At 38.6% G+C, this 72089-nt stretch overlaps 3 protein-coding genes across 6 annotated transcripts; 2 read left to right on the forward strand and 1 right to left on the reverse strand.

Moving 5' to 3' along the window:
• The first annotated feature begins 68 nt into the window (after nt 1-68).
• LOC311069682 (protein LBH) lies at nt 69-10331 on the forward strand. The gene is made up of 4 exons (XM_084093022.1): nt 69-237; nt 7165-7249; nt 7849-8050; nt 8217-10331. Exons 2-4 carry the CDS (start codon nt 7166-7168, stop codon nt 8267-8269), a joined length of 339 nt encoding a protein of 112 aa, XP_083949148.1. The 5' UTR covers nt 69-237; nt 7165; the 3' UTR covers nt 8270-10331.
• A 14662-nt stretch (nt 10332-24993) lies between these two features.
• On the reverse strand, nt 24994-33067 carry LOC311069492 (exocyst complex component 3). The gene is made up of 14 exons (XM_084092676.1): nt 32777-33067; nt 32285-32334; nt 31119-31214; nt 30399-31002; nt 30220-30304; nt 29277-29402; nt 29064-29164; nt 28869-28982; nt 27287-27410; nt 27020-27142; nt 26788-26940; nt 26586-26707; nt 26325-26466; nt 24994-26213 (listed from the first exon to the last, which is right to left on the reverse strand). Exons 2-14 carry the CDS (start codon nt 32304-32306, stop codon nt 26211-26213), a joined length of 1815 nt encoding a protein of 604 aa, XP_083948802.1. The 5' UTR covers nt 32307-32334; nt 32777-33067; the 3' UTR covers nt 24994-26210.
• Nucleotides 33068-33444: 377 nt separating this feature from the next.
• exoc3l4 (exocyst complex component 3-like 4) lies at nt 33445-52942 on the forward strand. 4 transcript variants are annotated; one of them, XM_084092673.1, is made up of 14 exons: nt 33445-33542; nt 35053-35345; nt 35575-35655; nt 36123-36344; nt 38152-38770; nt 43430-43547; nt 43632-43757; nt 44701-44801; nt 45514-45612; nt 49376-49499; nt 49816-49938; nt 50121-50273; nt 51072-51190; nt 51281-52942. In XM_084092673.1, the coding sequence occupies exons 2-14, from the start codon at nt 35066-35068 to the stop codon at nt 51495-51497; spliced, it is 2382 nt and encodes a 793-aa protein (XP_083948799.1). In that variant the 5' UTR covers nt 33445-33542; nt 35053-35065; the 3' UTR covers nt 51498-52942. The 4 variants fall into 4 exon arrangements, with proteins under 4 accessions (XP_083948799.1, XP_083948801.1, XP_083948800.1 ...); XM_084092672.1 differs by lacking the exon at nt 33445-33542 and adding an exon at nt 33592-33731; XM_084092675.1 differs by lacking the exon at nt 35575-35655.
• Nucleotides 52943-72089: the final 19147 nt, after the last annotated feature.

Genomic DNA, 72089 nt, shown 5'->3' on the forward strand with positions numbered 1-72089 from the left:
GCGTGCTTCTCGTAACCAATCGTACAGCGATTCATGTTGCATGTATGCAGCTCTCAACATGTAAATGAATGACGTTGGTAGGATGAGCACAAGCACTGTGACAGCATTCAACAGTAACTTTCCGCTCGAACTGGACGGACTGATGTGAACGGAAGCTGTGAGAGAGATTTTAACGGGAGAATATCTCAGTATAATACAATTTCTTACACTTCAAGAAGAGAAGGGGACAAAATAAAGGTAGGCTATTTGACATAAAATGGTGGTACATTGCACATTTAAAATAAAGTGTTAAAAAGAAACCAGAAGGTATTCAGCCTCAGGAAACCACATTGCTAAAAAACTTAAAGGTTCATCAGCATATTTATATAATTTGTGTCTACATCTTTTTAATTGCTTATTCAAATATCTGCTGTATATTGATGAATAGCCTATATTTATATTCAGCCTATATTCCTTTGACTAAATTAAATCTGGTCCCTTTTTATGATTTTGTAAGCTATATGCATGCAATTTTTCTTAAAACCACATTTGCCTTTCGATGGAGTTGCATATTAGAATTGTTTCATATTGTTTCATATTATTAGTCCATTATAAGGGAGCTGTTTGTGTCCCTCAAAGTATTTTTTTTTTTAAATAATGACTTTAACAATGAAATAACAATGACTTTTAACTAGGCCTATGTGTTGTAATTGCCATGTTCAGAAAACACATTACTAAAATCCATTAACCTTTTTTTTCATGTTTTCTTGATTCATGTCAGATGTCTTTTGGTCAGTCCCGAGCCATGTGTTTCTCACTTTTTGTTGTAATAGTTATTGCATCATACTTCTTGTTGTAAAAAAATATTGCATCATAACTCCTCATAAATCAATAATTTTTACAATGATGCCCAAAAAACCCCCAAAAACTCAAAAAATCTTGATGACATGAACTCAATGACAGGGAGATGATCTTAAATAATCAACCCTGTTACCATGGTTTTGTATATAAACAACTGATTATTAAAAGTTTCACCAAACTTAAGGTCATGACCTTGAACACTAGGCTAGTTATGTCTAAATTAACTATAAAATTGTCAATTCTGATTGTTTATTTATTTCAAAGCATAGCTATTTGGCAAAATAAAATAAAAAAATAAAAAATTAGAAGAAAAAGGCACCCATCTTGTGGAATTACCATAAAATCGAAATCTGTGATTGGTAATTAAATGCTGAGATTAGAATGTTGAATGTGTGGTTCACAGTTAATTCTATTAGAGCACTACAAAAAAAAAAAAAAAACTATCTTTAACAGTGTCTATTCATTTCAAATATTTAAACGTCATATTTCCCACAACATTTTCCACACCTGTTTGATATGTTAGGTATATTACAATGTTTCTTGATCAATCAATTCACTGTAGGAAACCTTTAAAATCCAGGAAGCCTTTATTTTCCTTTATATAATCTATCAAAATATTATTCATAAAATAGTTGCTCTCAGTGAACTCACAAAAGGCCAAGACATGATTTAGCATGTATGGTGACATCTGTGCTTGCAATCCAAAAATCATCTGGCAGCCAGAGGCCTTTGAAACTTTATTAAAATGATATCAATGCAATTTATTGTAAATTCCACCCTTGCTTATGGGCATTAATGCAAGCACGCATGCATTCATGTGTACACACAAAGAAACCCATAGACCTCACGCATCAATGTTAAAGTTAGACCATATTATTGCATGTTTGTCTGCTTTAAAAGCCTTGAGTTGAGCTGCCTCAATATTCGCCTTAAAGGGATAGTTCGCCCAAAAATGATATTTAAGCCATGATTTACTCACCCTCAAGCCGTTCGAGATGCATATGTCAATCTTTTTTCAGACAAACACATTTTCAGTTATTTTAGAAAATGTCTTAGATCTTTCAGTGGTTATAATGTGAAGCAATGGGGTCCAGCTGATTCAAGTCGCAAAATGTGCATGCATCCTTCACAAAAATAATCCATCCGGCTCCAGGGGGATAAACGAAGGCCTTCTGAGGGTAATCCGTGCAGTTTTGTCGTAAAAATATACATATTTAAAACTTTATAAACGAAAATAACTGGCTTCCGGTGGCGGTCGGTGCAATATGCATCTCGAACGGCTTGAGGGTGAGTAAATCATGGCTTAAATATCATTTTTGGGCGAACTATCCCTTTAAGTAAAGCCACAATTAAGGGACAGTTCTAAGTAAGAGTATCTGTCAGTGTTATTTTAATTACCCCACAATAAAACACTGCATTCAACAGCCTCGCAATTCTTTGAAAAATAAACAATAACCAAACAATTAGACCCAGCATAACATCCCACGTAAATCTGTTTATTTTCTCATCTAGAAGCTTAGGAAAATACAGGTATAGCAACTAATAAAGCCCATTACCACACTCATTGTGATAGTTCACCCAGAACTTCCCCATAACACACAACGGGTTCCCCTTTTTTCTCTTTAGTGGCTGTTGGTACTGAATCCTAATATTACTTAACTTTGCATTGACACTGAAACGTACCATATTGAAGTACTGACAGCATCTAAATGATTTATGTATCAGTAACTTTACAGACTTACAAATGAATACAATTCCTTTTTTTATCTTATACTGAATTCATGGAATTAATTGGTTGATTCTGTTGCATTTATGATTAATTAAAGTATTTAATTGTTAAACAAATAAAAAATAAAAAATAAAAAATAAAATCAGTAACATTTCTGTAATTTTTTAACCATTACTTTGTGTAATATTTATTTTGTTTGTTGTAGGACACGAAAGGCATTTTATCAACATGCTGTGAATCAAACAAAGACTATAAAATGCACCGAAAACGAACATAAAATAATCATGAAAATAATACATATTCTATGCTCTAATTTAAATCTTCAGAATCCATGTGAGGAACAGACCCAAATTCAAGCCTTTATTCAAGGATCTTTATCTCCATCTTCAGTTGCAGCTGTAAATGTGTCAAACACTGCACTTGTTACAAATTATAAATAATTAATAAAAAAATTATATATTTATATACTATTATAGTATTTATTAAGTATTTATTTATATTTTGAATTAGCTTTTATTTTTATATTTTCAGTTTTCACTTGAATACATTTTTGTTATGTGCTTTTGTCATTTGTATTACTTGTTTTTTTTTTTTAATATTTCTATTTAGCTTGAATTGATTTTTATTTCAGTTTTAGTTTTAGTAATTTAGTACTTCACCTTTAACTTATTTTAAATTAGTTGCCAAAGCAACATTTCTACTGAATGTTGACACTGTGGGAACGCTTCCATGTGACTGGTCTCTGAAGCATGACTGAAATCACGCCAATTTCTATTGGCTGACGGTAGTCGTATGATGTAAGATGGTGTGCCATATGATTATAAAAGAGCACCTGCATTAGACATCATCAGCTTCTTTGTCGTCAGAAAGTGCTATATGTGAAATCATTTGTCTTAATTATTGGCCCTGTCCCGAATGGAACCTCAAGCCCCCGTGATCTTCCTGCACCGGAGGTCAGATACCACTTTCAGACCATATGGCAGTGTGGCAACTTCTGCCAAATGTGTCTCCCTGGGTTCTGCGAACCATGGAAGAGTTTACAGGATCCAGCGGGGTGCAGAGCAGGCTCTGTTGTTGGAGCATGAAGTACAGTTTCTTTTGTTGAAAGAGGTTATAGAAATAGAAAAGAAATAGAAATAGAAGAGAATATATATTCCTCTTCCGGAGAGAAAGTCGGGCTTCTACAGCCGGTACTTCTTAGTTCGAAAGAAGGATCTGCGTCATCTGAACAGTATTCTACAGACTTACAGGTTCAAAATGTTAACACTCAAGCTCATCGTATCTCAAATCAGATCCAAGGACTTGTCACGATAGATCTAAAGGATGCATACTTTCACATATCCATCCTCAGGTTTGGTTTTGGGGGGTGAAACTTACCAATATCAGGTTCTTCCTTTCGGCCTAGCCTTGCACGTTTGTCCCCTGCACGTACAGAGTCTATTTTCATGGCCATAGACAAGATCAGGCCAGGCCAAGCCGTCAATGTCAGACAGTTCCAGAGACTCTTGGGACTCATAGCAGTTGCGTCAAACATCATACCTTTGGGCCTTTTGAACATGAGACCATTGCAGCGGTGGCTCAAGACCAAGGGATTTTCCCCAAGGGACAACTCTTTTTGCATCATCAGGGTTACACACAGATACTTGCGCACCCTAGTGATGTGGAAGAAACCTTGGTTCTTAGCCCCGTGTTGAGGGCATTGTGTCATCGCAAAATACTAACAACAGATGCTTCCCTCGCAAGCTGGGATGCGATCCTAGATGGCCGCTCTGCTCAGGGTCTGTGGAGAGGTCACCATCTTTCATGGCACATAAACTGCCTGGAGATGAGGGCTGTATTTCTGGTTCTGAAATACTTCTCCCAGACCTCAGAGGCTACCATGTTCTTGTCCGATCAGACAACACATCAGTAGTCCCATACATAAATCAATATGCGTTCATGCCCTATTTCCAGACTGGCGTGCCAGATCCTGCTCTGGACCCAGACCACATACCTGGGTACCTGAATCAGGGAGCAGAAATCCTGTCCAGGCAGGTGGAGTCGATCTGGTAGAGGTTCGGCAGAGTGGAGGTAGACCTGTTTGCTTCAGAGAATTTGACAAACTGTCCGCTCTGGTTCGCCCACACACCTCCAGCACCCTTGAGGCTGGATGCCTTGGTAAAGACATGGGCGAGGCACTCAGTGACACGTTCTGTGGTTCTTCATGCCTTTTCAATCTGTAGAACAGGAGACCAGGAGAGGCTTAATCTTGTATGCCCTGTTTGGGTCTCAGCTGTTCAGAGCACGCAACAGGGGCTATGCGGATTACAAGCAATGTGTTGTACAACGGATTGTGCAGACTATCTTTCAGGCCTATAGGGTGCGTGGAATACCTTCACCCCTAGGCATCAGAGCCCACACTACTAGGGATGTGGCCTCTTCAAAGGCATTACTGTACTATTCAGACGCAGCGTACTATTCCCTTGAAAGGAAACATCTTGGGTTAGACTGTAACCCCTGTTCCCTGTTCCCTACCTCATGCCTGAATGTCTTCCTTCGGCCAATCAAAAGCTGATGATGTCCAATGCAAGTGTACTTTTATAGTCTAATGGCGCTCCATCTTACGTCATATGACTACCACCGGCCAGTAGAATTGGCGCTGTTTCACACATGCTTCAGAGACCAGTCACATGGAAGCGTTCCCAAAGCGTCAACATTTAGATGCAGCATCTCGTTCCATATTCAGGGAACCGAGGTTACAGTCATAACCCGAGATGTTTTTCATTTAATATTTCTACATTTTATTTCAGCTTTATTTCAATTATTTTCAGTTAATGATAACAATATTAGGCACTACCTTAGCCTGAGCAATTTGTTTAATTTGGTTTTCATTGTCAAAATAACGTGATTAGTTTTTATAGGTCTTTGTGCTATCCAGCCTTTAACTGCTGAATAATTGAACAGGATTTGTGAGTGTGCATGTGAGTGGGTGTACTAGTGTGTTCACAGTTTTATTATCCTTCAGCATTCGACTATGACTTTTGTCTGTTCAACAAACTGCAAACAGGCATGAGTCCGCCATCAATCTGAATGAAAAGGATGGAGGATAATATTTAATATTTTTACCACGCTTCGTATTTGCATACACACCTGCAGACTCCCTGTCACACTGCAGTCAAAGCCTGGAACAAAGAATAGCTGGGGTGTTTGGTTGTGTGCATGCTGTTAAAACCATGTCAGTTTGAAAGGGACAGGAAGGATTTTTTTAGGGATTACAGACTGAACAAACATGCAAATGCTGCAACTGACATGTCGGAGCATGATTTTCTTTTTCTTTCTTTTTTTCTAGTATCTTTTTTATTAAATTAATAGTTCACACACAATTAAAATTGTGTTATTATTTACTCACCTGCTTCTACCCTGTGTTTTTTTTTTTTTTTTTTTGTGAATCACAAAATCATATGTTTGGCTGAATATCCAAGTGGCTATTTTCCATACAACAAAGGTGGATGGTATAGTGCCAAGCTCTAACAAACAAACAAACAAATTAATAAATAAATTTCTCTATAAAAGCAGTTCCATATGTGCTAAATATTACAAGTAATCTGAAGCCATACAAACACTTACAGTATGAACCATATGGTTTAATAATTTTTCATTGGTTATTCATTGTATTGCATTAATAATATTCTCTTCACTTGTGTTCAATTCAAAACGGACATTTTTGATGCCAAACGCCATTGGTTTTTCCATGTCATATGATGAAAAAGACAGGATTGAAATGACATTTCAAAATGATCATTTTCCTTCACTGTTGCTCAGCAAAGGTTATGTATTGGTGTGTTAGTGTTATAATCTGAAAGTTTTGTTCTTATTACGATACACAGTTTCAAACAACATACACTACTGTTCAAATGTCTGGGGAATGCTGAAAGAAAATGCATAATGGCTTCCAGAAAAAAATATTAAGTTGGACAACTGTTTTCAACATTGGTAATACTAAGAAACATTTCTTGAGCAGCAAATCAGCATATTAGAATGATTTATGAAGGATCATGCGACACTGAAGACTGGAGTAATGATGCTGAAAATTCAGATTTTCCATCACAGGAATAAATTACATTTTGAAAAATATTAAAAATATATTTATTTTTTGATTGCCATAGATGTCACATATTGTCTGTTTTTGGGTTCCCTGAGTTTAGTTTCTCTTGCCTGTTTTGAGTCCATGTGTCCTTGGTTGCTCTGGTTACCTATTAGTTGATTGATCTGTTCCAATTGCGCCTTATTTTACCCCTCATTAACTTGTGTATTTATACTCCCCTGTTTTGTTCAGTTGTTTGTCTGTTGTCTTCAGTTTTATGTGGTTTTCTCTTCTCCTGTGTTCTTCAAGTGTCTCTGAGTGTTGTTACTTTCTATTAATAAAAGTACTGCTTGAAAATGTACTGTATTCTCTACTCTCCCTGTATCAAGTACTGTCTATAGATACTTCATCTTCCTCGTTTTCTTCGTCAGCAGGCATTTGTTTGTATTATACAGAAGTGACCAAAAAAAGATATAGGATACTATATAGTTTATATAAATATAGGCTAAATTATGATTCATTTTCTTATTAGAATGACAGATATAATGAACAACCCAGAACACAGTCGAGAAGACTTCACTATGAGTGACACCGGAGAGCAAGGCGTTTCCTTTCAGGTTGGTGTCTCATCTAAGTCTTTTCATTGGTCATTTCATCCCAAGTGCATTCATTCCTGCAATGTCATCTGATCTCTCAATTAAACTTTCAACTGATTTAAGATTCTGTGAATACTGTGTAAAGATAATTGTCATCATTTTCTCAACTTCATGTCGTTCAAACCCTTATGACCTTCTTGCACTTTTAAAGAACAACCTGCATGCTCTTTTCATATAATGAAAGGGTCATTGAAATACTCAATATCATACAATAGCTTTGTGTGATAAATAGCCTGGAATTGAAGAAATTATTGGCATAAATATTGTCCTGTTCAGATAACACAAAGTTATAGTATGGACACGTTTATGGTGTCATTTTGTTGCTTGACAAGCCCTGGTCCGCTTTCACTTTCATTATATGAAAAAAAAAATAAGATACTCTTTAAAAACACCCTTTTGTGTTCCATGAAAAAAAGAAAGTCATAAAGGTATGGAACAAAATGCAAGTGATTAAAGGATGACAGCATTTTCCATATAGGTGAGCTGTTTCTTTATGTCGATAAACATAAGTGGCGCATTCAACATCTACTTTATCTCAAAGATAAAACATCTATTTTCAGATTTTTCCAGACACAAAGGAGCGCCACCCCAAGCTGTCCAAGCGCTTGCCCTCCATCGTAGTGGAGCCCACAGAGGGAGAGGTGGAGAGCGGAGAGTTACGTTGGCCCCCGGATGACCTGAGAACCGCAGACCCTTCCAGCCATACAGAGATCACACCGATGTCCGCTTCACAAACCCAGATTTCACACAGCCAGAGTGCAGGTGTGTAAGACAATAATTAAGGAAAAAAGCAGTTTTGTTATTAACATTGATCCACATTACTAGTAGAATGTTCTGAAGGGGAACAACTAAATATATGCTTATACTCTATGTGTTTCAGTTTAGAGAAGTTCATTTATAAATGACTGTGTGCATTTCCCCATCTCAGATGAAGTCAAGTGCAGCAGCCTGGAAACATCAGGGGCAGCTGAGCGTAACTGAAATTTATTAAAGACACTGTCGCAAGTCTGTCATTATCACAAGTCTCAGTTCTCACACAATTTTCGCACAAACACAGCTGACAACCAACACTGGCAGGCAGGTGTGAATAAGATCAGAGCTCACACTGCTATATCTGAGCACCCTTTATAACACATGCATGGCTTTAAAAAGACTTTTTCAAAGTCGTTTGTACTTTTCAAAATGGCTTTAAATTGCTTTCAGATTTGAAGGCCTAGTTTTGGATCTTTTTCTGATGCGGAAATGATGAAAGTGCTGCATAAAAGTATCTTCAACATTTTTATATATGTGACCCTGGATCACAAAACCAGTCACAAGTCGGGTACAGTATATTTGTGGCAATAGCCAAAAATACATTGTATGGGTCAAAACTGTCGATTTTTCTTTTATGGCAAAAATCATTAGGATATTAAGTAAAGATCATGTTCCATGAAGATATTTTGTAAATTTCCTACCGTAAATATATAAAACATTTATTTTCGTGAGTGAATGCAGCACAATTGCGAACATAAATGGACAACTTTAAAGACGATTTTCTCAGTTTCGATTTTTTTGCACCCCGAGATTCCAGATTTTCAATAGTTGTATCTCGGCCAAATATTGTCCTATCCTAACAAACCATACACCAATGGAAAGCTTATTTATTCAGCTTTCGGATGATGTATACATCTCATGTGACTGGTTTTGTGGTCCAGGGTCACATACTGTATGTCTGAGAATATTCTGAAATGAGTGTCAATTGGATGCCACAACAAAAAATGGATTTTATGAGCCCCTTTAAGTTGATACATTTTGATGTACAAAATAATGTTCTATATGAATTGTTCCTGGATCTTAAGTAAATGGTATAGTCAGCTGGCCAACACTGCATTATAATTTAGCTTTAATGACCAGCTGATTGTATTATTCCACTTAATCAATGGCTATACTTACCAAATAAATGGATGTAAAATATTGATTTGAAATAATTGTATTAGGTGAGATGAAAACTATCACAGAGAGATTATAAAATTATGAGAGAGATAAAATAAACACAGCGATGTACAGCTGATCAATTGTTTAACAGTGAATATACAGAAATATTTGACCACAGAAATGTGTAATTTACTCATCAGAATCAATTATATAAGAGAGATATATAATAAGCACAAAATACACAATGGTTTTGGATACTTTGCATATATCCATGTCAAATCTAGAGCAAGATATGATTTGATTTGTTGTTATGCCTTTCACTTTGATGTATACCAGAAGCCCATATATATTCAAACCGATTGCAGTTACCAATGTGAATCTCATATTCATGTGAACATTATTCATTACACACTCAATGGCTGAAAACTTGATGTGAGGAGACTCCATCCTCTCTCAACACCATCTGGCTGAGGCTTGTGAGGAATGACTGCTGCTGAACTTCAAACATGTCTGCCTGTCAATCATCCTGTGGACAAGGACATGCTTATGTCTCCAAGCCCTGTCTGACTTTCAGCAGACTTGAAATTATTAGAGGTTTTTGTGCATATACACAATATTTTCAAAGGACAATAGCTGGAGCTAGAGACCAACACTGGACTAAATACAGAGACATCCAACAACTTCTGACAAATTCTGACTTTAATTAGTTGTGTTTGCTAAGACAAGCATGGCTATTACTATTTTCTTTCTTAGGGTTAGGAATTTAAACAGAAACCTGTACTTAAGTATTATACCTTGGTATATAACTCACTCTGAACAGTTTGTACTACAGGCATGAATGACACTTCAATTCATGCTGGGAAATACTGGGAAGGCCAACTCCAATATTGTGACTGGCAGTTAGTAACTAGTTATGCTTTGGCGAATCTGTGTCTTATTTTTATGGTCTCATTCGTATGTTTTTGTACAATCTGCTTACACCCCAGTGATGTTATGTTTAGGGGTGGACCTTCAAGCTTACTGTTTCCCCAAAAAAATTATGTTTTCATAGAAAATCGCCACCTCGTAAAATAGGTTGTGAGATTGGGTTGGTATTGCACATACAGGCATGAGTCACTTGCATTTTTTTTTTACAAAAAACAAACCTAGATTAACAGCAATAGTTCAGATATTAATATTGATATTTTAGTGATGTGATTCTAAACCATTCACTTCATGATATACATTGCACTCATGATATTTTCTTGATTTTTGAATCCCCGTGTGAAACTGCCTTGATGTGTATCTCTGTTTATATATTGAAATCCATTTTGTCTACTGTAATATAATCATAATACCATAACTAAATTCTTATGTTTGCTTTGAAAACCCTCCATCACTATCATATATGACGTGTCTCCATCAAGATTTTTTTTAAATCTTTTTTATTGGCATGCATTGAAAGTTGTGACTTTTAATAAATAATGGAAATTACATAATTAACCAGAAAATACATATTCTGGAGAGAAAAAACCTGATCGGATTTTTATTATTTTTTATTTTAATATTTTATTTGATCTAAATTGCCTTCATTCTAGATAACATTTTGTGGTAAAAATAAACTGATATTTTGATATTACACTTGCTCTTAATATGTACTCATATTTTTGTTTGTTTGGTTTGGTAAGTTAATAAAGATTAATATTAAATAACTGCTGAGTTTGTGTTCTTCATCTATTAAACCGTTCTCCTATGTTTAGACAACATAATCTACCTTAATATTTACATCATTTAGCTCAGATGAATATTTTCCTATAAACTACCATTTGATGTAGATTATGTGCTGTGTTTTGTGCAGTTTTTAATACACACAGCAAGTTCTCTTCTTTGCTCAACATCCCCATTATTCCCAAAATGGCAAGGAATAATGGGGATATTGTTTTGGAGGAGCATTTTCATCTGATCCTTTCGATACACAAGGACACAACAACCTCCACCACCCTTGTTATAGCCTATTAATTAACTAGCATACTGGTGGGAACTAAGAGCTCAAGTCTTCTCCTTGAGCTCTTCTACTGCTGACAGCAAGCCAAATCTATTCACTTTTATCACTCTCAAGAAGTATATTGTAACGGTTTTATCATATTCTCTTCTGTTTTGGCCATGTTTCATTGTGTTTTAGTTCTGTGCCTGTTTGCCTGTGTGACCCAGTTTCCTAGCGTGTGCCAGTTTGTTCCCTTGATTTGATAATCCCGTTCACCTGTTGCCCAATTAATTAGCTCTTTTGTTCCTCTGTGTATTTAAGTCCCGCCTTCATTCAGCTCTTTGTTCGGCGTTGTATATGTTTAATGGTTGTTATTCTGTTTCCCAGAGTGTTCCAGTAAAATTGTTGGATAAAAGGCTATTTCCTAGTATTCTCCTTCATTGTTCACTTCCTTTTAGCAGCCACCCATAACAAATATGACAATGTGAACATTTTAAACATTTATTTTATTTCATGGGGTAATAACATTTACAGATATTCACACACACTATTTTCTATTTTCTCTCTCCCATCACTATCCTCTTGGGATTCAACTAAGATATATATGAAGTTTAGTTTTTTTGTCTTTTTTGTCTGTAAAAAACAGCAGGCCTTATTGAAAAGTTATTGAAATGATTTCATATGTAACTGGTTCCCTGAGAAGATAACGAGACGCTGTGTCAGTCGCTAAGCCACAGAGAGAGTGGGTCATATAAATTACCTAGTCCACCTTCCCACCTGTAAAGCTCTTTTAAACCTATATGCTGATAGTTGCTATTTGCTGCTGGTCTGTGAAATCTCTCCCAGCTCTTTAATTCCTCAGCTGGGAAGCTAATAGTGATACAGTCCACTTATGTACTCTGTCTCCTTCCTAGCAGACCTTTAAGGAAACAGGATTATATGCTTTAACCTCCAAATGATAATGTTCTGGATGGGGTGACAGATGAGAGAGTGGGATGCAAATGGCAATGCAGACCATCTTCAGCTCTCTCAACACTGCACCAACGCTTCCGTGCTCATCATCGCTCATCTCTGCTCAACTTAGCCACTACACCTCTACATAGATCTCCAGGAGTCCTGGTCCAACCCCCACTACTCCTCTGGGAAGCACCATGTAATTGTCTAACTGTCACCTCTAACTGTTAGGCAAAACAGGCAAGAGAGTGGATCGCAATCAGACCTGCAAACTAAAATGTCCTCTTTAAGGTCCTGATTAGGCCCACTCTGGGCATGCTGTCTTGACCCCGACTCCTCGGAGGGGGGGTGCAGGCTGCCACGCTCACCTTCTGACCCTCTGCCAGGAACTATTCCCCAGAGAGCAACATCGGGGCATCAAAGAGAAAAGTTTTATCCTTCTCTTTATCCCCAATAAGTTCAGCCACAGATGCAACGTTAGCAGCCATTGATTAACCGATGGCACAAAGCATCTGCTTTGTGGAACGGAGGGCAAGATCTGTGGGTTCCAAGACTGCCTCAGGTGACAATACCTCACACTGAACCGGGGGATCATTGAGAAGGTAAGCCTGGTACGCCTGAAACACCGCCATGGTGTGCAGAGCCTTGCCCACCAGCATGGTGAACCGGTAACTAAGCGAGCAGAATACAGTTTCTTCCACAAACTCGTTATGGAGAACGGGAAGAAATTGAAGGCTCATGAAGGGGGAGTGTTGATGACCTGCTTTTTTTTTTTTACAGACAGCACTTTTTAAAGACAAAGAAGCTGATCACTTCTGTGGTCATGCCGACATGCTGAGTGACATCACGTGACTGCCTCGGCCAATAGAATTGGCACATTTTCACACTTGCTTCAGACAAAGCTTACACGCTAAAGGCATTCCCATAGTGTCAGCAACTGACGCACAGTTTAGTTCCCCTGATAACAGAATCTAAATATTCCAAGCTTTTGACCGATAGTGTATTTATGCACACTAGTATACATGTAAACAGCAGCACCTGCAGTTAATAATATTTTGATGCAAATGTTAAACATGGGTAAAAATTATATATTACCTTATAAATGAATAAAAATTAATAACTAGTTTTGGACAGCACATTGCAATAATAATGCAAGAATATCATGGCATGTCTTGTGCAATATTGGGGCATGTATGGTCTCAGATTTTTAAAAAGTCCTTTGTGGAGGAAAAAAGTTAAGTAGGCCTACACCTGAGCTTCATGTGCAGCTTTTTGTGAACTGCAAATACAATAAATAAACAGATTTATAAGTAAAAGTAAGTTTAAGCATTTAAATAAGTAAAACAGATTTAATAAAACATGGGTCAAATTATAACAGTGCAAAATACATACAGACAACAAGGCATATGCAGGAGGAGCACTTTAGAAGGCATTGGTATTTTAAGTGAAATCACAATCATTCCAGAAATAAGATGACTATGAATGAGTGAGTTCAGAATGAGACTGATTAAAGTGTCCTTGTTTTTAACAGCATTGGGATCTAAACAGAAAGAGTGCACAAAGAGATTAAGTTGTCCACAGAGCTCAGTGACCTTTCTGTGATTAACGTGACCCTGATGACTCAAGTTCAATCTACAGCATGTGACGGGCATCGCTTGCCCACTGATCCAAAAATCCCCTAACAACCATGACATGCACTCTACTTTCACGGATTTTGTCGTGCATGTCAGTATTAATGTCACTGTCCAAAACCAAAACATTTCACTTGCCATGCTATGTATCTGAATGGAAACTCAACCTGTTCATTTTATGAATTTAAGTCCTGAATAAAGTGACCCTTACTGACACACGAGTACACCATTTCTAGATTTGCATTGCCTGTCCTTTGTTAATGTCATTGTTTTCCTTTTTATCTCTTTTCCACTTCAGTCAAAACCCCTCTGTGCTTGCGCTGGGTAACTATGGAGATGGTTCAATGTAGGGGTTTGGTTACATCAGACATGGATAGTGGCACTTGACCTAGTTCAGCAGGAGCCTGATTAGCAACACAGCTATCGGCTGCATGCTTCTCATCATCATCATTATTATTATAGCAGCAGTCCAAATCTTACATCTTTGTTTGTTTATGCCATTTGGTGAGATATAGCCTATTGTACTCTTTTATATTATTTCAAGGATATAAATGCATCAAATCTCTGCTCAGAGGTGTGCCGCTCATTGAACAGTCTGCCGTAGTGAACGGTACTCTAGTAAAGTTTCTCTTTCTAGTTAAAAAAAGTAATTGCTTTTATCTTCCCCTCACTTTGTCTCTGCTGGCTCCAAACTGCTGATTTCAAATACAGCCAGGTGAGATGGCAAAGAATGAAACACCTCCATCTACACACATGCACAAACACACACACTGATTTCCATGTTTTATGGGGACTCTGCATAGATATAAGGATTTTTATACTGTGTAAACTGTATATTCTGTCCCTCTACCCTACCCCTAAACCTACCCATCAGCTTTCTGCATTTTTAGATGTTCAAAAAACTTGATTTTGTATGATTTATAAGCTGTTTTTAAGGACCAACAAGATTTCCCCACAAGGTCAAAATGAACTGGTATATTACTATCCTTTTGGGGATATTTGGTCCCCATAACCTAGGGAATACTAGAGTACACACACACATACACACACACACACACACACACACACACACAGATATAATTTTTACATGCTGCAGTCAACAGAATTAAAGGAGCAAGCACCCAAAAATAATCGCATCATTTTCTCAGTATAAGGGTGTTTTGTGTTTCATTTTCTGTTATTTAGTTAATGTTTATTGCATTGTTTTAGTACTGTATCATTCACCATCTATTTACGAGTATTAGATTAATTTGGATTCATCATATCATTTTCTGCTTTACTTCCGGTATTAATAAGGTGGTTATTAGCGGATTATTAGGCACAACGCAGATTTGGGTACTTCAAATAGATCAGTAATAAAATAATATCACTTAATGAAATATATGGCTATAAGTTAAGTAAAACATACAGGCACCAATATGCCATGTTTTATGATTAAAATTTAATTGGTTATTCATTAGTACATGAAAACCACTGTCATTGGATTATCGAGTTATTGAGTTGAAGTAAAAAGATCTGACTCATTTGTTCACAAATAGTCATGGAAGAGATCTAGAGCAGACATCAATATTTTCATTTTTGGGTGAACTATCCCTTTAAATACACTTTTAATAGGTCAATGTGTCACATTTATATTGCTAAAAATAACACTCAGTAATGAGCATTCTTATTATCTCTTTGATTAGTTTTCATTTAACACCCTGTTATGAGAGTTGAATAGTGAGTCAATGCAGTAGGCCTATGTGCATTTTTACTTATTGTATAGTTAACCCAAAGATAATAATTATATTGTTTTCTTTTATGTTCTATTTGTGCATCTCTTTCTTTCTCAAATTAATACTAAAGGTTTTTTTCCCACCATTAACTTGGCAGACCTGCTAAAATGTCATCTCAATCAAATTCCATTAATTGTGGACACATGCTATTAAAGATGATTGTGTGTGTTTGTACTTGTGTGTGTATTCATGTGTGTGCATATTTTTTTTCTTGCTAGCATTAACAGTGATTTTCATTCAAGTATGTGTGTGCATGTACAGCAGTATATGTTTAATAAGTAAATGTGTCTAAATCTACTTTATTAGACTCATACATATAGCATTGAATAGATTTATTTATGCATTGAAAAGGAAATATTTTTTTCTATCAGGAGAAAACTTGGGAGTTTTCCCAAGTTTATTGTCACATGACTGGCGTGGAGACCTGGAGACCAAAACATCCATAGAACTGCAGGCCTTTCAGTTAAAAATATGTTTCAAGCCATGAATATTTAGATCACCGCTTAGGTGATATCTAGAATATCTAAATATTCTGGGTTCAGCTGCTTGCCTGTGCATCTCATGTAATATTTATAACATGCATTCTGAATTTGGTGTTTTAATATTACTGTCTTAGTACTTAGTAGTACAAACCTGTTTATAGCTATAATGGGGAACGGAGGGAAGCCTTGTTTTGCCCTCCAGCTGGCGTTCTTATAAGGGTGTGACGCCACAAGAAATGAAAGCTTTAGCATAAGTTCTGCCGGGAAGACTCAATTACTACGTCAACTATTGCTTCACTTCTATCCAATCATATTCTTATGCTCACTGTATAAAAGCTCGGTACTTACACATGTTTGAGTTCGACGATTACCCCCATCCTCCCCACCACCACCTGTCATGATTGCTAGTGGAGAAATGGGTGGATCCAAATGCAGCAACACAGTACTCAGGGCAGTCCAAATCATCGTCATCCATGCAAGCGTCTAAGTTATAATAATCAGAATCGTAGTCGTCCATGCCAGTGTCGAAAACCATTTAATCCGTCAGAATAACAATAAAACAAAACAAGCAAGAACAAAAACGAGAACAGACTAGAAACAGACCTTAGTGTAGACAAGTGACATACAATAATGACTCCGTGACATGAACTAACACAACAGGGTATTTATGCACAGACACTAACAACATAAATGGGAACAGCTGGGTGTAATCACAAGTGATGGGAACAAACAAGGACATCATGGGAAATGTGGTTCCAGGAAGAATGGAGACTGGAAAGAAGGGACCTCTAGTGACACCCAGTGGAACACAACAGACACTGTGACACCACCAGGATGGTCCTGTCCATACCTCCCGGGGGGGTCGGCTGCGCCCCTGCCTTCATCTTTAGGCAGGAATTGCAGATCCGATACCCTCGGATTATGCACTACGGACGGGGCCTACGCCAAATGACTTTGTATATTATCAGCTTGCTGAGCTGTCAATAAATGTACGATTTGTTGAAATAATTCTCCCGAGTCTTTCTGGTAGAAATCTAAGAATTGATCTAACAGAACTCTGTTCGGTCTTTCTCTTTTCTGTAGATCACTGAAGAGAAACTTTTCTAAACGTCATCCTTTTGATGATCTCTTGAACTCACGACAGCTCTATTTCCGTGTGACAGTGTGTGTCTGCTTATGCTTATTTGTGTAGTCTGTTGCACCTACTCAGGCAGGTTTGGCTCAGGTGACAGATGGATCATGAAGAGCTTGTCACTTGTCTGTCAGTGCTTGTTTGTGAAGACAGCTTTCATGAGAACTCTATTATAAGCCCTTCAGTGAACTGAGGGTGAGGCTTAGGTCAGCTTACACAATGACAAAAAGATCAGCAGTGTTAGTCCATTTGGTGCCTCCCCTTTTTAATTTATTTTCATTTATGGAGCATTTAGGCATATTCAACATCCAAACAACATTCTCTAAGTTATTTATACTTCTACATGAAAGGGATCCAGCCAGACAGCGCATAAAAACTCAACTTAGTATATACCGCCCCTGGGTATCTCAATATCATGACGTGTGAATCTGCCTGGTTTGGACCAACACATCTTATCTGGTTATTATTGATTTTTAAAACTACACCAAGATAAAACAGAATTAAATGAGTCGCACTGGGATTTGAGGGCTACACTTTTGCCTTTGTTGCCGATTCTGTTTGTTCTTACCCATAATGCTGTTCAGCTCTCAGTGGTGACTCTCAGTCTTTCTCTCTCAGAAACTGACAGCACACTGAGTGAAACAAGCTAGTTTTTGATTTCATCCCTAGACAAGAGCACATTTGAGCGAGACAGCACGCCTGTAATGGAGGGAGAAAGAAAGAGAAAAAGGTTGTTTCATGGTCAACAAATGCAAGATTACATGCAAGAAAATAATTTCATTCATCCCTGTTCATGTCAGCCATGGTTGTTTGTGAAATTGTGCTCATTTCCCTTTAGTCCTTTGTTTTGCGTCTGGCTGTCGACCTATTATGTATGCAAAGCTGTGCATTTGCATCAACAAAATTAGCTTCTCGCAAGTTTCCCTGTGTGTCTGAGGCAGAAGTTTGTTGGTTAAGTTAGTCATGACATTTCTCTTTTGCGTGGCAGAAAAGAAGCAAAATACAGTGTCTCCGCAGCCACAATGCAAATGTTTTTTGTTTGACAGGTCTTTACAAGGTCAACAATTAACGAACAAAACAAGTAGACGCTATAAAGACTTCAAGGTAGGAGCCACGAGAGACGGCGTTAATTAACTCATGTCTCAAAGCACATAACATTACAATAATAATGAGCATAAACAACTTTCAGAGCTCTTACTTGTACCACCTGACTGTAGTGTTTATTTAGAAACGCAAAAAAATTTGTGTGAGGATGTGAACAACTTCGGATAGAACATCACGGGTTGCCATCTCATAAATACGGTTATGACATGGCGTGAACACAGCATAAACAAAAGTTGTTTTGGTTCAGGAGGAGCTGCTGTTTGTTTGCGGTGGTCGAGACTGGCTGTCTACGCCATAGGCATATATACATATATGCCTCATTATTGGCAGTTTGAGTTTCAATAAGCCACTATACTACTGTCCGCCATATTGGAACGGTCAAAGTTGGTCCGTGAACATTCGAGAGCAAGTTGGCTGAGCATCTGCAACCGGAGTTAGACGCATGTATGAATATCTATACCTGCAATAGACTTCAGCAGATGATTTTGAATACAACAAGACGAAGCCGTCAGCTAACACAACATTAATTAGTTTCCATAGTAAAAGTAAAAACATTAAAAGTACCATTGTAAAAATGTGTAATATTGAGTTAATACATATAAAAACACCTGTGTTTTTACCAACACATTCTCACCTGTGAAAAGTTATCCCATTTCTTCGGGAATTTAAACCTCGGTAGTTTCACAACATTGATTCTTACTTTGAGTGAACGCTGAACGTTGCAAGATGGCGGGCGCGCCGACGTGTTTGGAGTAGTTGTGAACGTGACTCCTACGTATACATATCTATGGTCTACGCCTCATGGAACACACTGATGACGTGTGATGTCTGCACAAGCAGGGTGCGCAGACGTATGGAAATACATAAGTTAACAGGTAGACATATGCATTGCTTTCAGACCAAAAATTGCCTACCCTACCTTTTTACAGAGATAATAAATACAGACTTTATATACTCAATTAGTGTCTAGATACTGCACAAATATTGTGCAAAAAATAACCCAGACAGCAACATAGTGTTGGCCCAGATTGGGCCCACATCTAGGCCATGTGGAATCCACATGTACCAGATGTGGGCCGAATCTGGGCCGACAATATGTTGCTGTCTGGGTTGGGAAACAGGTTAAAGCAGAAGGTTGTTTGCTGAAATGAAGAAGTGTAATAGTGTAAGGCAAGAAAATAGAACATATGTGTGTATAGACATCCCTGAGCAAAAAAACAACAACCTCTAGGCAGTCTGAAATTCATGTTATTTTATGTGTTTTGCTCAGGATACAAAGCACACTAGTTCCAAAAGTTTCTGAAACTACGAACTGATGAACAGATGATTGGCAGTGTTACAGCAGAATACAGATTTCTTTTGAAGTGTAATGTTGCTGTTTCTAGAAGCGAGAATAGAAAACTAGGGCAGTCCTCTCTTAATCAGCATTTGGACCAGTACTCAGCCCTCATCGTCACCCATTAAATGTTGAATTAAAAAAATGTAAGACAAAATAGATTTTTACATGTATTTGGAGAAAATCTGAGTGGTGCTTACCTGTGTAAAAGTGGTTGCTATGGTGTTCTGGGGTGGTTGCTATGGTGAATGTTATGCATGGTGCAAGTTATGCAGGAAAGTTTAGGGGATGGTTAGAGATCCCTGAAAAATCCCTGATTCTGTGCAGTTTAATAGTAATCAAAACTCTTTGTCTGAGAAGAAACTGAACCAACATAATGTGTGAGAAGTATAAGGTGTAACTGAGAGAAGGAGAGAATTTTACATCTCTTTCCAAATATATGTCCACCTTTCTCAACACTGTTCTGCCTTTAGGTTTGCATGCGTCTTTTTGGTAACACTTTATTTTAAGGTGACGTAGTTACACATTACTACATGTACTTACTATAGTAATAACAGTAAATTATGCATAATTGCAACTAACCCTAAACCAAACCCTAACCGTAACTCTATAGTAAGTACACGTAGTTCATTAATATTACTTATTTGAATAAGTACTATGTAACTACATCACCTTAAAGTCGTTAAGCTATATATATAAGCTATATATATACATATATATATATATACACTCACCTAAAGGATTATTAGGAACACCTGTTCAATTTCTCATTAATGCAATTATCTAATCAACCAATCACATGGCAGTTGCTTCAATGCATTTAGGGGTGTGGTCCTGGTCAAGACAATCTCCTGAACTCCAAACTGAATGTCAGAATGGGAAAGAAATGTGATTTAAGCAATTTTGAGCGTGGCATGGTTGTTGGTGCCAGACGGGCCGGTCTGAGTATTTCACAATCTGCTCAGTTACTGGGATTTTCACGCACAACCATTTCTAGGGTTTACAAAGAATGGTGTGAAAAGGGAAAAACATCCAGTATGCGGCAGTCCTGTGGGCGAAAATGCCTTGTTGATGCTAGAGGTCAGAGGAGAATGGGCTGATTCAAGCTGATAGAAGAGCAACTTTGACTGAAATAACCACTCGTTACAACCGAGGTATGCAGCAAAGCATTTGTGAAGCCACAACACGCACAACCTTGAGGCGGATGGGCTACAACAGCAGAAGACCCCACCGGGTACCACTCATCTCCACTACAAATAGGAAAAAGAGGCTACAATTTGCACGAGCTCACCAAAATTGGACAGTTGAAGACTGGAAAAATGTTGCCTGGTCTGATGAGTCTCGATTTCTGTTCAGGGTTCCCACGGTTCCTTGAAATCCTTGAAAGTTTGTGAATCTGAAAAAATGTTTTCAAGGCCCTGGAAAGTTTTTGAAAATAAACATACATAGAGACAGGTGCTTGAAAGTGCTTGAATTTATTTTGTGCAAGAAGTTTTCTGGAAATAATTCCATATTCACTCCAGTCCCCTAATGTGTGTTATTTCGCCAACACTTCATGGCCTTTGCATACTAGCTTGCTTGATTTGCACTAGTTAAGCGCATTTACGCGTTACGTTACCAGGGTTTTTCCTGCATAGAGAATTATGAGGCGGCCGCCTCCGTCTCTCGACAATAAAAAATAACTAGGGAATCACCGAAAACGTGAGGATGATTCTGTTTTATTTCATTTAAAGTAAGTGGTGATTGATAGCCTATGGTTGATAATAATACAGTCCTACCTAATGTACTGACGGTAACAATGTAGCGCTGTTGAGGCTCGCGCAGTTATTTATAACATATTATAGTTAAGAAACAATATATAGCCTAGGCTACACGCGACCAGAGAGCTGTTTGCCTGAATGCCATCAAGATTGAAACCGAGACTGATTTCATAACAGTTCAATAAACAAATAGTTAAAATTAAGTCACTTACATTTTAGACGCAATGACTGTTTTTGTTCTGTTTCAGCAGCGAAAATAGTTCCAAACAAAGATCACCGCAGAACCATCGCGCATGGCATGCAACAGATGTTGCATTACTGAATGATTCAGCGTTTTGAAAGAATCGGTTGAGTCAAAGATTCAATTACCCATTCACAAACTGCCTCATTCTGAATAAATCAGCCTTTTGAACGAATCGTTTGAATGAATGACTCAATGACTTGCTCATTAAGACGGTCGCCTGCCGCCTCCTACTGGCGGTTTAGTTTCATAAAGTATCATTCTTTTCAACATTCCTTATTTGTATATTCAAAAATATTTAAAAGAATCTAATTTAATACAGTTATTATTTTTCAATGTAAATTATTTAATTGAATTGGTAACAGCCTAGTGTCTTATTATTTTAATTTAATATATTGATCAAATTTAAGAATTTGAAATGAAAGATGGAGCATACATTTAATAAAATTAGGGGAAAAATGCCCTTTATAAAAGGTACAAAAAAGTAGTGTATTCAAACAGTAATGTAATGAAAGATTGAAACAACAATGAAATTAAGCAATTTAAGTTTGAAGGGAGTAAAGCCTCTGTTTAGGCTATTAAGGAATTATGTAATTTTGCCAAAAGAAGAACTTTTATTTTAAATAAATGTTCATTTTAAATCAGCCTACTTCAGTGTGATATGTTACCATACTATCATGCTTAACAGTGAGAATCTGAATAATTGTAATGTGATGATCAGATGCAGATATCTAAATCAGAGAATATAGGCAGTTTGCGGGTGGATTATCTATTTTTAACAGTGGATTTGGGTGACTCAAAGTGCACCAGATTAATGAATTTATCTTTAAAATGTACAAAATTTTCTTACGGGGGGGCATGCCCCCGTACCCCCCTAGAGGTACCAAGCTCTACCCACAAAAACAATGTGAGAAACACAATAGGCTATGTGATGATCTACAAAAAATACAATTTTTATTATCTTATTATTAAAATACATTAATAGAATTTTACCACCTCCGCCTCATTTTGAGCCAGGAAAAACCCTGAGTTATGTTAAGTGTTTCCTGCATGAGGTACTTGCCATGAAGTTCACGTGCGCATGAAACTACGATGGTACCTCATCGTTTGTTGTTGGACACAACAAATGTGTCCCCGCATTAAGTCCTTGAATTTGAGGGTATTGGACCTGGAAAGTCCTTGAAAGGTCCTTGAATTTGAAGTCAACCAAGGTGTGGGAACCCTGTCTGTTGAGACATTCAGATGGTAGACTCAGAATTTGGCGTAAACAGAATGAGAACATGGATCCATCATGCCTTGTTACCACTGTGCAGGCTGGTGGTGGTGGTGTAATGGTGTGGGGGATGTTTTCTTGGCACACTTTAGGCCCCTTAGTGCCAATTGGGCATGCCTACCTGAGCATTGTTTCTGACCATGTCCATCCCTTTATGACCTTAATGACCACCATGTACCCATCCTCTGATGGCTACTTCCAGAAGGATAATGCACCATGTCACAAAGCTCGAATCATTTCAAATTGGTTTCTTGAACATGACAATGAGTTCACTGTACTAAAATGGCCCCCACAGTCACCAGATCTCAACCCAATAGAGCATCTTTGGGATGTGGTGGAACGGGAGCTTCGTGCCCTGGATGTGCATCCCACAAATCTCCATCAACTGCAAGATGCTATCCTATCAATATGGGCCAACATTTCTAAAGAATGCTTTCAGCACCTTGTTGAATCAATGCCACGTAGAATTAAGGCAGTTCTGAAGGCGAAAGGGGGTCAAACACAGTATTAGTATGGTGTTCCTAATAATCCTTTAGGTGAGTGTATATATATATATATATATATATATATATATATATATATATATAGCTGTGATTTTGATGACATCACAGTGCGCTTCAGCTTTCAGATCAGATTTTCTGTCCAATCAAATGCTCTCTAGCGTCCCGCCCTCTGCATTATAAATAGAATTATCTGCTGCTAAAATCGGTCACTTGTTCACACATTTACTATTTTCTACATGGTGAATGGCACATAGTGCACTATATAGGGCATAGGGAATGATTCAGACAGTGTAAATATGCTTTCCATTGGAGCGAATGAAGTCTGGTTTCACGTTAGTATCACGCGAACCACCACAGCGCACACACACTGTCTGCTCCGGTCCAGAGACACGATAGCACGATATAGGGTAAACCACAAAACATATCGAACCCATTTAAATTCTGCACAGAATGCTGTATTATAAAGTGATAATGGAGGAGATTAGGAGGAGAAATGGTTAGAGATTAGGAGGAAACTGACACTTTACCGCTATTGGCTATTTTAAAAAAGGGGAGGAGCTGTTTGAAATGTCCCGCCCCGTCTTCCTGTTTCGGTGGAAATTACGTCAACACATTGAATAATGCTGCATGTTCCAAGGCACTTCAGTGGGCCTTTAAAATAAAGTGTAACCGTCTTTTTCCCCATCCACTCATGTCCTCAATAATATCCTGCAACTTTAATGTTAGCCTCGTTAACCCTCCAATGACCAAGAGTGATATAAAGTAGGTCTGGGCAACCTCATCATGCTTTCATTAAACCTGATAGCATTTATCATGACTGATGTGTTGATTACATGCATGTTTGCGATGTATCTTAGCATAACAACTGCTCTGAACGATAAGGTAAGGCAGGTTAAGAGAGATTGCTAGAAAACTTCTGACATATGAAATGCTGTAATTAGCTAAATATAATACTTATTGAGAACCAGAGACCATGCAAAACTGACATGTATTTTCAAACACACACACACACACGCACGTGCGCGCGCACACACACACACACACACACACACACACACACACACACACACACACACACGTATCGTTCACACTTGAGTCTAACACACATATTCACAATGACATGACACACAGGGAGTCATCTGCTGCCTCTGGTTTCTGTATACAAATCAGCCAGAAGATATTTGAATATGCAGTATCCTCTTTAAAGAGAGGGGAAAAAGGTAAATATTCAGACCTGTGAACACGTTAATAGGGCAAGTTGAAGAAAAAGAAGGATTATGGATTTGTAGGAAGTGAAGAGATGCTTATGTGGAGGTGAGAGAATGTGAGCAAAGTGTCATTTATGATGAAAAGGACTTATGGATGAGCCAGAGACCTATGGCATTCAATCTCTGAACTACAAATATCTTCAAAAATCCCCTCCCATTTCATCACATCTAACTCTACAGACTGTAGATAAGATTGTAATCCTAAGGACATCTGGACTCAAGCCAGTCTGTCCTGAAATAACACACTCTCTCATGCAGGCACACAACTATACACTATTTGCATGTGGAAAGATATATTATACTTTTACCTGGTCATTATAAAAGTACAGACAGCAATTGAAAAAATCCTTTCAATAACACACTGTAGTTACAGAGGAAAATGATCTTTATCTTCATGTTTTGTTCACTGAATAGAAAATATATTAGGCTTAGGCTAAAAATAGGTTCAAATTTGCATTAAACAAGAGAAAGGAGAATAACTAAATATGACTAACCAACCAATAGCATTTTTTTTTCCCAAGAGCTGGGTCCACCTGGAGTAAATATTGTGCGGCACACAATCTGTTTTGTCCGACATTATGTTTTACACATCACATTTTCATGATTGATATCACAGTAGATAAACAGTCCATCAAGTCTCTTTTTGAATGATTACACAATATGAGATAATGCAAATTGTTTGTTTATAGTTTAATGTCTCCCTCTATTGGCAAGTACAAGGACAAACAATCAAAACATACACCAAATTCGGGCTGCACAAAAAACTGCTAATCACAATAATTTTGCTCAAATCCAATTACAAAATAATTGGTCTAATTTGAGAAATTTCTTTATACATTTCAGCAGAGTTATTGCACTTTCCTATAAGTACAAATCAAGAGAATGTCAACTCATACGCAGAGTTTATTTTACCTCATAGTTTCCTGATTTATTATATTTATAATTTACATGAACACACTCTCAGCATTATGAAAACTGGTAAAACCATTAAAAAGCTTCTCTCAGAAGCTAAAAAAAGGTAATAATACAGTAATTCCAGATTATGTTAATGTTTTTAAACATTAAACAAAAAAGCACAGAGGTTGTACATTTATTCAGCAAAGTTCTGCAATCGCAAACCACATAGTTGAGATTCATATTTGGATTTATTACAATTCATTCCTGATAAAGTTAGCATGCAGATTTAGCATTGCGGCAAACAGCACATGCAGCCTTGTGAAGGAACACAGACTGGATGTATTACACTTTCATTTCAGCAGAATATGGTAATGGAGATTAATAAACTCTAACATATTGGTTTGTCTGTGTTTTTCTGATCATGAGTGCTTTTTTAGCAGTTCAAAGAGAGCGCATGTGATTAATCATGCAACCCTACACCAGATAAACTAACAATACCTGCTGTACCTGCTGTCTGTGTTTTTCTGATCATGAGTGCTTTTTTTAGCAGTTCAAAGAGAGCGTATGTGATTAATCATGCAACCCTACACCAGATAAACTGTATTCTAACAATAAAATGTACTGTACAGGTTTTGAACAAAATTATCAAAAGTAATGCAACTGAAGGTCCAGAGTGGCCAAAAGTAATCTCACTGTAAAAGATAAAAGTGTGTTACTTTGTGTCATGTCATCTTTAGCAATTGTTTTGCTTTATTAATTAGAATGTATTGCACATCTACAAATATTGTATTTCAGGAAAGTACCTCAATGTCAGTGAAGAAGGAGTGTTCTTGATTTGTGTTCCCAGCATCCTGTTTAAGAACAGTCAACTGATTAATAGCATTGTGCCTCTCCAAGCTAAAACTGTTGTCTCGGAAGTACAGAACAGCTGACAACTGCTTCTTGCTAAAGACGAGAAGAGACAGTAAGGGAGAATTAAGTGAGTGGTTCCATTTAATCAGACAAGCGAACAAAACAATGTATTGTTTTAAAATATGCATATGCAAAGTTATTATAACACTTACCTGATATCTGGGAAATTAGTAACTAATGGAATTAACAGATCTTTTATCTTTCTCTCATTTTCCATTCCAATAATGTCACTAAGGTAATCTCCCAACGGATAAAGCCAGTTTAAGGATGATCCCTGTGTACGGAATAATATTGTCAGTGCATGAAAAATCCATTTGTATATTCCACATTATTTAATGCTAGACTGGATCTTACCATGTCCTCAAATAGTTTCTTGAGTTCATTCCATTGTTCTCTCAGTTTTGCAGCAGCATCTTCGCTCTTGGTTTTTTTGCATGAATACTTTTTCTTCATCAGCTGGGATACATATTCTCTGGCTACATAATAGTGCACATCATTCACGAAAACCTGCAAATACAGACACTGTGTTAAAAGTGGTGCTCTGTAGCCATTAGAGAGAATCTCTGAGTAGATGACATGGACTCACTTGAGCTGATGGAGCTCTCATAGATTTACAGAGCCCACGATAATTATCTATTCTATAAGTAACTTCTTTAAAATCTCCATTTGTTTTCAGCCATTTTTTTGTCATCATACCATCCATGTAAGGCTTTGGGGAAAATTGCATTGTAGTTAGTAATATTGTAATCTTCAACTATAAAAAATGATGTGTAACATGCTCTTGACTAGGTATAATTTTAGATTATGAGGAATTGGGTATATTTTATATGTATATATCTGCGGAAAGGCCCACCTTGATATCAGTTTTGAAATGTTTTATCAGGGTCTGGCTAAGTCTTTGAATCAGTCCATCCACATCTTTCTCCAGCTGCTCCACCTGAGCTGAAAAGTTCTCCCTATAAAACTGCAGATTCTCTCTGTAACAAAAGAAAAAACGTTGACATGCATGTCTCAAAGGACTGACACAGGGACAGGAACTCACAGAAGATTGAGATTAAACAGATTTCTGTCATGACAACTCTCGGAGTGTTCGCATTGGTAATGGATATGACAGTGTTGATATGTTTGGTCTAAGCGGAATAGATCTGCTACTGCCAATACATACACAACACACTGCTGTGAGCAACTTAGACATGCTACCGCTGTACAATATGGCATATAAGAAATACCCGTAGCAGCTCCAGGTGGAGCTGGGGAAGGTGGAGGGTTTCTGAAAGTGTGCTGTGTGGTAGAAAATTAATGAATAAAATAATAAAACTGTATTTTAAACTAACCATGATTCTAACAGTTATAACACATAAACTTAACTACCTCTTTCCAGGGCTAACATTCTAATACTTGGAAACACATTGTACTAAAACGTTCTGTTTTTGCCTATTTGAGTTATGGAAAATTGTCTAGTGCTGACTATAACAAAATCAATGCTGTCTCTCTTGTCCCATGACATATTGAGTAATCAACAGAACTCTTAACCCTTTACTTGTGTTTTTTCTATGTTCCAAGATATTTTTGCATAGGCCACTAACAGAGGGTGAAAAGGAGGGGGCTTGCTTCATATTAATAGATGGTGACAATATTAAAGTCATGAGTAAGGCAGGTGATTTGGTTTCTATGTGTCAAGTCTTTATCCTATAAAACCTGATGTATTATTCTATGTGGCTGAGATTTCTCTGAGAACTGCTCAAAAAACTCTCCCGGCCGTAATTAAAGCATTTAAAGGACAATTGCTAGAGTTTGTCTGTCATTTATGCTGCGCAGCAAGAAAACTAGTTAGTAAGGGAAACAAGTTAGACTAGGTGACTTATTGAGTGGGGACGTTGATTTGTAGACGAGACCCAGATAGACTAAACGTCGACAGTAGACGTTAGGGGACGTCGATTTGTAGATGAGACCCAGAAAGTTAGGTTTATGGAAAAATCTACCACAGCTGCAACTGCTACAGCAATTGCTGACCAAGGGCCCTATCATACACCCGGCGCAATGCAGCGCCGAGCACGACGCAAGAGTTTTTTGCTAGTTTCAGCCTGACGCAGTTATCCTTTTCACATCCTGCGCAACGTTGTTTAAATAACAAATGCATTTGCGCCTATTTATGCGCCCATGGGTGTGTAGGTCTGAAAACGAGGTGTGTTCAGGCACAAAGAGCACGTTAGTAATGTGCGCTTATAGGCGGGTCCACAACGCACGTACACTCTGCTTATTACACACAGGGATGCACAGCAGCACACAAACTAGCCAAATATAAAAAATAAAAGGATTACAATGTAAAAGATTAATATTGTGTACATAAAGATATGGTGGAATCCGGCTTGTCCTGTATCGTCTGCTTGCGCGCTTCCAAAGGAACGGCAGTGTTCCTTTCATAATGGACTTACTTGAGTGAATTAAAGCAGTTGATGTAGCTGATGTGATATTCTATCCATAGACAGCAGTCCAGCAGGTCAGAGGTCAACAGAGAGCGGGTGTGTTGCAAAAACTCTTCTTCGAATCTAAAAGAGAAGGAAACTGTCAGATAAGGAAAGATGCAGAAGTGACCTCAAGTTAATCTATAATAATACTGTGACTCAAACCTTGTATGAAATGGATTTAGCTCCTCAAAGCAAAAGCGTACCACTGACTTCCCCAGATTCTCATCGATCTTCTCGAGATTCTCAGCATAACTCGCTATCAGCTAACAAGACAAATCAAGAGGTGAAAATTAAATAAATAAAAATTAAATAAATTATAATAATGATAATAAAAGTTTTGGATCTTCCTCTATAGTGACAAGTTTAAGTCCTGACCTGGCAGATGGCCATGTAGGTTTTTGAAGTGAGGAATCCATCATCTGTTCTATCAGGAGATTTCTTCTTTGTCCACACTTCTTTTTCTGTTATGATAATATTCTCCAGTGCAGATTTAAAGTCATCCTGATATCAAATATGGTATCACAGTAAAACAAACTGATGTAAACAAATTCTAAATAGGCTATGTGGTGTATTTGCTAAAAGGTACACTATGCAACTTTTTCCATTCAAAATAAAACAAAATTTAAATAATGAGTCAATACATCATAAATCCTTCTTCCAAAACGTGTTTTTGTCTTACCTTGATTCACTATGGTAAGCCTAAAATACGTTTTTATATTTTAGACCTGTCCGGAGGGTTTTCGCGGGAAATTGTGTAAATATGTCACTTGCCCATGTGTGTCTCGTCATATTCGTAAATAGACGTGTGTATGGTGTGGAAGTGTTGTAGGTTAGTTGTCGCAATGAGCGAAAAAGTTTGACATGGAGCAGCTAAATCTCAAACCTACGGGGAATCACCCGTTTTAAAAAAATGTTGAAGAAAGTCTTTTGGCAAAAAGAGAATGTGACAATGCTCATAATAAAATGAGAATCAACATTGGCTTGACTTTTGGAGGTGGCGAGAACTGAGGGTGACGTGTGTGTTAATGGGTAAAGCTACAGTCATGTCCTCAGCTAGTGAGATCCTTTCCATCTAAACTGGTTCTCTTAAGCCTAATAGTGAATGTTTTTTTGAGTAGTAAGATAATCTCCTTCTTTTTTTTTGTTATGAGAAAGAAACATATTCATCAGCACAGTCACGCAGAGCCGAAGCACAACCAAAACAATGTTGTTCCGCTACTTGCATTAGTCCATGCTTGCATTTTTTTTAACTGGCCCAAAGGTTACATAGTGTACCATTAACCTAGAATGCTAAAACTCTTTCCTTGCAGTAGCTCACCATTTGGCAATGACAGTAAGAGGTCTTTATATTATTTAGCAAGTCTTCTTCCACTATAAGAATTCTCTGCTTGTCTCTCAGATCACTGTGGAACACCAATGAGATACCATTTAATTTAAACTGAATTATGCAATGAAGTGCCATTTAGACATTTGTGTGATGTGTTTTAAAAAGCTCACCTGGGGTAATGATGAATAATAAAATCTAGAAGAGCGTAGTAATCTTTCAGCTCTGTCACCTTTTCCAGAAGTCTCTTTAAATGCTCTCCTACAGCCTCATGATGGCAGGACACATAGGTTTCAAACACTTTAAAGTCTGCTGGATATGAGCTCAAAAGTTCAGTCTTCACTCTCTCCAAATCCTCCACCACAGCTTTACCCAGAAGCCCCAGATGCACTGCCAACCAGGAAGCGTTTTGCTCGCGGCTGTCCAGGTGAACTTTCTTCAAAGCGTCTTGAACCCCGTCTCGTACCGCATCCCTCCATGCTTCCCTCCATCCCGGCATCGCTCCTGGTTCTCCCTGTCTCTTCTCTTCCTCCAGGATAATTTGTGCAACATACACCAGCTGCTCTTTATTGCATGAGGGCAGAGCACTGGAGTTGCGTACAATGACAGACATTTTGTTCCTTAGAGTCACAAATAGATTATTGACATCTCTCTCTTTATTAACTTGATTTGTGGGAGGATCTTTCAGTTCTTTCTGGAGCTCCAGGCGCATGGAGAGCAGGTTCAGATAGGCCTCCTTCAGCATATCTGTTTGTATATAATCTGTGATCTGCAAAACTGTTGTGAAAACAAAGCGGCAATGAGAAAGAGTGTTGTTATGAATAATATCATATAGAGCACTATGCATTACTTGTGCCTTCATTACCACCACAACAAATGGACTAGATATTTACCTGTGCATGGCTTTCGAGGGATCTTTGTGTTGTTGATTTCAGATTTCTTCTTTTTGCTTTTTCTGATCGAGGGAAACCTGCAAAAGATGTCTTTCACTGTGCAAACATAGAAAATATTATAAAATCTATACTGCACAAAATCAACAATAATTTTTTTCTTCTAAAAATGAGAGATGTATTAAAACAATACACACAATATTACAATTACACAGCATTATTTTCCTCCCTTCTCAACCATTGAATATGAAAAGGAAAAAAGTGTAACAAATTACTATCAGCAAACAATAAATAAACCCAAAAGCTCAGATGAATCATTTAGCAACAATATTATGGATGTGTTAATAGGCTACTGTATAATATATGTAAGTATGTAACATCATTGATGGTGATTGATATTTCAAAGTGCTTTCCCTTATTTTGACATGAATGTTGTATTTCTCAGCTTTAGATGTATTCCAGTAAACACAGCTAATAGGGATTAGAAATGAAAAAGGAGATAAAACAAAAAGAATTAATGTTAATGTTTTAAAGCATTATGTGAGGATATGGGGAGAAAAACTGGAAAGCAGACCACAATTGTGCAGTATCTGTTGTCTTTATCCCTGGTTTTGTGTTTCGTGTGTTTTGTTAATTGGATTTTTAGTTTGCATTTTCCCTGTTTCTGTTCCGGTTTCCTGTCTTGTGTGCCATTTTTGTAGTCCTTTGTAGTTTTTCTGGCTGATTCTGTGACATTCCCAGGTGTGTCTTGTTTGTGTTTTACCCCCTCTAGTATTTAAACCCCAGTGTTTCTTGTGTTCCTTGTTGAGTCTTGTCCTACCTACACGGATGTACATTTACTGCTGCTCATTCTGTTCCCTTGTTCTCAGGTCTCTGTTGTGGTTTTGTTTGTATTTTGTTACTATTTGCGTATGGATTCAGCTTTCCCTTGTGTGTTTTTTTTTAGTTAACCCATCAAGTTAATTATCAATTATTCATAAAATGATTTGCAATATGTACAATATTGTACATCTTGCACAATCACCTGCACTTTTACAAATTGTTCCTTGTATTTTGCATAATACATACAACAATTTCCACTGGCCCAGCCGTGTGGCAATAAAACATTTGCTACTTGATTATTTATTCAATTCTATTAAATTTCATGCAACTGACATTGATATACTTACCAGAAGTGGGAGATTTTGCCATTGTTTATCCAAATGGCTATTAAACAATCCTGTATGATACATGACAAAAGAAAAGTTCGAATATCTCATGAAAGTAATATATTATGCAACATCAGCCGGCATTTTAATATGGTGCTTTATCTTATAAGATTATCAGTGATTTTATAATGTCATTCACTCATAGGAAAACAACATGAAATTTCCCACCAGCAAAAAAACAAACACTCTTCCTAGTTACTAACCCAGAGATTAACAAAACTTTCAAAAGACAAATTAAGAAAAATATAGCAGGCTACATAGTGAATTAAAGAATTGTGATAGCCAGTAAACATGAAAACCATGAATGAAAAATAAGGGTTGTCAGTTCTTTTAAATGGTAACAGAAATCACAAATGCTATCTCTTAATCACACCGACAAATGATCAAAATAATTTTAGTGTCGTCTCTAAAGAAAGCACAAAACATGACAAGTAAATAATGTGTAGCTCTTACCTGAAACCTTTTCAGGGAATATCTGTCCCTTTCTTCTCAGAGGAGCTTTACAAGCCAGGGAACTTACTTTCACTTTCATGTATACTTGAAAGGACACGCATGCACCTATGAAAACCAGTATAGCCTACAGCTTTTATCAGTCGAAGAATGTACTTTGGAATAATAACAAATGTATCTAACATGAACATCTGCATTTGATCTCATTGAGAGGGAGTAAAAGGCAACGGATCAAGCAAAAACATGCAGCCAAAAATCAATCTAACATTAATGTTTACATATCCATTTAGTTACAAATTAATAGAAAGAGACATAAACATAGTTTCCATGTAGATGCAATATATTCGCTTTTGATTGGTCAATACAACTTCCCAGTTTGCTAAAACTCAAGATGAAGCAGATAGCAACTTGAATAAATAGGCTACTAACCATTTATAAAAAGCAAAATGGCACATGCCTTGCTGTATTGTGATTATGCTATATTTTGCTCATAAAGGAAACAGACGATGCTTTGCATAACCACTGTATTATTTTCCTCAGTAGTAGTCACAATTGTATTTCCATAGATTATGGGAATCTGAGAGTGATGTGTAATCATTTTTCAGAAACTCTCAAGTCAGTGAATACAGTGATTCCTCTGGCAAAATCGTTTTATCTGAGCTCTTTTGAATCTGACGCTAGTTCCTGTATCAGCTCACGCAGGCTCTCAATAATTAACAATGCACCTATTCAGTGACGTTTCAAGGTGAATCCCAGCTAGAAATCTGTTGTGAGTACCAGGGTTTTTCGCAGCTCTACTCGTGTCCTATTTACGGGAAATGTATTAGTTAAGTCTTGTTGTTGAACCTGTCGGTGCAGTGCGTTTGCCAGCGGTTTGTTTGTTTTAGGCAACACTATTTAACAGAAAAGATCATTGGAATTGGCAGTGGCACACTTTGATAAGAAACTCGGATCTAAGGTGAGTTCGTTTCACAGTGCGATGTTTACGAACATAGGCTACTTATACATTAATATAAAGTGATAGCCTAACGGTCACGTTTGTATTTTAGCGTGTTTAGTAGGCTACTGATCTTTAAAATACATCTATCTTCCGCGACCTTTAATCGCTGATATCTCGTATAGGTGCCTGTAGCTGTGCCAATAACAGACATAAGTGTCATAAAAGATTAAAATGATGTTACATTCATGTAATGAATAATTTTAACGAGATTCCATTGAGATAATGCCGAGATGTGGTCCGTGAAACAAACTGAAAGGGTCGATAAGTTTAGAAAGAAAGCGCGGTCTGTATTTTCGCTCTCTGAAGCACCAATCACTGACAATGGTGTTGCTTTTGGTATTATAAAGGAGACATTTCTTCCTAACTCAGAGATGATTTCTAAGAACCTGTCATCTTTTGGTGTAAGAAACAGACGACATGCGCCCCTTAAGCTACATTGAGAATTGTTAGCCTATATAGCCAAATAATTTAAAGTTGGACAGGGTGATACTGTTAAATTGGGAAGCATATCAAATAATTTAAAGTTATCAGTTTATTATTAACTTCTACACCAATAAAATTCTTTAAATGGCAGTGGAGTGCATTGTATAATACAGTGTTAACAGTAGTGCAGTGAAATGAAATTTAGCCTACTTCATAATCTAGTGTCGAAAATGAAGGCAGGAATGAAGATGAAAGACATTTTAAATATTGCTTATAGGGCTATTTAAAAAAAAAAAAAAAAAAAAAAAAAAAAAAAAAATAGTTTAGTGACGTTTTATTTCAGTCACAATTTTATGTTTTAGAAAATGAGCATGGAGAGGAAAATTAGACAATGCATGTTACGCACTTAACCAGCATTGCCATAAAAATTCTGGGCTTTGAATGTTCTTTCTTCCCAATATTTGTGTATTGCTTGTTTTTGCTTTTAACTAAGGTATAAGAGACTAAGCTTTCCATAAAAGTGTAATGTCAGGTTAAGAGTGTCCTATTATTCACCCTATGTGTGGTTAATCTTTTAACTTTGGGACCTGTATTGTGATTATTTGAAATGAGTTTATATATGAGCTCATGTCTTTGTTGTTATGACAACATGTACGCCTTCTACATGATTCCAATCCAGTGAAAAAAAAAGTCATGTTGTCAGTAAACAAAACAAAAAAATCATGATGTACCTGCTGATAGATTCAACTGTTCATTCTCACACTCGGCTCCAGTGGTCAACACTATCAAACCTTGTATTGTTTTTTGGCACAATATTTCAGCATTTCTTTAAAGTTCTTGATATATTTTCTTCAAGCTTGATCCGACTGATGCATGGTAAAATGGCAGAAACTGGAAAAGAAGAAGTAGATGGGGGAAATGAGGTTAATGACCCACCAGAATGGGGTGAGGACGCAACAAAGGGTATGAAAAATGATGGAAAACCGATGGAAAGTCCGGTCAAGGAGAAGAGTCCTGGATTTATGAAGACGTTCAGAGCGAGTTTGAAAGCAGTCAGTCCTATGACATTGAAAAACAAAAGGTCAGAGAACACAGACAGCGACCAAAGCCAAATCTCAAATTCTCCGCTACAACCGCCGCCCTCTCCAAGTAAGTGTATCCATAATGTGATGAAAAAGTGTTGTTGTTTTTTAGTGACAATGTCTTCCCAAGGTCAAAGATATGAGAGGAAAAGCAGAGTATATAAAGTACTTAAACAGTGCTGGTTTAACAAAAGCAGCATTGTCTATTGTAGATCCTAATCATAAAGAACCATGTTAGCCTGTTAACTTGTATAACAGTTAGTTGCATATAAGGCTTTTTTATTTAAAAATAAAAGGCTTGAGCAGAGGATCTACCTCACAATCTTCATTTCAGAGTCCCAAGGCAGAAAAAGCTTCTCTTTCCAGAACTAAGTCAGGTGACTGGTCTTTGCACGTCACTAGATTCACCTCTAGACAAGTGAAATATGTCATTACAGGATGTGTTGATAGTAAATGTAGCAAACAATGCAGAAAGGCTTATTACGTTATACCTTTTGTGAGATCTAGCCTTTACTTTTATGTTTATTCCTAAAATTAATAGAACAGTCACAAGAACAAAAAATATGTCCTCCTGATCTTTATATCCTGTTTGTTCTATCATTACGTTTTTTTAAGATACATGAGGTACACAAAGACATTGTAAGTGTACATTTGAGATATTAGATGATCATATGTTTTCTTTGAACTATACATTTTTATACATTAAATGGGTCAAATTTAGGGTAAAATCATCTTTCATATTACATGGTCATGTTTTTTTTGTTTTTTTTGAGAACATTTGCTCAATTGAATGTTACACATAATGACATGAATCATCTCCAGTAACTGTTCATTTTATTCTCAGATTCTGCAATTGGAATAACGGGTACATTGGCAAAGAGGGGCGCATCGATCAGGCAGAGTTTGGGTCTGAGTTCTAAAAAACAGAAACAGGAACCACTTCAACCTGTCACAGAGGCCATTTTATCTGAAGAGCAGAGATCGGATAGTGTGAAGAGCATAGACAGAGTGTTGGAGCTCAGAGACACCTATACTCTGCCTGAGATACCACATGTGCCTCTGTCAGGTGAGTGTTTATCACACAAGTATTGTGTGTCCCATCTCTAAGTAGCTGACAAAGAATTTTTCAATATCATGGCTTTAGACATTGTGACTGGTTAGCATGTTTTTTACACCATTTACTTTTAGGTCTTGTTTTACTAAATGTATATTTCATTTGCTAAAATATAGTAGGTCAAAAAAAGTTGTTCTTTACACTGTATGGGGGCTGGGCCCTCATTATTTTATCTGGGTTCCTGTGAATTCAAGCAATGAATCTTCACTGAAAAGAGTTCAGTTCATGTTCAGTCATGAATCTTTAACTGATAAGAGGTCAAAAACAACAACAAAAAAAGATATTCATCATATTGTACACTACTGCTGAAAAGTTTGGGATACTTTTTTGAAAAAATACTCAACATGGACACATTAAATTGATCAAAAGTGACCATAACGACATTTATAATGTTACAAAAGTTTTTTGTTTAAAATAAAAGCTGTTCTTTTAAACAAGTTTTTTTATCATGGTTTCCACAAACATATAAAGCAGCACAACTGTTTTCAACATTGATAACAATAAAAAAAAATTTTTCTCGAGCAGCAAATCAGCATATTAGAATGCTTTCTGAAGACTGGAGTAACGATCATCAGAGGAATAAATTACATTTTAAAATATATTCGAAAATATTTCACAATTTTACTGTTTTTATTTTTGTTCAAATAAATGCAGCCTAAGCATAAGAGACTTCTTTCAAAGACATCTTGCTCACCACAGACTTTTGAATGGTAGTGTATACTTATTTGCCATTTTAATGGGGAAAAAAAACAATAGTATATGGCACAGGTGAGTACTGTGACTAGATGTTTTATTCCTGATTTTGAGCACATCTGTTCTTTTGTAAACCTGGCTTAAAGAGGACTCAGTGAATGTTATTATATATATATATATATATATATATATATATATATATATATATATATATACACTTCAAACCCAGTGTGTGTGTGTATATATATATGTAAGGAATAATTGACGACAGGCCGTTGAATTATTAGAAAAATAATGCACACCCGAGGTGGTAATGCGGTCACGACGCGAAGCGGAATCCGGACTATCCATTTATTTAGCCTATATTCAGTTTAATTTTCTATTGATTATAATATAGACAGGACTATATACTTTATTTATTAAAATTAAACTGCATGTTTCCATTGATTGTGAAGCTAGACATTGAAAATTGCAGATCAAGCGCATGGGGCTAAATGCTTTTTCTTGTTATGAATTGTATCCTATTTTCCGTTATTACCGTTAACTACGCGAAGTGATTTGGAACTGTAATGCGGTCAAGACCTGCCTGGAACTACTTTAGCCGTGCGTTTCCCTGAAAATAATGCACACCTTAGAACGTTCGTCAACCAATCAGATTCAAGCATTCAACGGCCCTGTAGTATAAATATATATATATATATATATATATATATATATATATATATATATATATATATATATATTTATATTTATATTTATATTTATATATTTATCTGTAAAGTACTTCACATATGGCAACATTCCCCTGACCACATCATAAGATTATAATCAGAATCCTTTCAATTGCTAATCAGTGGTAAACAGAGCATGGTTGGTACATTTTTGGAAAGCATGAGCTAATCCTGTTTAGATCTAGACATAGGATCATTCCTGATTGAAATATAATAGCTGTTGATGCAAGTGTGTTAGCTCCTGTATTATGACACAACTCATGCAGTCGTCCATTTACTAATATTTTGCTTTTTCCCTCCTCTATTCTCCCTCTGTACTGTGTTATTTGCTGCAGTAATGGAGATTAACAAACTGATAGAGACGGAAGCTTTAGAGGATGCCTATGTGAATCTACTGTCTCTAAGTTCGGAGCTACAGCATGAGCATCAAGCTCTAGATCAAGAAGACTGTCCCATCGAACTAGTCCATAAAGAGAAAGACCTCAGTTTGCTCTATGGCACACTAAGAAAAAAAATGTCTGTCATTGTACGCAACTCCAGTGCTCTGCCCTCATGCGATAAAGAGCAGCTGGTGTATGTTGCACAAATTATCCTGGAGGAAGATAAGAGACAGGGAGAACCAGGAGCGATGCCGGGATGGAGGGAAGCATGGAGGGATGCGGTACGAGACGGGGTTCAAGACGCTCTGAAGAAAGTTCACCTGGACAGCCGCGAGCAGAACGCTTCCTGGTTGGCAGTGCATCTGGGGCTTCTGGGTAAAGCTGTGGTGGAGGATTTGGAGAGAGTGAAGACTGAACTTTTGAGCTCATATCCAGCAGACTTTAAAGTGTTTGAAACCTATGTGTCCTGCCATCATGAGGCTGTAGGAGAGCATTTAAAGAGACTTCTGGAAAAGGTGACAGAGCTGAAAGATTACTACGCTCTTCTAGATTTCATTATTCATCGCTACCCAAGGTAGGTATTTCTACCATTAGATTTTGTTTTGGTAAATACAGCTGGTCAATATCACTTACAAATCTTTTTTTTGTTTTTTTTTTGCTGTTGTTATTGTTGTTTAAGTCATGCTGTTCCAATCCTGTATTAATTACTCTTTTAATACACAAAAGTAAAAAAAAATTAAAGAATATCCTGGCCGTTTGTTCCATATAATGAAAGTGAATGGGGAATTCAAGTCTGGAAAGGACAAAAATGCACCATATATGTATCATAAAAGTGATCCATTTGACCTACAGTACACTACCATTCAAAACTTTGGGTTCAGTAGCATTTATTTATGTTTTTGAAAGAAGTCTCTTAAGCTCAACAAGGCTGCATTTATGTAATATTATGAAATATTACAATTTAAAAGAACTTCTAATATATTTTAAAATGTAATTTTTCCTTGTGATAAAAAAGATGATTTTTAATCATCCTTACTCCAGTCTTCAGTGTCACAGAAACCATGCTGATTTGCTGCTTTATATAATGCAGGGGTCATATAATGCCATTTTTGTACAAGCTAATATGATTTTTTAGGGTCTAAATTAAAAGTTTGTAATATACTTTAATTAAAAATTCTCATTAGTATTGTAAGAAAACACTCATTTTACCTGGTCAAAAACAGCTCTGTTTTCAGCACGCCGTTTAAGTGTATGTGTCTTTAAATGATAATGAGCTTTGCTCACCCCGCCCCTCTGTTCTGTGCATACACCGTTTGAAATAATAACACAATAACCATAGAGACAGAGCATATTTAGGCCACGCCCACACCCGGGGGGAAAACAGTCCAATGGTCTCCATTGACTTTGCATTGCGAGAGGCTGCCTCCTTGTCATTTCTTGCTTCTAACAAAAGACAGAATAATGCCTAAAAGCTGCTATGTGACAAGGTGTACAGCAAACAAGCTAAGAAACCCAGAAATAAGTTTTTATAAGTTGTTGACCCCAAAAAACGAGTGTTTAGGACATAAAAGTGGATACAGGCAGTTGAGACAGAGCGTCACGTGTCTCATTACTCTGAGAACTAACGTACGCCCGCTGGAGGAGACCATAATCGGCAACACAGGATAGTTTATCTTACAGAAATATAATATATAAAACTGACATTTGGATATTTGACTCACCAGTGACCAAATGTTTAACTTACTGCACACGTAGTGTATTTTTAGTGCATACTGAGTGTCAGGATCCCACAATTTACCCATTCGTTCCAGCCTGTATCCACTTTTATGTCCTCAAACGCTCGTTTTTTGGGGTCGACAGCTTATGAAAACTTATTTCTGGGTTTCTTAGCTTGTTTGCTGTACACCTTGTCACATAGCAGCTTTTAGGCATTATTCTGTCTTTTTAGATAGTATATGTGTGCAGTGCCGTAAAGCAGTTTGTTACATCGCGAGACCTGATATCACGCAATACTTCCTGATGCTGCGGCCGGCAGCCCGCCGGCCCAAAGTTGCAAGGGTGGTTTTTCATCTCACAGGCGCTCGAGGGGTGCGAGAAGACCACCATTCAACCCGAAAACAGTCATATAACCATTCCAATGACTCCAAAGCTGTTCGGTTAAGATAAAAAAGTTACTTAGTTCAAGAACATCAACATGACTGCTGTGTTTCTTATTACACCCAAGAACAGAACACCACAATCTCTTAGACGCCATTCTGCTCATAGACAGTGCTCCAGCGTATCAACAATGACGCGTGGACTATGATGACAGCTGAGCTCGCTCACAAGTGAGGGCGGGTCTGTGTTGAAACGCTGCTGTCAATCAACAATCGTGGGAGGGGCGTCCGACCGTGTGACGTCACTAGGTCGAACGGCTTGATTTGAGAGACTGGAAAACATATAAGGAGATTAAAAAAAAAACACTGGATGGATTTTTATCATTTTATGATGATTGTGTACAGGCACTGCCAACACACATTTCAGTACAATATACTTGTAAAAGTGCATGTGCCATTATATGACCCCTTTAAAAACATCATCAATGATGTGCTGTTCAAAAGAATGGCATTTATTTGAAATAGATATCTTTTGTAACATTATAAATGCCTTTACTGTCACATTGCTGATGGGTCCTTGCTGATGATTAAATGATTAAAAATTCTTACTGATAATAAAACCTTTGAACAGTAGTGTATATTAAAGGTCTGTTGGTCAAAGGTCAATTTCAGAAGCTGTGCAATAAATTTTTATGACAATTTTTAATCATTGTTCACTGGAACACATATCTGAATTGACATCAGTGGCATTTATTCAAAGAATCATGATGTCATTGATGTCAAACCTGATGTGGATTCACATAAGCCAATCAAAAGACTGATGTACTGCGTCAACCAGAGGCTCTTCATATGATCTTTCAGAGCTCCAAACATCCACTTCACAAATCGCTAAAGGTCTAGTGGTCTCAATGTGTTTTTAATGACCCAAAACTTCAGTTTGATAAATAGCTCATTGTGATTTATTCCAGTCCTCTTCAGACCTTATATGGATACTTATGTGTGTACCAGTTGCTGAGATTCATTGTAAAGTTGGTTTCACAACCATACATTTAAAGGATGTAGTCCAGTAATTTTAAGCCAAAAATGGGGGTCAACCTTGAACAAATTGCAACAGAAGCAAACTCAACTGATTTTGTATCCTTAATATGTCCTCCTGAGTAAGGAAAAAAAAGTCCAGAAGAATACCATTAGGGGAAAGTTTAGAAAAAGACCCAAATATAGCCTATTCATACATCTATTCATTCTTTTTCTTACGTGAATAGGGTAAACAATTTAACCTTTAGATATCACCATGAAAATGACTGAGTTGATTACTTGCATCAAGACAAAAAAAAAATGTATTACAAGTTTTTTAAAATTGTTTGTTAACATGGACAAATGGTGCATAATCTAATTACGTATGTGCTAATTTGCATAAATACCGCAACAGATCTAAACATTGGGTCTAGCCAGGTGAAAATGTCTTGTTGAATCTTGTTGACATTTAACAGTAAAATACTTGATGTTAAAGGGATACTCCACTTTTTACAACTCCCCAGAGTTAAACAGTTGAGTTTTACGTTTTCGAATCCATTCAGCCGATCTCCGGGTCTGGGGGTCCCACTTTTAGCATAGCTTAGCATAATGAATTGAACCGGACAAGACCATTAGCATCTCTCTCAAAAAAATTAAAAAAGAGTTTCGATATTTTTCCTATTTAAAACTTGACTCTTCTGTAGTTACATTGTGTACTAAGACCAACGGAAAATGTAAAGTTGCGATTTTCTAGGCTGATATGGCTAGGAACTATACTTTCATTCCTGCGTAATAATCAAGAAACTTTGCTGCCATACCATGAGTCCAGCAGGCGTAATGATATGACGCAGCGCATGCCGCCTGATAATAGGCTACCGAGCTGGGGACTATTATCAGGCGCTGCGTCATATCATTACGCCTGCTGGACTCATGGTATGGCAGCAAAGTTTCTTGATTATTACGCAGGAATGAGAGTATAGTTCCTAACCATATCAGCCTAGAAAATCGCAACTTTACATTTTCCGTCGGTCTTAGTACACAATGTAACTACAGAAGAGTCAAGTTTTAAATAGGAAAAATATCGAAACTCTTTGTTAATTTTTTTGAGAGAGATGCTAATGGTCTTGTCCGGTTCAATTCATTATGCTAAGCTATGCTAAAAGTGGGACCCCCAGACCTGGAGATCGGCTGAATGGATTCCAAAATGATAAAACTCAACTTTTTAACTCTGGGGGAGTTGTAAAATGAGCCTATTTCCTAAAAAAGTGGAGTATCCCTTTAAGGTCTGAATGGAACCCATTTAGGCTACCCATGAACATTAATACATAGAGGCAGGAAGAAGTACTTTAGAAACCAGCCTTTATTCATTTTTAAGAGATGGGGTTTGGGGCTGGGTCTGTGGGACTGTTTCTGGGGGACGAGTCTGAGGGAAGAACAGGAGACAATGGTAAGGAGAATGCAGAAGACAAAAGGTAAGTAAAATAAAAAGTGAATCCCCAGAAACAGTCCCACGGACCCAGCCCCAAACCCCATCTCTGCAATAATAATTAATAAAGGCTGGTTTCTAAAGTACTTCTTCCTGCCTCTATGTATTAATGCTCATGGGTAGCCTAAATGGGTTCCATTCAGACCTTAACATCAAGTATTTTACTGTTATGTGTCAACAAGATTCAACAAGACATTTTCATGTTAACAAACAGTTTCAAAAAACTTGTAATACAATTTTTGTTTGTCTTGATGTAAGTAATCAACTCAGTAATTTTCATGGTGATATCTAAAGGTTACATTTTTTACCCTATTGACGTAAAAAAAAGAATGAATAGGTGTATGAATATGCTATATTTGGGTCTTTTTCGAAACTTTTCCCTAATGGGATTCTTCGGGACCTTTTTTTCCTTACTCAGGAGGACATATTGAGGATACAAAATCAGTTGAGTTTGCTTCTGTTGCAATTTGTTCAACCTTTTTTTCATAAAATGACTGGACTAATGTGCATTTAAGAGTTGAGAGTCAAGTGTACTACGACAGATTATGAGAGTTATGATTATAGATGTGACTGTACTATTACTTCAAGGGTTTGATATAACTGTAACTAAAACTGTATTTAACTGCTGTTTCCATAGTGAGAAGATAATGGGAAGCTGCTCTCTGCAGCCGGAGCTGAAGGAAGATCAGAAAGTGCTTCCGTTGGACAAAGACTTCCTTAACCTGATTAAAGTTAAATACTGCAGTCGTTTACAGGTAGCATACAAGCACATCTGTCATCCGAGATAACGCTAGTAGCTAACAGTCTGAATTCAGTGTCCACTCCTGTGCTTTTAACAGGTTGACATAAGAACATCATTTGACAGAATTATTCAGTTGGAGAATGAGGAAATGTGGACAGAAAAGAGGAAACCAAACATTGATGAGGGAATCTACAGCTCACACATTGACATGGACATCTGGACGGTGAGCCTGCACTTTCATAAGTAGCTCGCTTTCCCTCAGATTAAAATTTTCAAATGATAAAATTAGGAAGTCAAATTATGGAAGTAATAATTATTAATAGGAAGTCCTTTGATTTCCCATTTAAATGGTCACAGTGGAATGTGTTTACCAATAGAGGGCAGTATAGGACCTTTTTCTTAACTTACAGTGGCCCCAAAACTAATTCAAACAGTTGAGCTACACTTAAAAATGTATTAGTGATATTACACACCAAGTGGCATTTATTTTTAAGAAAGATAACACAATCACACTTTGCTAGTAAATAATCTCACACAAAGAACTTTGTTCAGTTTTAAGTGATAAAAAATAGGTATAGTTATGGAAAAAAAAAAAAATTTTGACACCTAAATGTTAAAAGTTAGTGAAGCAAGTTCATAGTTAAAGGGATAAATCCAAATTTTCATCCAAAAATGAAAATTCTGTTAATTTAAATAAAATCTGTTCATGTATTGAGCAAGCGAATCTCTTTACATGTCTTGGATTAAACTGCTCAATTCATATGGGTTCGTTTTACGGTGCCTTTTTAACCTTTTTGGATCTTTTAAGTTTTGGTTACCTGTACTTTCAGTGGAGGGACAGAAAAACATTAAACTTATAAGGTCTTGTATGTTTGGAACAACATGAGGGTGAGTCAATAATGTCAGCATTTTGCTTTTTGAGTAATGTGCTAAACTATGCTACATATTATTATGTTATAATATATATTGTTCTATAATTATGTAATTATAAATTCTAGAATTATTTGTTTGCAAATGCCACTTGGTTTAAAAAAAAAACAGTTCCTAGTTCGGTGACATTCAGACATTTTTAAGTGGTTTAAGTGTCCAAATGTTTTTGGGCTCACTGTAATTATAAAACAGCACAAGAAAAAAAAAAAAAAAAAGAATTATGTTTTCTTTCCCAGAATATTAAAGGGCATGTACAAGGATCCAGAAGAATTGATGTGAACCTTGAGCAGAAGGTTGTCCGATCCTGTTTGGAGGAACTGAAGACCTTTCCGAAAAGGTTTGTGATAAAGAACTAACATTCTAAATGAAAGTACGTTTTGAAAGTAAGCTCTGAAAGCTTCTGTAGTATATATTTTATGTGCAGAGAAACTGATTTTTAAAAAATTTCACTTAATATCGTTATATCTTTATTTGCTGATTTGCCAGTTATTGGATTAAAAAAGGTTACCATAGTGTCATTCTGTGTCAACTCAACCAGAAGTCCCTGACTGAAATGTAGATTTAAAAAAAAAAAATTGAGCCAGAATACAGGGGGTTAAAATGACTATAGAAAGATTGCAGCATCGGTAGGTCTATTAGTTAAATTGGGAAACAGCACTTTTTGTGTTGTGTTGTATTTTTTGCCTCAAGTTTGCATGCAAACTTTGGGCAAAAATCACAAAAAGTGCTTTTGTCCTATTTTTGAACTGTCACCATTGGCATATAAAGTCAACATATTTAACTAATAGACCTACAAATCTCTGTGTGAAAATAAAAATAATGATGCTGTCACTATTGTATAATCATTTTTACCCCCCTGTAATCAGGCTCCAAATCTCCAAATTCTCTTTCTATTCATGTGGCTTTCTCATAGACTTGATTAAAACCACATCCCATTAAATGCATTCCCATATTTAACACATTCCCTCAATGATAACTGGCAAATCATGTGATATTTATTCATGTGATTATTTCTCGGGATCACTGACTTTCGTTATATGTCTCTGAAGGTTTGAGTCAGCGTTTGTTGAGTGGAGCAGTCCTCTGTCTAACTCATCTCTCTGGGCAGAGTATCACATCAGCTACATCAACAGCTTTAGTGCCCTAAAGTAGGTCATTTACACAACATACAACCCAAAAGTAAATTGTAATTTTCATTGAAACAATTTTTACACACGTGTTTGAGAGGAGTAGAAATAATATATAACTTTATACAGTAAGTCTAGTTTCAAATGTAATATTATCTCTTCAGAGAGATTATGTGAATACAAAGCCAAGGGGTGGATAAAGCTATTTGTTTACTTTCACATTCATCTCAATGGCAGAATGTTCATTCCAGCTTTTGATCTTTGCCTGTCATCACTTGTCATCAAACGTGTTTTTAAGCCAAAGAAGAAGCCTTAAATGCCATTAAGCCATGAAAAAAAATAATAATAACACATAACAGAATCACGTGATTTCCAGGAATTCATGCTGCATAGAGGCAGTCAAAGAGCTGGCAGGGGAAGTCCCTGTCACTGGGGAATGTTGAATTGCGATGGAAACCCCTAGATGTGTGTAGTTAAAACTTAAACCACTAAAAGTCATTTTAGTTCTAACTAAAAAAGGATATAAAATTAAGAGATTTTAGATAAAAAATGAGTTATTGATGATTTCTTAAATATTATAAAGCAGAAAATACTGTATCAAGGTGTTCATTATTTTGACCTAAATTCATCCTCTTGTGTGCTTTGTTGTTAGCTGAAAAGGCAACCAGAATTTTGTCAAATGTTCAAAAAGTTTTATAAATAAATACTTGTATTTAGCAAGCATGCATGAAATTGATCAGTGACAGTAAAGTGACAGTAAAGACTTTTTACCAAACAAAAAAAAAAATTTTTTTTTATTTGACCACTTTTTAAAATTATTACCAAAAAATACATGTTGTTCTATTGAACTTTGTATCCAGCAGAGAATCCTGGAAAAAAAGCATAATAGAATGAATTCTGAAGGATCATGTGACTGGAGTAATGATGCTGAAAATTCAGCTGTGCCATCACAGGAATAAATTACAATTTAAAATATATTAACCCGTTTAATCCCAAATTTTTCCCAGACACAAAAATATCCAAATCATGTGTCATTAGTATCCCTTTGAAACAATCAATCATAATTTTTAGAAATTTTCATGGAAAAGTGTGTGAAAAAGTGTGTTATATGATCGGTCACAATTGTGACCGGTGGGATACTGTGTTGTCAACCATTGGACAGACTGAATATAGGTCTATTTGACCTGTGCAGTGTGTGTGTGTGTGTGTGTGTGTGCGTGCGTGCTTGTGTGTGTCTGTGTGTGTGTATTGTATCAACCATTGGACAGACTGAATATAGGTCTATTTGACCTGTGCAGTGTGTGTGTTTTTTGTGTGTGTTTCTGTGTGTGTGTGTGTGTGTGTTTATCTGTGTGTGTGTGTGTGTGTGTGTGTGTCTGTGTGTCTGTGTGTGTGTGTGTGTGTGTGTGTGTGTGTGTGTGTTGTATCAACCATTGGACAGACTGAATATAGGTCTATCTGACCTGTGCAGTGTGTTTGTGTGTTTGTGTGTGTGTGTTTGTGTGTGTGTGTGTGTGTCTGTCTGTCTGTCTGTCTGTCTGTCTGTCTGTCTGTGTGTGTGTGTGTGTGTGTGTGTGTGTGTGTGTGTGTGTGTGTGTGTGTGTGTGTGTGTGTGTGTGTTGTATCAACCATTGGACAGACTGAATAGGTCTATTTGACCTGTGCAGTGTGTTTGTGTGTGTGTGTTTCTCTGTGTGTGTGTGTGTGTGTGTGTGTGTGTGTGTGTGTGTGTCTGTGTGTGTTGTATCAACCATTGGACAGACTGAATAGGTCTATTTGACCTGTGCAGTGTGTTTGTGTGTGTGTGTTTCTCTGTGTGTGTGTGTGTGTGTTTCTCTGTGTGTGTTTCTCTCTGTGTGTGTGTTTCTCTGTGTTGTATCAACCATTGGACAGTCTGAATATAGGGATATTTGACCTGTGCAGTGTGTGTGTGTGTGTGTGTGTGTGTGTGTGTGTTGTATCAACCATTGGACAGACTGAATATAGGTCTATTTGACCTGTGCAGTGTGTTTGTGTGTGTGTTTTTGACCTGTGCAGTGTGTTTGTGTGTGTGTGTGTGTGTGTGTGTTTGTGTGCGTGTTTCTGTGTGTGTGTGTGTGTGTGTGTGTGTGTGTGTGTGTATGTGTGCGTGCATGCGTGTGTGTCTGTGTGTAAAATTAGGTAGAAAGTTAGGTAGCAGCAGAAAGAAAGTAAGGTAGAACAGTTAGCCTATGTGTAGATGCAATGCATGTAGATACAATGGGTTATACTACCGGTCACTATTGTGACCGTTGACATGTTTGTGAGTGCTATAACCACAATAAAAAAAGTTGAGTAATTGCAAATGCATATATCAATACTAGACACCTTAAACATCATGTGTACCAAAAATGTATGTCCTATCTTTATGTTAACATACTTTACTAACATATTCTTTGGGAGCTTTCTTGCTGCCATCCTCTTCTCTTGGCGCAAACAGGAAGTAAACAGCTCTGGTCATGTGACAATTTACAGTAAACATGCGACACTGCACATATTTCATTGAGACCCTTTATTATTTCAATATCTGCTGGAAATGCATTGATAGATCATTTAGTAACATTTTTATAGCCTTAGAAATGAAACATTTTTTTACGGTCACTTTTGTGACCGGTGGGATTAAACAGGTTAATATAGAAAATATTTATTTGAAGTTCTAATAAAAATTCACAATATTAATGTATTTTAAATGTAGCCTTGATTAGCATAAGAGACTTCAAAAACTACCAAATCTCAGACCCCAAACTTTGAGCAATAGTGTATATCAGCGTACACCAACTAGTTGTCAATAATTTATTTCTGATCAGATGTATTTGTATGTATTTAATGTATGTGAACTAAATTATCTCAAAGGTAAGCATTGGTCTTACTATTATACTATTGTGATTTTTTATGCACTAAAAAGGTTTCTGACAGCCTAAATCACTAGCTATGTTTCCATTCACCAATTTTTATGTGCATTATGGGATATCACGTAAACACACAACATGTAAACTCCAAGATGTGAATAAATAAAATAAAATACTTATGCGCTCTATTAAGGCGGATTCATTTTTTATCTGATAAGAAAACATGTGCATGAACTACAATGGAAACTACTGAATTGAAACTACCTTTATGTGAAACAAAAAACTCACGTGACTGCCTCAACAGTGGATGTGATTTGATAACTGGACTAACCAGTGGATCAGTTTCATTGCAACAGCATCTCAAATATTGGTTTGATCATTCCGAAATGCCTGAGCCAAAGTCTGCCATCAGAATGATTTGGTTTAATGACCTCCCAGAACACAGGATAAAAGAGCCACAGTGGCTTCCCCGATTTCAGCAGCTTCTATTTTTATTAAAGATGTTTTGCGCCAATTCCCCAGGAAGTCACGATTTTGTTCTCTTGAACACATGGGATGGAAACGCTGCTTTATTAACAAGTGTTTTATGCAATATTCCAATTTTGTGCACAAGATAAATTTACAACTTTGGATGGAAACATAGCTAATGTAGCAAGATAGATTAGAAAATGTTCTCATGTGGGCGTAAAGAGCAAAAAACAAACTGCATACAGACAAAACCCACATTTTATAAACTTTTTAGATTGTTCTCTGTAGCAAGATAGATTAGAAAATGTTCTCATGTGGGCGTAAAGAGCAAAAAACAAACTGCATACAGACAAAACCCACATTTTATAAACTTTTTAGATTGTTCTCTTTTGGACAGCTGACATTACAAGTGCTGAAAAGCAATTATAATTTCAATATTTTTTCTCCAGAGAGCACATGGAGAGCTTTAAGGACATCTGCCCGATTCCGCTAGAGCTGGTTCGAAAGGAAATAGATGGACTGACCACCAAATTGAGTCAATCTGTGCTGGAGCACTTCAAAACGGATGTCAAGGTGTGAGCTTCTGAACCACACATCGTTAACAATACTTGTCAAACAATGGCAATAGTTTGAGATACACACCAGATAAATTTAAGAACCATTCAGACAACAGGCAAACTGACCTAATGTTGACCTTCTATGAACTACTTGTTTATTTTAATACAAAAATAAATATATAAAACACTATATTGTGCAGAATTCTAAAAGTAGGTCAATAAATCCCTGAATTCAGTCATAGTGTCTGTGAATATGCATCTGGAATTTAATATTAATTGAACGTCTCTTTTTGATAGTAGAGTGAGTGAATATTAAGAGCTTCTGTCTGTAGCCTTTCCTCAGGAGACAAATGACAGGAAAATGGTTTTCATTTGATGAAGACTTTTCACAGCTGATCGAAAGAACCAAGAATCTTTCTGAACAGACCAAATACATGAGCCCAAAACCTAAACAGGTGAGGCTTCGACCAGTTTTGTTCAAGTATATACACAAACAATACACACTTGACCGCGTAGAGCAGCTCTCATGTCACATTAGTGAACTGTTTACACTGCCCGTCAATTTAATACACATCTTCATGTATTTATTGTAAAATCTCTCTTTCTCCTGTTTATGCATCTTTTTATACAACTTAAGGTCTTTGTGAATGAAGCTCACATTTTTGTGGTGAAAGAATATGTTTCTCAGCTGATGAAGAATAACTACTCGTGCAAAAACAGGAAGAATGAGACGGCTGCCAATAAGATCGCAAATCAGTGGGAGGAACTGAAGGAGATTTTCCAAGAAATGGTACAATCCCCATAATGCTTTTTAAAAACCAGTGCGTTTTAATGTCCAATAAATATTCAATCATTTTATCCCTTAAAATAATTTCTTCATGCTTTAAAATAGCTAGAATATAACTCTACACCCTTGCTTCATTTAATGTATGCGGACCCATGAATATGCAAATTATCCCCGCCTCCACTCAATCCCAGCTCGGACTTACCTGATCCACTCGGTCAACTTTACTGTAGTGAACGCTTCGTGGTGGCAAGTGTAAATACTGGTTTAATTCAGCCATATACTGTATGTTTGAACCAGAAACTGATTCAGAATAAGTGGAAGGGTGAATTATACAGGGTTGTCGATGTATCAGAATGGTAATGCATTTTATGTATTGCTCTCTTCGTCGGACATAACGGTAATTGATATGATTAGCTTTTGGCTTGACTACGTTTTCAAACAGCTAATAATGTGTTGCTAATGTTACACAAACCATGTTTCAGACAGCTGGCTTCTAAACATCAGTATCATTAGAAACGCTTTGAACAACTCAGAACGTCAGTGGGAAAAGGCATATAGTTCATCATAACATCGTAATATACATCATATACATAATTCACCCGCTATAAATGTACCCGATTTTTCATATCATCAAAAAATATACTCAGCAATGGTTTTGACTGATAAATTTGCACATGATTTGTCTTAAAAAATAAATAAAAACACCACATAGACATATAAAAACAACATTAAAATCTTGATTTTCGCTACAAGGGGTTTTTAAAACATGCTAACATGCTTACTGCATAATTCTCTGTGTAGAATTCGACCTCAGAATGGCTCCATCCAGTCGGGGACCAGCTGAGCAAGATCATTGGGTGCAGAAAAAGTGATGTAAAACATAACCTACGGCCACTGGTTGAAAACTATCCAGACATCAGGTGCGAGTCATATTATGTGCTGCAGATAACGTTTACAATTTAACAAACAATAATGTTTCTTTGATTCAACGAATGTTTCGCCCATTCCAGAAGGAGCCATCTCTCAGCTGTGCTGTACTTCCGAGGAATTATAAGAGGCAGGGAAAGGCATATTATACTACAGCGACTGGCAGAGCTGAAAGAGAGCATTGGGAATGCTGGGAATAAAGAGCATGCTCTCTTCAATCAGATTGAAGCAACAGTTAACACAGACTGCCTGCCTGGTACAACCTTCTCCTGTCTGTCCTTCATCATGCCAAACAGCTAATCCAAAGACACTTCATTTTATTTTAAGTGGGAATAATGGTTGCACTGTCTGATAGCGACAGTATGCCTTAAAATATGAGCGCTAAGGAATGTTTTCCTGCCTTTGTGAATAATTTATAGTCTTGTATTCTAACAAGATGATTTGGTAAATGTGTTTCACTATTATCATGTGGACTTTTGTGGAATCATTGTGGATGACACTTTAAATCTAATCAGACCATATTATATGCATTGTTTAAAAAAAAAAAAAAAAAAAAAAAAAAGGCATTGGTGATGATAATGTGATATTTGTATATTCCACATCTTAAGCCAAGTTCACACTACAGGATTTTAAGCCCGATTTAAGCCCGATTTGCAAATCGTTGAGCTCGCCGACAGGTCGGGGTGTTATCGCGTGCAAATCGCGGGGGATTAGCGGGCGATGAACGCTCGCCAATCTGTTAGTATGAAAGAGCCAACAACGCATCAAAGACGCTCGCAGACGCGTCGCCAAGCCCAGAAAAATATCTAGCATGCTAGATATCCAGAGCTGTCGGCCGACTCGATAGCCTGTGGTGTCACGTGTTGCGACGAGCAACAGCCAATGATCAGCTTGTTATGACATTACAAAAGCCTTTTGTATTTGTAACCATCGTTGCCAAACCACAACAGGCAGCTGCCTTTTCATTATAATGTTTTACTCACTTCCAACTCTCTCTGACAGACAATCCCTGCTGCCCGCGCGTGCTTATCCATTCACCCATATTCTTTTTTTTCCTTTTTTTCGGGGTTCTAAACAGATCATGTGTAGGCTATATATATATATTAGGGGTGTGCCGGTTTCATAATTTGTGTGACGGTTATGACGTGAGTCTAATGACAAAACTCATCATCCGCACCAACGTTTTTAAATCAAATTTCAAAGCCGCACCCGCCCGCCATCCGCTGATTGTTTTGCGGTCTATGGACTGATGCGAGCCGCAAGAAAGCCCTTGTCTGTTCAAGAAAGGATGCAGCAAAGATATTTAATGCTAATGTATGAGGCATAGGATAGGCCTATACGCTGAGTTTCATTCATTTACGATGAGATGCGCTCTAGTTCACAATGCAATGCAAGTGAACGCGACGCGCCGGCGCCCGCATGTTATTATTATTTACTTTTTATTTAATAAATACATGCAATTGTTTGATTAAACATTTATTAAAATTAAGATACAATTTGTACAAAACGAAATTCGCTTTAAAGAAATGCTTTCTACAAAGCAAAACTTAATGAAGTGGTAAAAATCATGTCTGACGATTTACAAAACAAAGCTTCATTAAGTGGTAAAAACCCAATATATTGCGCATCTTATGATCCTATATCTTTTATTACAAAAGTTTTTTGAGCTAAAATGTAATACACATCATATATACACACTGTAGCCTATCAAACATGTTTGGGGCCAGTCAAGGGGTAATTAAACTGCACACTCTAAAAAATGCTGGGTTATTTTAACCCAATGTTGGGTCAAATATGGACTAACCCAACGTTGGGTTAAAAATGCAATTTAAAAATGGACAAACCCAGACGTTGGGTTACATTTTTAATGTAACCACTGCAATTTGTCCATTTTTAAATTGCATTTTTGTCCATTTTTGATTTTGTCCAAAATGCAATTTGTCCATTTTTAAACTGCATTTTTTAACCCAACGTTGGGTTAGTCCATATTTGACTCAACATTGGGTTAAAACAACCCAGCATTTTTTAGAGTGCACGATCAGTTATCGGTAATGATAGGCTACGTTGTTTATTATTGCAAATGTTTATTGCTAATGTTTATTATTGCAAATGTTTTTCATTTGTTTAATAAATCTCATAATGATGGCACATCACTATATCATATAGCTTTTATTTCTATCTCAGATGATTGGCGGTCGGTCAAGGGGTACTTGGCAAAGAATCAAATACAGTTGGAAACGATGACCAATAATAACACAGACTGTCAACAATTGTTTTTAATTAGTATTTAAACATTCTCTATGATAAAAAAAAAATATTTTAATAACAAATAACACTGTTTTGGCGGTTATACAGTTCTAATGACGGTGTTCAACTATAACCCCTAATATATATATATATATATATATATATATATATATTTTTTTTTTTTTAAATGCCAATTTTGTCCCGCCATCCATTTTCAAATAGACAATGCGCCATTTGAATGCACACTCTAAAAACTGCTGGGTTAAAAAATAACCCAACCTTAACCACACTGCTGGGTCACTATTGGACAGAACACGCGCTGGGTTGGTTTGACCCAAGTGCTGGGTTTTACCATTTAACCCATATTTCTGGGTCATTCATTTGACCCAACCAGTGGGTGAAATTAACCCTCTTGCTGGGTTAAGTCTTACTCATGTGCTGGGTTATTTATTGTCTCATAAAATTAGAAACAAATATTTGTTATATTATGAATGTAAAATAATTATTATCTCTGTAATACAATAAACCAGAGAGGCCACTGTATGATTTCAATCTCATTTTTTTATTTTATACATTTCTTTAATACTTTTCTTTATCGAATACAAATGTTAATCAATGTCAAAGGTCTGACATGTCCCCCTCATTTCATCCCTGAGGCACAGAATGTGCAGCAATTCACCAGTCATCTCATTTTGTAAATATTCAACCATGTTGGTCCTCACCTGTTGATTACACAAGTCAAGTCAAGTCATCTTTATTTATATAGCGCTTTTTACAATACAGATTGTATCAAAGCAGCTTCACAGTAATACTGTAACATGAATATAATACAACAAAGTTTGTTTCTAGAAGAAAATTGCGTCATCGTCCACCTTTAGGCAAATCAATAATATTGTTGAATATTAAATGTCCCCAACTAAGCAAGCCAAAAGCCAAGGCAGCAGTGGCAAGGAACCAAAACTCCATCAGTGACAGAATGGAGAGAAAAACCTTGTGAGAACCCAGACTCAGTCGCTCAGTTCTCCTCTGGCCAACGAGCGAACAGTGTATGATTATGATTACAGGTCAGAGGTCAGATTGAATAAGAACATTCAGAATATTTATCCAGTTCCATCTGGTTGGAAGTCGGAGTCATCACACCGGTATGGAGACGAGTTTGTTGAGGATCAGTCATGTCGATGAGGCCTTCACAGGGCTGATGAGGCTACGACCTGGATCCGGCTGACTTCAGTAAACTTTAGAATGAACAGAAAGACAAACATTAGCATAGATGCCATTCTTCTTATTAAATAATGAGTACATCAGGTGTTATAGGAAAGTGTCCCTGGTTCCGGCTGACCTATGTTAAATGTTGACTTATGTCAAGTTAAGCTATTTTTGTGGAAGTATCAATTTATTATTGAATATGCAATTAAAATTATTGCAAACATTACCAAATGACCAAATGTGAAAAACAAACAAAATGTGTATTCAGTATTTGCAAACTGAATTATAGTAATAAAAGAGTAATTTGGACAAATATGATCAACATTAAGGCATTAAAATTATTTATTATTTTATTAAAAGTAAAATATTACTGTAATGTTGATAGTGTCTTTAACATTAAAACTCACAAACCCACAAAGCTGCTCGTTAATCTCCTGACTGGCAGCGCTGATGATCGCCTCGTTTAGATGTTAACTTACACACAATAAAATGAAAGATGACATGCATTATGGTAGGGTAGGCTATCATGTAAGTTTACATTTTTTAAGTTTTAAATATTGACGATCATTCGTTCAACTAAACGGGTATACTTTTCTTCTCAAAACTGGCGCCTGTCCATTTATTTCTCCTTTCCTCAGTCGATGTTTATAAAGATTGCAAGTCATACATTTACAAAAAAAAACTAGGCTATATCAAGCTCTTGAAAGCCTTTTTTTTTTTGGCAGAAATGATGGTTCGAGACATTACAGAAGACACACGCAGACTGTGCTGGAACTTACCTCATTTCTTCTGACGAGTATTTCTAAAACTACGCCAGCAGACTTTTCACTCACAACTCACTAGCTAGCCTACATTTAGAGACTCATTTCCCGCTGATTTTACGCGCGAGCCCTGTGAGGGAAACTGCGCGTATGGATTTCATACAAAACGCTTTTCTCACTTTTAAATACGCAACGTCCACAATGAATAGCAGGCCTACGATAATTACATGATGAATTTAGAATTTAAACTGCATATTTCAAAAAGGCTGATATAGCTGGTTTAATTTCAACTAAGGATTTAACGATGCGGCATTTTGTCAAAAATTCTAACCGGCTAGCTGTGGCTAATTAATGTTTCACAGAATAAATAAGTTACCCCTCACACTTCCATATCAAAGACTGTATGTTGAACAGTGAAATTAGCTTGCTGCTACCACCACAACTTATTAAAAATATAGGTAAACATTCATATTAACTTACCATAAAACACTGCCTGGGCCGAGTGGCGTGCTCCTCGAGTCAGAAGTGAAGAATCCAGAAAGTTCCGCAAAGAATGAAAACAGTAACCAGTTGCTGGGTCAAAATAACCCAACCAGCGGTTTATTTGTGAATGACCCCCTTACAACTCATTTGACCCAGCATGAGCAACCCAATAATGTGTTTTACAGTACCCCAAACAACCCAACTTTTTGACCCAGCACAATCAACCCAACAATTTGTTTACAGAAACAACCCAGCATTTTTTTGAGTGCACCATTTCCCATTCCACTTCTTGCGCATGTTTTCGAGACAAAATGTGGTTTTGGGACCGGATAGAGTCGTTGTGTTGTCAGCTCATGTAGTGTGTAACCCCCCTGTTGCAGAAGATTTACGTAGTGTCACGTAGTGTGAACACAACAACAACTTCAAGACTCCAGAGCAAGTCATGTAGTCTGAACAGCACAGCAATCTGTCGACGTTTAAAGTTGTGTAGTGTGAACTAGGCATTAGTTGAGAAACTTTCTCATAAGTGCATGCCCGGTAGTGTTTTTAATAGTCCTACATAAACAATAAAAACTCAAACCCAGATCAGGTTAAACTGTTTTTTTTTTTTTTGTATTTCTTCTTAAACACATCTCCATTTTTAACCACTGTTAGAAAATTTACTTTTGAATTTCAAACTTTGACGTGTAACTTTTGGCCCTCTAGCGGTTGAAGCATACAACTGCATGTCTCTTGCGAAGGAAAATTGTTTTGTTATTATGTAGTGAGTTGTGCTTCGACTCCGTTGTTCTGCGCGGATGAATCTGATGTCTTGAAGAGCACAAGTGATGATGATGATGATGATGGTAATGATGATGATCATTTCAGTGCGAATTGGAATGACACTAACGACATCAAACTCCCAAATCCAAATTAAATATATATATATATATATATATATATATATATATATATATATATATATATATATACGAAAAATAACCAATATAAACATTAAAAAAGTTACCAATATAAACATTATATTTTGTGAAACGAATCAATGTGCAGATGTTGTGCTAAATAAAAGTATTTATGAAAACCTACTAAATCCAGACAGCTCTAGAATATAAATAGGCCTAACTGCACTGATTACCATAGTTATTAAGGGTAAGGGGGAAAAAAAAGCTTTGGAAGCTCCTTAATTGGTTAATTTCCATCTAAAATGTCACTATAGGCTGCTAAAGCATAAATTCCCCTATGCTATATGAGGTATGCTCATGGCTGGCAAACTGAAGGTTGTCGGTTCCTCACAAGTAGACGGTCATGTGTTAACACCACCATCAAATATTGAAGACAATTTCCTTTTAAATTGGAAGTAGGTGGATTTTTGGAAGCATCTGATCTCATATCTGTTGATTGATATGTTTTTTTTTCATTTATTAAAGCAGCTCCACACCCCATCCGTTGGTGACTGAAATCTAGCAGGGCATAATATTAGGCTACTTCAGTTTTTATCATCTGTTGCATTTTCTTCAACTGCTCAACCACAGTCTCTCTGCACTCTTAGAATAAACAGACCAAAGTCGGATATCATGTCAACTCAAAGAAAATAACCGACGTGCTAATGCTGATCTATAGAAACAAAATTAACATTATCAGCTTTTTAAACTCAAGAGAGACATGACTCCCAAGAACAGTTTACAGCATAAAATGATATGTGTAACTATTCTGCTATGCTGAAATAATGGAAATAACCAAATTATGAAACATATAAAAACACCAGGAGGTCAGGATGTGGCTTTGTGGTAACATGGTTCCCTGTACTACTAGAGCACAACGAAATTTAAAAAGCAAACATAAGTTCACAACACAACAGAAAATGCACAACACAACACAACAGAACATGTACAACACAACGAAATAAAGCCGCAACACAACGGAAATGCTCCCGACCACTAGAGGGCTCTTGGAGCGCGGTAAAGTTAGTTCTCTTACGAGAGGTTCTCTCGTATTGCGTAAGAAGCTTACGCTGCGGGAAAGTTATCTTTCTTCGAGATCTGAAGCCAAAAAATTATCCTTAATTGTGTATTCATTGTCAACGCAGTGCGGCAGCAGGCAGACCATGGCAAGCTGTATAAGCGTGCTCATTTGTTGCCCGGCGGCAACTGCTTAAGCCTCCCTGTGTGACGTCACACCCTATCAGGGCGCTTCGCGCCCTCCGCACCCTTCTAACCGTCAAGGTGGGTGTGGCCAGTGTGTATATAAGCAGGGATCGTAGGCTAAAATTCAGATTTTCTTGTCTTCAGCGAAGCTCTTCGCATCGCTGGATCTTGAGAGCCGCCGCCGTTGAATCCAGCGACCAGCAAGCCTAGGACAGCGCCTGAAGAAGCCGGACGCCTTCGCCGCCTTCGCCGCCTTCAGCCATCCGTGCCTGCTACGCTATCCGGCGACATATCCTTTACTGCTGTGTGTGTTCGCCTACTGCGACACACACTTTCTCTCATTCTAAAAGAGCACGAGGCGTTTTTCTAAAAATGGCTCGTTTTTCCTGCGGCTCGTGCCGCGCCCCGCTCAGCAACGGAGACCGCCACCTCATCTGCGCTGTCTGCCTGGGCCGCGAGCACGCCGCCACCGCACTCTCCACGGGCGGCTGCCCAGAGTGCGAGGGACTTTCAATGTCGACCCTGCGGGCTCGACTTGAAGTTTTCGACCAGGTTGTCTCTCCGCCTGTCTCTGCTGCGCCGCGCAAGAAGAAGCGCCGCTCACAGAGACCACCGGAGATTGATGAGGCACTCAGAAGCTCGCCGGAGCCCCTCCCTCGAGCTTCTCTCTCGCCCTCTCCGCCCCCCCTTCCGGCCGCTCAACCGCCGGCTCCCGCCCGCACCGCCGCCGCTTCAGGGGATGAGGCCGATGAGGTTGACGAGCACGCTGACAGCTGCTCTATCGTGGCCTCTGACAGCGAGGAGTGGTCTACTGCCTCCTCTTCAGTCCAGGATTCCGGCCGCACTCGAACAGGCGAGGACGCAGAACTTTTGCGCCTCCTCACCAGGGCCGTTGAACAGCTGGGCCTCGAGTGGTCTCCTCCTCAGGAGCCAGCACCCAACAGACTCGACGGCTGCTTTCTGCATCACCGCCGCCGCTCGCCAGCGTCTAGAACTGCACCCTTCCTGCCAGAGCTCCAAGAGGCGGTTGCAGCGCACCTTTGCCCGCCTTCTGGATGGCGTTCAAAGGCTGCCCTCCCGTCGAAGGCTTGCAGGACCACTTCAGCCCTCGTCGGCCGCGCTTTCACCGCCGCCGGACAGGCTGCATCTGCCCTTCACTCTATGGCCGTGCTGCAGATTCTACAAGCCAACCTCCTCCGCGACTTGGACGAGAAAGGCTCTGAATCTGCTTCCGTTACGGATTTAAGAAGCGCGACGGACCTTTCCCTTCGCGCCACGAAATCCGCTGCCCAGGCCATTGGACGGTGCATGGCTTCTCTAACTGTAACTGAGAGGCATCTCTGGTTGACGCTCGCCGACATGAGGGAGTCTGAGCGCGCAGCGTTTCTCAACGCCCCCCTATCTCCCACTGGTCTGTTCGGTCCAGCGGTTCACGGGATCGTGGACCGCTTCTCGGAGGTGCAAAAACTCCACAGGCTATGAACCTCTTTCTGCCTCGACGCTCAAGCTCCGCTGCACGCCGTCCCCGCGTCCAGCCTGCACAAAGCTCCGCCCAGCGTCCAGCTCGACCTCCGTCCTCGCAGCGACGACAGGGCGGCCGCCCTTGATCGCGCTCGACCAGCCGAAACAGACCGCCTCCGCCGCGGGGACCCCGGCAGAGGATTGCGGTGAAACCTGAGCCCGCTAAGTCCTCCTAGCCCGAGAAAAGAAGCGACGGCTGAGTCCCGCTGCGGCCGGACCACCGTCAAAGCTTCACGCTCTGTCAGTCCCCGTTGCCACGGCTACTGCAGACATTTACTTCGCAGCCAACGAGCCGGTAAATCGACCTTCTCGCCTGCACACAACCGCCGTTCTTACGGCGACCCAGAGAGATCTCAAAAAGAGCATCATGTCTGGTTGCACGGCTCACGCCGTGTGTGTTTCAAGTGCAGTAAGTGTGCCCACGCTCCCGTGTTCACCCCTGTACACAAGCACCATAAATCCCGAGTCTCTCACAGAGCCCACTCTCATAAAGCAGGCAAAAGCCGCTCGAGTGCTGAAAGTAGGTCACGTGTCCACCTCCCCGTGCCCACACCTACCCACTGCCCGCTCTGTTACACGGCCTTTCACGACCGGTCATGTTTTAAATGTAAGTCCTGTGCCCGCCCTCGAGCGCTCACACATACTAACAAACATCTCGCCCCCGACGCCGCCCTCGCGCGTCGCGCTTCACACCATATGTTCCCCATCGAAAGCCACCGGGACACTGTGTGTAAAACGGCCAGCCATCACTGCATGCGAGCCGCCGTATATAAGCACCGAGAGCGCGCGCACTGCGCCCGCACCTCCGTTTCGAGCTCTCGAACCCGCAACGCGCAGCAATCAGAGCTCGGAGGCTATTCTGCCCCTGGCTGCACACGCGAAAGCGTGGGAAGCTATTCCAGGCGCGTCAGAATGGGTGCTAAGCACAGTAAAAAAGGGCTATACTCTGCAGTTCGCTCGCCGCCCCCCGCGCTTTCATGCGCGTACCGAGACGAGAGTGAATGGGGAAGTAGCACATCTACTTCGAGCAGAAATAGCGACACTCCTGTGCAAAGGGGCTATAGAACCGGTACCCCCTTCTATGAGCGAGACGGGCTTTTACAGCCGTTATTTCCTCGTTCCCAAGAAGGATGGAGCTTTCAGACCGATTTTGGATCTGAGACATTTGAACAAGGCTCTTATGAGAAGACCGTTCAAAATGCTCACAACCAGGCAGATCCTCGCGCAGATTCGCCCGAGGGACTGGTTTATCTCTCTCGATCCAAAAGACGCGTACTTTCAGATCCAGATAATACCCCGTCACAGGCCATTCTTGAGATTCGCCTTCAACGGTCAGGTATATCAATTCACGAAGTGCATGGACACGGCTCTCGCTCCCCTGAGAGCTCAGGGAATGCGGATTTTGAACTATCTGGACGATTGGCTAATTCTAGCACAGTCAGAGGCAGAGCTTATCGCCCACCGTACAGTGCTTCTCAGCCATCTGGAAAGCCTGGGGCTCACGGTCAACTGGACCAAGAGCGTCTTAGTGCCCAGTCAGTCAACCTCTTTCCTGGGTTTGGATCTGGACTCTGTGGCAATGACGGCCCGCCTGTCGATACAGCGCACGCGCTGTATTCGACGCCTGGCCGCGTCTTTCCAGCCGGGCAGTACCGCACCCCTCAAGACATTTCAGAGGATGCTGGGTTGTATGGCTTCAGCTGCAGCAGTGCTTCAGCTGGGTCTATTGCGTATGCGCCCGCTACAATGCTGGTTGAACGCCCGAGTGCCTCACAGAGCATGGGCTTCCGGCCGCATCCGGATCAGAGTGACTCAGAGCTGCGTTTCAGCACTGAAGCCCTGGTTAGCGGCCGACTGGTACCAGCGGGGAGTGACAATGGAGACCGTCTCGCACCGCAAAGTTATCTCGACGGACACTTCCACCACAGGCTGGGGCGCTCTGTTCGAAGGCAAACCGGTCTTTGGCCTTTGGTCAGACCAGGAGAAATCCCTCCACATAAATTGTTTGGAGATGATAGCGGTCGAGAACGCGCTCAAGCGCTTCCTCCCACTCATACGGGACCACCATGTGCTAGTCCGCTCGGACAACATGTCCGTGGTGTCCTATGTGAACCGACAGGGCGGTGTCAGATCCAGGAACCTGTGCAAACTGACAGAACGCCTTCTCGTATGGGCTCATCGCTCGTTGCGCTCGCTGAGAGCCGCGCACGTGCCGGGCCACCTGAATGTCGGCCCAGACAGACTGTCCAGGGACATCATTCCTCCGGGAGAATGGTCCCTGCACCCCCAGACAGTCCAGTTGCTATGGCGCCTATTCGGCAGAGCGGATGTCGACCTCTTTGCGTCAAAAGACAACGCTCACTGCCCGATATTTTTTTCAAGGAGCGAGGACGCGCTGGCCCGGACCTGGCCCAGCCTCCCGCTGTACGCTTTTCCCCCGATCTCCCTGTTACCACAGGTCATTGCGAGAATCAGGGAAACGCACCACCCAGTGCTTCTCATAGCCCCGCGTTGGGAGAACCAAATCTGGTACCCAGAGCTGGTGAGGCTGTCGCACTTACCCCCATGGCCGATCCCGGTGAGAAAGGATCTCCTATCTCAAGCCGGCGGATCGATCTGGCATCCCCATCCAGAGCGCTGGTCTCTGCATGCGTGGATAATCAACGGATACCCGCTGAGCTACCAGAAGGGGTCGTAAACACGATCACGCAGTCTAGAGCTCCCTCTACGAGACGGCTCTATGCGTCTAATGGTCTGTGTTCGCTAAATTGTGCGCTACTAAGAGCGTCGATCCACGCACATGTGAGGTTCCGCGAGTGCTCTCCTTCCTTCAAGAGCTGTTGGATAAGGGCAGGTCCCCTTCCACACTCAAAGTGTATGTGGCGGCTATTGCAGCGTTCGCTGAGACGACGCGCAGCCGTGCTATAGGAAGGAATGAGCTTATTATCCGTTTCCTCAGAGGAGCTAGACGGATGAATCCCCCGCGGCCCCCCTCGGTTCCTATTTGGGATCTGTCCTTGGTCCTGGAGGCCCTGAAGGCTTTTCCCTTTGAACCACTTGAATCTGTGGATTTGAAGTACCTTTCGCTCAAAACCGTTTTTCTGATAGCTCTGTCTTCAGTAAAACGCGTGGGGGATCTGCATGCGCTATCCGTTAGCCCTGCATGTCTCGAGTTCGGACCTAATGACTCTAAAGTCATTCTCAGACCGAGGCACGGTTACATCCCTAAAGCGATCGGTACCCCCTTTAGGGCGCAAATCATCTCCCTTTCGGCTCTGCCAGCATCCGATAGCGGGGACAATAAGAACCTCCTATGTCCCGTTAGGGCGCTGAGAGTTTACATTATGCGCTCCGCTGCCTTCAGGCGTTCCGAGCAGCTCTTTGTTTCTTTCGGTGGGCGCACCAAAGGTCTCGCCGCCTCGAAACAGAGCCTGTCCAGGTGGATAGTGGACGCGATCGCAGCAGCTTACGCCTCCAAACACCTGCAGTGTCCTTTGGGTATCAGAGCCCACTCTACTAGAGGCATGGCCTCCTCGTGGGCCTGGTCCAGCGGAATTTCTATCCACGATATTTGTATGGCGGCGGGCTGGGCCTCCCCATCAACATTCGTGAGGTTTTATAACCTGGAAGTTCCCGCCTTGCAGGCTAAACTGTTGTCAGTATAAATGGCATGTATGCTCTGCCCAGTCGCTCATGCGCAGACCACATTCACGTACTGGCAAATATTTCTGGTATGGCACTAGGGAAGAGTGTTTTGTACACAGACCGGCTATGCCGCTCTGTTCCTCACCACGCCTGTGTACCAGTGCTGGCCCGCGCTGCTGGCCGCCTGTCCTACACTCGGTGGCGCTGAGGCTATTATCTCCACATATAGACCGGTGTTGCCGCTCTATTTTTCCCCTTTATGTGCTTATGTACTACGCGAGCCCGTGCTACTGGCCGCATTGATATATATGGACCGGCTGTGCCGCTCTATTTACATATGAAGTGAAGTGCTTTATACATGGTTTGGCCCCTTTCTTGACCGGCCACCTGTTCAGCATGCCGTTTCCCCAGTCTCCCTGGGACTCATGCACTGGATGCTTGGCGCACACGGCGTTGACAATGGGTTCCCGCAGCGTAAGCTTCTTACGCAATACGAGAGAACCTCTCGTAAGAGAACGTGCTCGGTTACCTAATGTAACCTCGGTTCTCTCTAGAAGAGGGAACGTGTATTGCGTAACCGGCCGCGTTGCGCCACGAGCTTTTGCGCTTCAGACTATGAAAACCAGAATTTTAGCCTATGATCCCTGCTTATATACACACTGGCCACACCCACCTTGACAGTTAGAAGGGTGCGGAGGGCGCGAAGCGCCCTGATAGGGTGTGACGTCACACAGGGCTCACTGGTAGGCTTAAGCAGTTGCCGCCGGGCAACCAATGAGCACGCTTATACAGCTTGCCATGGTCTGCCTGCTGCCGCACTGCGCTGACAATGAATACACAATTAAGGATAATTTTTTGGCTTCAGATCTCGGAGAAAGATAACTTTCCCGCAGCGTAAGCTTCTTACGCAATACTCGTTCCCTCTTCTAGAGAGAACCGAGGTTACATTAGGTAACCGAGCACGTTTTCCTTGCCATTGTTCTATGCACAGGTGTCAAACTCAGTTCCTGGAGGGCCACAGCCCTACATAGTTTAGTTCCAACCCTGCTTCAACACACACACACACCTGTAGTTTTCAAATAAGTTTGAAGGACTTGATTAGCTGATCAGGTGTGTTTAATTATGGTTGAAGCTAAACTCTGCAGGGCTGTGGCCCTCCAGGAACTGAGTTTGACAGTCGGCAGTCTTAATATATCAATACCACGATTAGTTTTAACAGAATGTAATACTTGTATATCGACATAAAATATTACTTCAAAATCACCTATATGAATTATAGCTGCGTATTTAAACTCTATGCTTTGACGCGCTACCACCTATGGCTACCGCAGTGCATGATCCCTAAGGGAACATCTGGCAATTCCACCAAATGGTTAAAACGTATAATTTATTATAATATAATTTGATAAATAAAAATAAAAACCATTTGGTGAATTGCAGAATTACAGAAAGGTATTGGCACAATTTCACCCGTAATAAGTCAGTCTGGTCACTAGGAATCTACCACAAGCTTTGGGACATGAAAAAAAAAAAAAACCTTTAGGTGAATTACAGTAGGCCTAATGTTTTTATAAAAAATAAATTGTGTAATGTGCATACAGGGACCTATTGGCAAAATTTCACCTGTTGTAAGTCAGTCTGATTAATAGGAATTACAACCTTTGAAATATGATAAAAGAAAAAAAAACCTTTTATTATATTACAGAAATTTCCTAAAAAATAAATGTTCACTGTAAATGCATGAGGGGAGGTTTTGGAAAAAAGTCACCTGTAGAAAGTTAGTCTACTACCAATACAATCAAGCTTTGGATTTTGAACATATCTGTTTTTGAATGTTAAAAGTAATTTTAATTAATACAAATTATACGTTTTAATAACTTGGAGGAATTGGCAGACATTATAGTGATCGTCCGGGATGCGATTTTGATTTTGAATTTCAATTAATAAATGTTGATATACAGTGGTTAGCTACATACTGTTAAAACTAATCGTGGTGTTGCTATATTTTTTAGACTGCTGACTCTATAGAACAGTGGCATGGAAAACTAACTTTATCGCGCTCCGAGAGCCCTCTAGTGGTCAGGAGCATTTCCATTGTGCTGCAGCTTTATTTCGTTGTTGTACATTTTCCGTTGTGTTGTGGCTCATTTACGGTGACCGAGAGAGCTCAACGCGCAGCAACTGAAGAAAACCCAATAAGTGACGAACCCGGCTGGGACATGCTTATTGCTTGTGAGCATCCCTATGCCCTACTCCCTTCGAAGGGCAGACAGCAGAGCCCTTGAAGCTAATCGGAAGGGAGAATGTTTTCCTTGCATTCAAACGGTTTGGAATGCACTTGCTGAAGGGAGAAAGAAAACGTAATTTCCTCATTATTTTCACCTGGGATGTTCCCATGACAAAGCAGCACAGTGTTCATCAGCTGAATAGCTGTTATTACCAGAAATGTCTTATTATTGCTGTTAATATAACTGTTGCAAATATACATTTTATACGAAAAAAAGTTTTTAAAACATGCGATATATATCTGTGTGAGTGTCTCAACTTTAAAACTTGCCTTTTCATCTTTGGACCCTGCATTACCTAACATTTCTTATGAAACTCATTTAAACATAGAATGGCAATGTGTACAATGTAACTGATGTATAGATTAATATCTCACTCTCATGTTCTTTTTTTTGTTGTAGTTTTCAGCTCATTGTTAACTTTTCGTTTCGTTGTGTTGTGAACTTATGTTTGCTTTTTTAAAACTCGTTGTGTTTTGCACTACTGGGCCACCGTACCCTGCTGGTATCTACAAAATCTGGCTCTACAAAACATCTTTCTCCATTGACAGCCTGTCAAAAGAAAAGTTATATGTATTGTACATATTGTACACTTATGTATTGTACACGTTATATGTGTGTATTGTTATATACGTACATACAGTATGTATTGGTATTATTGCATTATATTATAGTTAACTTTTTTACTCATGCCTAATTGTTTTTGAAGGCTTACAATGAAAAGGAAATGTTGTTCCCCGTCTGTCACCTTGAATGAAGGGATTTTCCACATGGCATTTAGGTGAGTGGCTTATCCTCTCTAACCCAACAAAAACACTGAAGGAATCTCTGGCAGGGTACTTGACATCCAACACCCTGACTGCAATCTAATACTGTATCTTCTTTGCTGGAAAAGCCATAACCTCTAGTGCTTCAAATTATGTCTGGTTATGTCTCCTTTTTTAATGTGCAGCAGCAGGGCTGTTGTCTTTATCCACCTACAGTCTATGCCAGTTTGACTGTCATTACCAGTGTTGCCACTTGCCAGGTCTGTGCAGCAACTCTAACCCAATGGCCAATCAAAACTAGCCCAATTCGGTTCCAATCCTGAACCTAAACCTAAATGTAGTTATATTACACAGTTCTTTCTTAAAGGGATAGTTCACCCAAAAAAGAAAATCCAATCATTAATTACTCACCCTCATGTTGTACAAAACCCACAGGACTTTTGTTCATCTTCAGAACATGAATATCTTTTTGATGAAATCTGAGAGATTTCTGTCCCTCCATTGACAGCTACGCAACTACCACTTTGATGCTTCAAAAAATTGAGCGGTTTAGTCAATTTTTCTGAAGAGACACGATTGCTTTATATGATGAACAGATTGAGTTTAGGCTTTTATTCACACTTAAACATTGATCAGAGAACATAAACAGAAGCTCAACCGAACCTGCTTGATGCGTGAGAATTAACCTCATTGGTTCTTGTACGTCAAGCGAACATGCTCGAGCTTGAGTGAGTTTCCCGCCCTTTCTCAGCCTTTACCCAGGGGATCCAGCGCTCTCTCTCCAGGATCGGAAGCCCGCGTTGGAGCTTCATCCGCCCCGGAGAAGAGCCCGGTGCTTCAGCTATGTATTTCTGAGGAAGTGGATGTGCTGAGCATTGAGACGGGAAGAGGATTCGTCATCTCTTTCCCCTGCATATGAGGAATTGGTGGAGGTAGTTTCTCATGCTGTGTCAAAGTTGAACATCAAGTGGCCAGCCAAGAAACAAGGCGCTCATCCTAAAAGCAAACTGGATGAGTGCTTTCTGACACCAAACACAGTACCTCCACCACGGGGCCTTCAGTTTTTTCCCGACCTCCACAAAGTATTATCTAGGTTGTGGAATAAACCATACTCGTCAGGCATCATCTGTGTTAGTGGGAAAAGCGTACATAGCAGCAGGTCAGCCATGTCTATATTACAGGCATACCAAGCCGACCTGCTGAGGCACCTGTGACCTGGATGATAGTGAGGAGGTGGGGCCTGATGCTGTTCGAGAACTGTGTCGAGCAACAGATTTGCCTCTCCAGGGCACTAAAGAGACCACTCGTGCTATTCACAATCACGCAGGGGCGTTCCCAAAGCGTCATTGATCTCAGGGTACTGTGGTTACAGTCGTAACTTGAGACGTTTGTCTCACAAGTATGGCCTTGAGAAAAAGAAACCTGTGTGGTTATATCACGGACTACCGTTTTTTATTTCATAATTCACTTTCTCAGAAATTTCCTTGAATGTATTATAATTTAAATAAGCAACACTGTATACATTAAGACAAGGGTCAGCTATATAATGAAGCTGGATGTGTGTTCTCAGAACATATGTCAGGTTGATATGCCACATATGCCACATTTACTGTATACTGGGGCAAGTTGTCACTTCCATTTAATATGTAAATTTATACGGTTTATTAATGACTATTTCCTTTGGCCTAAACAGTAATTTGATATTTTTTGCTTTTTATTGAAGGGTTTTGTGTTTTTTAATATTTACTTTTTGCTGAAAGTATAGGTGGTTTATGGTAGGAAATTGAAATGCACTACAAAGCAAATGTAAGTAAAAGTATTTTACCTGGCTCAGGTGAAAGAAGCAGGATGATTGATCAAGGCTTTGAAGACACTCAGAATATATTTCAGGCAAGAGCTTCACTATACCTTCACTACTTTTCCGCTTTATTTTCTTTAAATGAATTCATTTTTGAGAGCTTTGCTTAGGAAATCCTAAATTAGGTTATTAATGGATCATGACATTGATTTCAGCAGATACAAGTTATGTTTGTGATACTCTTAGAACTTTTTACAAACCCTTGTTTTGAATAGATTGTACAGTATATATTTTTTTTAATCAGTTTTTGGGGAAATCCAGAATAAAGTGTAATGGATTTTCCCAAATATAAAGTTTTTTTTTTTTTTTTTTTTTTTTTTTAAACATTAGAAATACTGTTTCATTGTGGCTCTCTGGAGTTAACATTATTTCAGTTTCCCGTAAGTCTTATGCAATGGGAGCTGCAGAGGTTTGCTATGGTTTTTCAGTATGGGCTTACTGAGTAAATGTAAAAAATGAAAGCTTGAAAAATTAATTTAATCCTTTTTTAAAAAAAAGATTGTTGTGAGATATATATATTGTTGAAACGTTTTGTATGACTGTAGTTGAAATTAGGGTTATGATAACTCTTGAGACATTTTTATTTAAAAGATAGGAAGACAGCAGGAAACCTTTCCTAAAGATAGTAGATCAGAGAGCTTTTCCTCCTGAGGGGCATTTCCTATATCAGAGTACAATCAGAGCACATCCTGGAGTCACTTATAGGCAGAAGAACAGAGATCAGAGTTTACCCAGAAGCAAGTGATCAATACAAGTTTTTTTGGGCAAAAAATATCCATACAGTCTAAACACATTCACTCAAACATCGCATGGGCTTGATCTTCCTTCCCGTCTTTGGCATACACTGCTTTTTTTCCTGGATAGCTGACTCATGATTTGGTGACTGAGGCAAGGTTTTCCTGTAATCCATGGATATTTTCCTGGAATGTTCCTGATATTCTAGGGCTGGATCTATGCAGAGAATCTGGCCTAGATAGATTTCAGGTGTTTTGAAATTGATTGTATCTAGTGTTTGAAGAGATTATTTGTAAATTACTTGTACGTTTAAAGTTTTTTTTAAAAGATGTGTGATTTTTACAGTAGTATTTTTAATTGCATTACTTTTATTTCAGCATTGAATCAAAGACCAAAACAGCTTCTCAAACAAGAAAAAATGTAGTGTGGAACTTGATTTTGTCCATCGGAATTGATTGGATGGTTGTGGTTTGATATTGCTGTGATGTCATGTGAGTGACAGGTTGCCCCCCCCTCGCGCCAGTAAACATGTCATCAGCTGCAAGCTCCACCCATTGGCTTTGCAATGAGCAGTCTCTCATCCTTTTTTCTCTGAAACATGCCATGGTCACACTAGACTTTGAGCTCACAAAACTTCAATATGATGAATTTAATTTGATCATGATATGATGTCACACTCTACGGGGTTTACTTTTATATGAATTCAACATATAACAAACAGTTATACATTGAAAATGTAAATGTTAATTCAGCCAAGAGGTCATGCCGTGCACGTATCGATCTTGTACAGGTCACACGTCTTCACGTGACGACGCATTCACAGGTCAGAGATCACCAAACTTGAACTTTGGAAAAACACTGATTTGAAAAATGAGGAAATGTAAATAGAAAGGAGAATAACCAGACGTCAGGGAATCTAGAGTTCACATACTGACATAGACCACTGGACGGAGAGATCAGTTTCTCCAGTCAATAATATGGTAAACGCTTTTTATTTGAAAAGGGAAGTCCCTTTTTCTTGTGGCTTCGGTCTCTAAAGGTTTCTGTCTGCCAACTGAGTCCATAAATATAATGGACAGAAGATAATGAGGCACTTCAGAGTAGTTCTATTTTCAGCAAATTACTTTCTTAGCTTTCTGTTTACTGTCTAATCTCTTGATAAGTTTCACAGACATTTTAAACAAGAACAACAAAAATCTGTTTAGAAACTTTAATTGTCATTGGCAAAGTCTTGCAGCATGGTTAATGAATCAAGAGGCCTTTCAATTCAATGACCGAGTTTTATTTTAATTTCACTGAAATTTTGAAATGTTGATGCATCAACGCTTATGCTTTTTTATATATACCAAAACCTAACCAACAGAAGTCATATTTGAGGAATTATTCATTTTTATCTTTCTCTTCCTCAGTTTTTTCAGTAGAGATGTGCTCTCTGATTTAACACCTATTCATTGACATAAAACACCAGTCATTGTGTAACACCATGCTCTCCTTAGTGCTGTTTTATGTGAGTTGGAGTGAGTACAATAATTTACAGTGCACTCATGTGCCCATTGATGTGCAAATTAAACCCAGCAGCTTACAGATGCAAATACTTACAGTGATAAGATCTTATGATGGTTACATGGACTAAATTATTTGATGGATTTTAAGGTTATTTAGCTTGAAGTTTAATTGTATTTAATTCTCTCTATGGACACTACAACAGAAAAATCATGTGATTTAAAGGAATACCATAAGGACTACCATGTATGACACAGAAAGCCCCTGAATAGGTCACATGAGAGGAATCTAAATGGAACTGTGATTTGATATATCCTCTCTTGAGCAACACAGATCCAGAGAGCTTGGCATGCACTTCTTGTGGCAGTATACCAACAAATGAAGAAATAAACCATATGTGGGTTTCCTCAGTAGTGAAAGCTTTGGTTTGTAAGAGCATGTACTGAGCCACTGCTCTAACTGTACAAATAATGCAGAATTAAATGTTTGCATGTATCATGAAAAATCATGTAAAAGCATGTAACAAAACAAAATTGGTTTCATTAACATCCTTTAATTTCATATGCAAAATCCACATGCATTATTTTATTTACTTCCATATTAGCATCAAATGTACACTCTGTGTACTTTCCATTAATTTACACAGTTTAGAGAAGTCTGATTTCGATGGAGAAAGTTCAAGTTCGATGGAGAAAGCAGATGCAGATAGGGATGAACACATAGTTGAGGTAATGGGTGAATCACAGATAATGCAGGTAAGTGAACAACAATGTGAAAGAGACAGACTAGTAATGGGAAGTTCGGATCATTTTACTGACTCGGATCTTTGAATCTCGTTCATCAAAATGAACTAATCTTTTTCAAGTCATTGCATTCATTTCAGCAGAATGTAATTAAAATGTTACATGTTAATAGCCAAATTAACACATCAAATGTTGATCACATTTAGAATAAGAAAAAATTACAATGCAAGGACAAGGCCAAATTATGAGATACAGACACGATTAATTTGTTGCTTATCTGGGTCTTCAGGCTATACACTTTGTTAGTTTACCTCACCTCCCGATCTAAGCTGTTAGTTCATCCTGTGACATTCTCATAAACTGAGCGTTGCAGTCTGTAGTACCGGAAACAGAAGTTTAGTTTTAATTATTTTGATTACAATTATAAATTGTAAGAAATAAAACAAGCTACAATTTAAAACCAGAAACGCAGCATGTGTAAGAGTAAAAAAAAAAACAGACTATGTGCTTGTTTGTAAGGAAGTTTGGCTAATTTCTGTGTCCAATACGCTGTAATGTAACGTGACAAAAGAACTAAAGACTCAGAAGAGTCAGACCCGAAGACTCGAGAGGTGAACTAATCATTTCTATTTCCAGTACAGACAGCATAGCCTCGGGATGAACGAACGACTTGGACCTGAGCCCGAAGACTCGCGAGGTGAACTAATAATTTCTGTTTCCTGTACATACCGGTAATCTATGGGATGTTGCACATGTGCGGTCAACACAAAATGAACGAATCACTCTCTGAGACAACTCTGTATTCCCCAGTCATATATAAGATTTGTTCAAAATTAACAAATCATTCATGACAGACCCATCACTAATTCAGACGATAATTGAAGATACTTAAAAGTTCTTTGTTCTTTCAGAAGTACAAAGGAGGTAACCAGGAATATACATCAAGGAGTATAACAGGGAGATTAAGGAGAACCATGGAAAACACTGAGGAAAACAA

The sequence above is a fragment of the Abramis brama genome (assembly GCF_963993115.1).
Source record: "Abramis brama genome assembly, chromosome: 19".
NCBI classification, from domain to species: domain Eukaryota; kingdom Metazoa; phylum Chordata; class Actinopteri; order Cypriniformes; family Leuciscidae; genus Abramis; species Abramis brama.

Bases quoted from the DNA above. Each gene is read 5' to 3' on its own strand.
- LOC311069492 (XM_084092676.1), bottom strand. From the start codon at position 32,306: ATGGCAAAATCTCCCACTTCTG. The intron at 27,411-28,868 runs GTAAGTCCATTA...CTTTTGTTACAG, and splicing joins AACTGCTTTAATTCACTCAA to AGAGAATCTGCAGTTTTATA. The intron at 27,143-27,286 runs GTGGGCCTTTCC...TTTTCCCCAAAG, and splicing joins ATTTCAAAACTGATATCAAG to CCTTACATGGATGGTATGAT.
- exoc3l4 (XM_084092673.1), top strand. From the start codon at position 35,066: ATGCATGGTAAAATGGCAGAAACTGGAAAAGAAGAAGTAGATGGGGGA. The intron at 36,345-38,151 runs GTGAGTGTTTAT...TATTTGCTGCAG, and splicing joins ACCACATGTGCCTCTGTCAG to TAATGGAGATTAACAAACTG. The intron at 43,548-43,631 runs GTAGCATACAAG...TGCTTTTAACAG, and splicing joins AATACTGCAGTCGTTTACAG to GTTGACATAAGAACATCATT.
- LOC311069682 (XM_084093022.1), top strand. From the start codon at position 7,166: ATGACAGATATAATGAACAACCCAGAACACAGTCGAGAAGACTTCACT. The intron at 7,250-7,848 runs GTTGGTGTCTCA...ATCTATTTTCAG, and splicing joins AGCAAGGCGTTTCCTTTCAG to ATTTTTCCAGACACAAAGGA. The intron at 8,051-8,216 runs GTGTGTAAGACA...TCCCCATCTCAG, and splicing joins TTCACACAGCCAGAGTGCAG to ATGAAGTCAAGTGCAGCAGC.